We start from the raw sequence: 72,089 nt of genomic DNA on the forward strand, positions 1-72,089 counted from the left end.
TGAGTTACAATATGAGTGTAGAAGTCTAGGTTCAAAGAACTTTAACGGTATGATTTTATTACCTCTGGGCACCAAAGTTGCTAATGGGAAAGTTGATGTCAAGATACCATCTTGTAATTTTAATAATTTTTTGTTTTGTTTTTGATAATCTTCTTGACATTTCATTGCATTAAGAGTACTTTTTAAAATTGTTTTGTAAAATTTGTCTTCTTCATCAGCAGAATTTCTCTCTGGGAACTTGGATCTTGCTTCAGTTTGGGGAAACTCTCAGCCATTGCTATGGACTGAATGTTTGTGTACCAATCCCCCACCCGCACCCCCTGTCCCAATACAGTTGTTGAAACCCTAATCTCCAGTGTAACGGTATTTGGAGATGGGTCAGTTGGGAAGTAATTAGGGTTAGATGAGGTCATGAGCATGGAGTTCCCAGGTATTTAGTACCTTTCAAAAGAGATAAAGGGACCAGAGCTTCCTCTCCCTCCCTTGTGAGAACACAGAAAGCAGGCAGACATCTGAGAACCAAGAGGAGAGCCCTCACTAAGAACCCAACCAGTCAGCACCCTGATCTCAGACTTCAAGCTTCCAGAACTGTGAAAAATACATGTTTGTTGTTTAAGTTCCAAGTCAATGGTATTCCGTTACAGAAACCCAAACTGAGTAAGACAGCCATTATCCACTTCATTGGCTCTGCTCCACTCCATCTACTTTCTTTTTCTGGACTCCTATTAGAATAAGATTGATTCACCTGGAGTTCTCTCTGTTTCAAAATTTTTTGCACACCTAATAAATTTGTGTGGTCTAAACATCAAATATCACAAAAGGACTCATACAAAAACTCTCCCTCCCACCTCCTCTTCCCCATTCACTTAGTTTCTATTACTCTATCCACACTAGTAATATCTGTACATAGTGTAATATCTGTATATACTGTAATATCTGTATATGGTGAGACAGTAATATTTGTTCATAGAGGGAAACAAAAGAAAACCAGAGATGGTGAACCAACATCTGACTCAGTAAATGTGTCTAAATCATTGATCCATAAATAACAACAGCAAAAAACAAAATTATGCTAATAATATTATACTGTTAGCTTAGGATATTATTACCTCTCCACCTGCCCCCCCCAAAAAAAAAGGATCAAAATAATGCACAACCATAATTTTATGGATGTAGGTAGTAGTATATCTATTTGTAAAGATTTTAATCAAGAGAAAGTGGGAAACAAGTCTGGAGAAAATCTCGGGGAAAATGAATAAAACTTAGTCTATGACTTCAAAGAAGATGAAACAATGCCTTGGCTGCTTCAGCAGATTCTGCATTGCTGCATTTAATGCAACAAAAATAACTAGCATGTCTTCATGCTGTGCAGTGATGCAGCCCAAGTCACTGTCTGGTGAACCACTGTCCATCAAGATGAACAGTCTCTCTATCTAGAGCCTCCACAGGATACTTTCAGCTAATAATAGTCTGGAGGCATACACGGATAATCGTATCTGCTCTGCACACATCAGGCAGGCACCACAGAATTTCCTACCACAAGTCACACTCCCTAGTGAAATCCAGAGGAACATTCTGCTCGAGGTTCTACACCAACATTCAAATATTAAACTCTGAGCCAGTTTACCAGAAAATACAAGTGCCCCCATGAAAAGAAAAATAAAAACTGTGTGAAGAAAAACATACCAAGTGTGTTACAAATAGAGAGACTCCTCCTTTCCTTTCATCCCTTCTGGATTGTTCCTCCATTCCCACCACTCTCTTCACTCCCTCCTCCATTCCTCCATGCACAGGCATGCTGTGATAGAAAATGAAACTATAATGTATTGTTTTTCTTTTCTAATAAATATGGAGGAGTGTGGGAACATTTATAGAGAGAAACAAAAGAGAACCAGAGATGGTGAACCAACATTTGACTATGTCTAAACCATTGATCCAGACCCCTTGTCCCTGGAGTGAGGAATGGACATCACACCAATTTTAATTATGCTCACGGTTCTACACCAACATTCCAAACATGAAGAGTATGAAGGGTAACTTTAACAGTTTAACAGTAAATGCTTTACCAATAATATTTTCCATTTCATAGCCCATTATTCCACTAATTTGAATCTTTCTCTTTTCCTTCCTTCCTTGTTTCCTTCCTTCCTTTCTTCCTTCCTCCCTTCCTTCCTTCCTTCCTTCTTCTTTTTTTTTTTTTTAAGAAAAGTATTCTAATTGCTACCAGTTGGCAGACTAAAGAAGAGATTACCCAAGGAAGCTGTGAGTTACAATGTGTCAGAATTCAGGTCTCTACATGTGGACAAACATGGAAAATGTGGGTAGTTAAAAAATTCAGGCATAACCTTAATCATCTCTCTTTATTTGAGCTTGTGCGCAAGACAAATCTGAACGGAAGAGTGTATGCTTGTGAAAGTGAATCAAAGGGTGGGGCTAAGATGAGGGAGGTGCTAGAATTTTTTTTAAAAAGTTTCTACAGTTAAAAGTTACTTAACTCAGCCACAATTTCTTACTTTAGGTACGAATTGCCAATTCTGCTCCAGTGGAAGAAAACAAGGTATCGTAAGAACTTCTTTGTTTAAAAATGCTTATTTGTGTTTATTTATTATGTTTTCCTTCTTTGTTGAAGTGCCTAACTTAAATAACTAATGATCAAGACTCCCAAAACCAAAAATAGTAGGTAAATCTCCACACCCCCCCAAGAATTCTGTGCAAGGCAGAGAGATTTAATCTTGAAGTGGTTCTAAGTTTGTACTAGAAAGAGCGCTAAGGGGGAGAGAACATTCATTTCCAAAGAAGTAGAAAACTTGTTTTGCTAAGAATTGTGAAACTATGAATGGAATTTCTTCCAGTCACATTTCTGAATTCGTTATCTCTTATCTGTCAACACAGGCAAAGAGAAGTAGAACATTCTCAGAATAATTGAGTCAAAACACTTCTAACCCTTCAGTAGAGTAGGCTTGGCAGCACGAATTTGATCCTAGTCACTAATGTATGGAACTAATGGTTTGACTCTTTACCTCTCCTCCCCACCCAACATCCGGTTCTGGCCATTCTATGAGCCATGAGCTTTCTTCTCTTTCATGGAATAATCTAAGGCTCTAACTCCACAACTTACATTAGGTGCTCATCTTAAAACATCTGATGTATTAGTGATGATATTAATGAAAGAATTTATGAAGCTGAAAATAACTGGATATTAACTTTCCACAAGAAATTAGCTTTTTCATTGGAGAGAATTTTTTCTTTCTTTCACGAATTTGTTACAAGTAACTAAGCCTAGAATAAACATAAACCATAGGTAGAAGATAAAAATCCCAGACCCTAAGATAGTACTTTTTCTTCTCCTTCCTTTCTGGTGAGTATGGTTTTGCCACAGAGCCAAACATTTCCCATATGAACGTAATTCATGAGTTCTAAAAAGATAAAGTTTAATATATAAGCAGCAAATTCAAATGTTATTTGAATGAATGCAGCTCTAAAGGAAATAGGGGGGTTATTCCCAGGAAAGCGTTTGATCTGTCAAGAAAAAATACTCACAGGCAAGTTTTGAACGTTTGATGAGGGTGTAGCATTACTACAAAACTAGACTTGTTTGTTCTTTAATCAAAAGATGTCAGCCGAGGATTACCATCAGCTTCCAGAAGAGGCAGGAGCTGCCTGCCACGCAAGCATGATTTAGAGGCTGGGAAGTTGTTAAGTGTAAGCCTGTGGCTAGGAAGGATTTCAACAGTACCACTCACTGTTAATCCAAGTTACGATGAAACCAAACCGTCTACACATGCCTCTCCCTTGATTCAACTATTTGATTAAAGAGAACTCCTGGCCTTTCTCAACTTCTCATTCTAGTTTTCCCAGAGGATTAGGTGATGTCAGTGGAAGACCCAGTTCTAGAGGACATGTGAGAGGTCCAAGAATTTGATTTATTCTTAGTCATTTAATCAGTTTAAATTATTTGGCTATAAAATGGCAATAGATTAAACTTTCATTTTTTTGAGACCCAGTCTTAAAGGACTTGAATTAAAATGTCAGGGTAATTAAAGGTGAAATTTAGAAGTTGATTATAATATTTAAAAATTACACGAGAAAACCTGAGTCTATATATACTACAAAACCAGTTTCAAAAGGGCTTAAGTGAATGAGATTAAAGGCAGAAAAGAGTCCTGATTTCTCTACTTCTCTATAGCCTGTCCCATTAAATTGTGCACAATTCAAGTTTAAATAAAAAATGGTGGCTAGAGCCCAAACAGTGAACATTGCAAACAAGTAGTAAACAAGTATTTATAAGTATCCATTTTGTGCAAAGTCCTGAGTTAGGTACTGTTGGATGTACAAAGCAGTGTAAGACACTTTTGCTCTGGAGGAACTTACCCTGGAGTTGGAAAGATACAAACAGGAAAACAGAACCAGCAGTGTGATAAATACCAGGCAAGTGGCAGAAACTACGTTATGGGACTTAACGCGGCAGACAAGGTTCTGTGCACCCAAAAGGTCAGGAAAAGCTTGGAGAAGAAAAGAGGAACTTGGACAGAGTTGAATTTTAAGAGAATAAAGGAGGACAAAGGCATTCCAGAAGCCTGGTACATCATATAGAAAGGTATCGAGCAATAAATATAAAATATAAAATATAAAAATGTGGATGAAAGGTGAGAAAAGTCCAAAGTTGAAAATATGTATAATTATTTCTCATTCATGGTATAAAGTCAGCAGTCGTGTGGTGTATTGAACAGAAGTACAGGGCTGAGAGAGTGAGGACACCTGGCTCTCCTGCCATTTTTATCGTGGCATTCTCAACAAGGAGTTTCTAATTGACCAGAATCTAATTGTTCTCTGAAGTGCATTAGGGCTCAAATTTAAGGCAATTCTCTTAAACTCTGTGGACTTCAGTGTAAAATAACGTCATTGGACTAGAATTTTCTTAAAGCCCATTCAGGTCGTATATTGTATACAATATATACATATTATACACATATACACATATATTATGTATACATATATGGATGTATATGTATACTTATAAACCAAATTGGGTAATATATATTTTTGTCATCTCACCGAAGGATGATTAAAAAATAACGTGGAAGCTAACAAATCCTTTTTTAAAGGTAACATGAATGGAAAGGATCATTAACGTGTTCTTTGTCTCTGCTTTATTTTCCTTAGGTTTTTCCCAATGGATTCTCTAACAAAATCAATCAACCAATTTGCCCTGGAATTTAGCAAAAAGCTAGCTGAATCGGCTGAGGGTAAAAATATTTTTTTTTCTCCCTGGGGCATCTCAACCTCCTTGGCCATGGTGTATTTGGGCACCAGAGGTACGACTGCAGCCCAAATAGCTCAGGTGAGAAAGCTCCGTCATCCTCTGTTGCCTTAAAACGAAATGCTTTCTCTGCCCTTTATCTTCATTTTTCTCCTGAAATCCACATAGCTCACATTTTACAATCATTTCCTCCAAAACAAAAAATACACCATAACAATTTTCTAGACCGTAAAAAGAAGTCTGGGAAAGGGAATCCAGTTGTAAACTGTTGCTAGAAAAACAATTTAAGAACTGTGTTCTCTAGCCCAATCAAATGAAGAGATGATGAGGTTATCAAGTTTGGTTCAACACCAAAAACAATTTTATTTTGATTATTAAAATTTTATTTTGATTATTAAAAATATAATTTTATTTTGATTATTAAAAATATAATTTTATTTTGATTATTAAAAATATAATGTTTGAGTAATAGCTCAAACATTAAAGAATAGAATTAGTCAGCATCTTTGTAACCTCAGAAATATTACCTTGAAGGCACAGATAGGAAAGTCAAGTGAATTGTTTCTCATGCTTTGTTTGGCTGTTTCTTTGTTCAATCCCTGGTTGTCTGGATGAATCTAAAGAGCCCATTAAGAGTCTTAAAATAGCAAAACAATATTATTGTGCATGCAATTATTGATTTACCCTAAGCATCCTCAAAGCATAGTGTGTGTGTGTGTGTGTGTGTGTGTGTGTGTGTGTCTGTGTGTCCATAGATAACAATGTAATAAAATATCCACATATGTCTATATATATGTATGTGTAAACATATAAATATATATATGTGTGTTTTAATTAAAACTAAAAACAGAAAAGAGTAAAAACAGTCCTAAATCATACAATTGAAAGGCTAAATGACAGAATTTCCACCCCAGGATGTGTCCTATGTGCCAAGTATGGAAATGGGCACAGCCAGTAATTCTGAGTGAGACAGGTGGAATATATATTCTTTTAGTCTGGGCCTAGGATGTGACCCTTATTTTTGTAGTTCATAAGATATTGGGTGGTTAAAACTACAACAACAAAATCCTGGTTCACAACTGGTTAATACTTATTAAATCACAACTAATTAATTATTAAAGGCTTAACCATTAATGTGATAAATTAAATCTTAGATGAATCCCAATTCGGCTCTATTTCATATAAATATATTGCTGGGTGTTGCTTGTTCTTGTTTTATTTAATATCTACTTAAACATTAACAGCTTCAGTTTGCAATGGAGACAGATGAGTTGCCTATGAGCCCCTTTTTTTTCTATGGCAAGTGGTTCCTGTTTGGTCACCATGTGTTAGCACAAGTTTTGGTAAAACAGACTTGATTCCTCATTGTGAGCTGAGTCCAGGATGTGAGAGATGAAATTACCGCCGTGTTTTTTTACTGTTGTACAATTCAGGGAGACAAGGATGCCCACATCCATCCTGGTAACTTCCAAACGAAATGCTGGCGTGAACATAAAGAACGTGTTTATATGTCAAGTGTGGGTAGACAGTAGGAACGGAAACACTAACCCGAAAATTTTAGCAATGAAAACCCCTGAAATTTCCAGATAATTGGAGCAATGGTGGCTTTTGCTTAAATTTCTAAATAATGTTCTCAGTTGAGCACATAGCATTGTTTTCAAAGCAACCATAGATAAAAATGAAGCATGGAAAACAAGAGAATTTTACCTCTAAAGGTATTCCCAACACCATCCTAAACGTCTATAAAAAATATTAAAGTGAAGAGAAACTCAAATTAGACTTTTAAAAAGTGTAGTTAAAAGCAGCTCTTGACTTACTGTAGTAGTTCAGCTAACACAGCATTTAAACCAAATCAGAGCCCCCTTTGTTTATTAATATTATATGTTCTGTAGCTATAGGAATGGCAGACTTGTATTTATTTATGTGTATTTCACATGATTTCTTCTCTGCAAAGTACGCTCACATATTGTCTTTTTATTGAAATTACAGGTGCTTCAATTTAACAGGGACCAGGACAGCAAATTTTTTCCTGAAAGTGAAAAGAAAAGAAAAATGGTATATTTTATATTTTAATATCCATTTGGTGATCAAGGAAAAAGGGCACTTTTAGCACATGCAGTTCAGTGGCTAATTTAAGCAACTTTTAATACGTAAATTTTCTTAGAAACATATATTAAAATTATAGAAACATTTTTCAAAATATAAAATGTCTACACTTTTTGGAAGGGTGATACTCTTTCCTGTTCTCTCTCCCCCTCCTTTTCTTCCCTTTCAAAACTGCTCCACTTTCAAACTTGTTCCTGTTTTTGCAGACTGACTGAAGGAAATAATGCCCTCAATAACTTTTAATTTTTTTGCACTGATAACAGGGAAAATTTTTTTATCTTAGAATAAATTTCAGCTTTTGTTCACAATACATCAGATCATTTCATTTAGTGATAGGTTTTACGTGTGTGTGTGTGTGTAGCTCTTGTTCAACATTTTTATTTGACTAATCCCTTTTCTTTTAAAGGACTTCAACTCGAGGAAGGTTGAAGAAATACGCTCTGATTTCCAGACACTTATCTCAGAAATCAACAATCCCAGTAATGCTTACGTACTTAAAACAGCCAATGGGATATACGGGGAGAAAACTTACCCATTTCACAATGTAAGTGCAAACATGCTATAGGAAAGAAAGAGCCGTGTGAAACCAACCAATAAACTCTGTATATTTCTCTAGGGATCCCAGGAACAATCTTAATGTGGTCAGCATTTCTGGTAAACAATTATTTAGACCAACTAGTAAGTATCTAGTTGTAAAGAGAAGCTATAATCGGGCTCAAATCAGATCTAGTGATCAGATCTTTATCCAAAATTATAATATAGAAATGTGGTTTATGTAATTCCTGTGCCCATGTGTATTTCATGGAAAATGGAGCAAATATGTAGAGTACATGAGTAGGGTCAATCTGAAGGAGCAGAGGGTTATGTTGGTCATAAGAGGAAGGCTGGGGACTGTGTACTCAACAGCAAAGCTGACCTCGGGGTCAGACAAGCCATTTCACATCACGACTTGAGAGACCTTGGAAAGATTCTCAGCATGGAACAATATCAACTTTGCTCCTTTTCTGATGGTTGGAACCCCCATAGTGCAGACCCTGACTTCAACCTCAGTTCAGACTCCAGGGCTCCTCAGAGTGGTCCATCTGGAACTAGGCCAACCACTTACTTTTTTCACATTTGTCCATCACATCCTTTGGCACATCTCAGAAAGGAGGAGGACACAGCTGCCCGGTGGGCAAAGAGCAAGGAAACTGGATAGGGTAGAGGGACAGTAATAGAAACTATAAAGCTAGCTCTTGATTCAAAGCTGTGTTGCCAGAGCTGTAGGAGGCAGGCCTCCCTTCCATACCTGGAGTTCTGCATGGCTAGCTAGTGCCCAGCCAAGTTTAAAGAGGGGGGTGTTTAGTATTTGACCAGATTAGGAGTGGGGACACAGAGAAGGCAGCAATGTGTGTGTGTGTGTGTGTGTGTGTGTGTGTGCGTGCGCGCGTGCACAATTGTTCCTCTGCCTAGGTTTTTGATAATCTAGATTTGATTTCTCAGTTTTGGGAAAACTCTACAAAAGGAGATTTTACCTTAATTTTTCAGAAATACTTAGAAGATATGAAAACATACTTTGGTGTAGAGCCACAGTCTGTTAACTTTTTGGAAGCTCCTGACCAAACCAGAAACGAGATCAACTCTTGGGTTGAAAGCCAGACACAAGGTAAGCTTTCACCAAGGTGCTCGGCAGTGCTTTCTCCAAGCACTGTTTTATTACTTTGAGTTTGTGTTGTGTGTAAGTATATGCATTTCTTACCTAGAACTGTGGACACATTCTCAGTATTCATCACATCTCTTTCTATTCATGCCCAGTTTTTAGATGCACAGCTTTTCCCAATATGTTTTATCTGAAACATGTAAGTCAAGACACCCACTTTACTAAGTAGACAAGAAAATTATATCTCATTGATTCCAAAGAGGCGTCCAGGGGGAAAAAAGCATGAAAAATGCAAAAAAGGAAATTTGAAATACTGTTGCATTTGTGGCTTTTAAAGGATAGCTACTAATTAATAACAAAAAATGTGGCATTACAGAACAATATCTCTACTGCTTCTGCTTCTCGGCTTCCTTAGCTCTGGATTCCAGGCCTGGTGGGTACCGCAGATTAGCTGAGCCTCCTACCAAGACACACATTGTATGGACATACCAAGAATACAAAACAGAGCTTAGACAACAGGTAGCAAAAAAAAAAAAAAAAAAAAAAAAGGTGGAAAATTTATTAGAACTCCTTATGGCTGCAAGAGGCATCTTCTTCCCCCAGATAGTGGTAGGACAGGAACTTCTGACATTGCCACCCAGATTCCAGTAGTACAGAGGTCCATGTCAGGCCAAGTGTCAAGTTCTAACTCTGCCACTTTCTTTCAGTGTTTGAAAAAGAATGAAAAAGGGGTTAGTACACTACTTGGCACAGAGCAAGTGCTCACTAAACAGATGGTACCACTGGAGTGTCCAGTTCTGCCCACCCACATTCTAAGGCACAAGTCCTTGCCACGTTGGTTTAGTCCTAGAGGTCTGGGAGAGGATTGTGAGTGGTTCTACTGTCTTCCTTATGTGTTGGTTTCATTGTTTATGTGTCAGGGGCAACACAGTTTTCCTTATTTCCAAGTCCTAGAAAAAGCTTGACTTAGTATCTACTGATAACATTCGCAAGAGTTGTTATATAAAGAATAAATGAGCTTACAAATAAGAAAATGCCTTGTATGATACACAGCACATATTAGGGACTCAATCGGTATCAATTTTTATTTTCTTTTTTCCCCCTGGAATGTTCTTGTCACCTTTGGTATCCCAAAATAAAATTATAAATAAAATATCAATTAATAAAAAAAAGTGGCATTAAATGTGCTATATGATCTTGAGTAACTTTCAAAATAAGGTACTATGTTAGAGTACGATCTAAGTTGCTATAACAATCAGAATATATATAGTGGCTTCATAATAAGATAGCGTTTATCTTTCTGTCACATAATAGTCAACAGGTAGCTAAGTATTCTCTTCCACAAAGTCATCCTGAGACCCAGACTGGTGGGTCAGCTCTGCCACCCTTAAGACATGGCTTCCATTTCTGATTCTTACAATGGTCAGTTTTGTAGACAGCAGGAAATGGGGAAACAAAAACGTCTTTGCTTTTAAGAGTATGGCCTGAAATTTCACACATCAGTCTCACTTGTATCCTAAACTTAGTACATGGCACATTTTATCCTTGGGTGACCAACTTGTCCCAGGTTTGCCTGGGACTTTCCTGGCTTAAGCTCCTAACATCTCTCACTCCTAGGCAAACCAGGGCAGTCGGTTACCCAAACTTGCTGTAAAATGTACTTTTTAGCTGGACAGCCTTATACTCACCTAAAATTTGAGAGTTCTGTTTTTAAAAGGAAATAGAGGGATTCTCGTAGGCAAGTTAGCAGTCTTTTATTATGGTCTCTATTTTAGAAACTGGGTAGCTGAAGCTTTCGAGAAATTAAATTATCCAAGATCAGATAGATTAAAGCTTCAGAAACAGGATTCAAATCCCACATTTCTGAGTTTGCTTTTCCTTTTCTATCTCTTCCTACTCTGATTTCAGTCTTCGTCTTAATTTATCTGCATTGATACAACTTTCTGCTCCTAACTGTGCTCCCCTCAAATCCCATGTCTGTTTAGCGTCCCAAATGGCCTACCAAAAATATGAATTAGACCAGCTAGACCAAGTCACTCCTGTACTCAAGACCCATCATGGTGCCCCACGACCTGCAGGATGAATTCAAGTTCCCCATCCTAACATATACGGCCCACTTGACCATGGAGTCCTGCCTGTCTCTCCATTTCAACTCTCATCGCTTCCTGACTCAAAATTTACACTTCAGGAATTCTAAGTGGCACAGAGTCCCCGTAACTCCCCGTGCTACCTTATGACGCAGTGTCTTTTCTCATGGCATTCCCCGTAACTGAAACCTTTCCCTGCTCTGCCACTCCCAGCCCCTGCACCGCCACCAGTAACTTCTCAGGGCACCACTTAGGCACAATGTCCTCCTGGAAGCCGCCGGCTCCCAGGCCTGGCTCAGAGCCTCCCTCTTTGCTCCCCCAGCACCTTGACACTTTCCCACAGTGTTAGTGAAATCAACTCCTGACACTTCATTTCATCTACCTCCCCTGCTGGATGCAAGGACCCCACGTGCAACAGTTCTGCCTCACGGGAGCTTCAGCTTTGAATCACTGGCACATAACAGACCCGCTCACAGTAGTTGTTCGGAACATTAACTCTCATTGGAATGATTTGAGGAAGTTGGCAGCCCCAAATTCTCAGTTCCTTTTTCCTTGCACTAGTGACTCAAAAGCCTTGGTGAAGCAAGAGTGACCATTATACGTGTATTTAACTTATTCCTGATTTGGATTCATCCAAAAATAAGTTGGCTTTTTAGACTTAGAGATTAGCTAGCATTGACTGAGTACTTGCACTGTTCCAGTTTGCATGAAGACCAAATGTGACTGTTTAAAGAAAAGCAGGTTAATACACAACTCAAATTCAACATGGTAGAAGCAAGAGTGAGAACAGTACCGGAACTGAACAAAATCTCAGGTCTCAGATTTTAGCCCAGTGTCTGCTACGTGGTCCGGAAGACAGATGGGAACCCTACAGACAGGAAAGCCAGGAGCGACTAACCTGCTATCTGTACACCCAACAAAGCCTCGCAGAGCTGAGAGAGAGCTGTTGTCTGATGGTGCATGAGCTTGGTCCTTGCCAAGCTTCCTCAGTGTAGACTGACACACAGAAGAAGCATGACAAGACCCAACTGTCTCAGTTACAGAGCTGCCCAGGAAGTCTTGCTGTGATGACAAATGTGCCATAAATCTGTACCGCCCAATTTGATATAGTCACATGTTCTGTCCACATGTGACTATAGATAATTTGAAATGTGGCTAATATGACTCAGAAACTGAATTTTTAACTTTAGTTTATTTTAATTAATTTACATTTAAGTAGTCATGTGTGTGTCTAGCGTCTACCATGTTCGACCGCACAGAGGAAATTCTGTCTTAAAAGAACTGAACAAAGATTTTAAATTATGAAGGAAAGAGTAAACATCAGATTATGGTCATGACATGGTCAAAATAGAGGGTGGGGACACTTTAAAAAATCCTCCATTGTCACTCCACTCATCAAATGAGAGATTCCCATGAATAAGCTCACTCTGGGCATGGTCAGGACCTTTCATTAAGCCCATTTCCCATATCCCATAACTTCATTACTCCAGTTGGCGCTGCTGATTCTATTTCTTAGAAGTGGAATCTCTCAAGGAGGGAGAAAGCTGTAATCTTTCTGCATTTTCTTTTACACATTGGGCACAGATATCTGCTATTTGGGGGCTATTCAACATCAAATAAAGGAGTTAATCAGCTGTTCAGGAACTTCACTTTGTCAAGGCAGAGTTCCATATGTCCTTAAGGAAAACTTGCTAGAAACTCTTTGGCATGAGTTTCTAGGTTCTAGCTGAACTACCTGACAGAAGCTTCTTTCCTTGAGTTTTCAAACAGGCCTCCTTCCAAATGGCCATATGGACTACTGGGACATACATGGCGTTCAAAGTCAAATTCTCAAAGATAACACCAATCATATATTGCTACTATTTTTTCTGGTTTGTCTTCTTTATAGTCTATAAGCTCCTCCAGAGTGGGGGATCGGGGAAGGTTATTGTCTAGATGTTTTTAATTTCAAAACCTATGAATGTGCCACATGCTTGGCACATTGGGCACCCTAGTGTCACATTAACATGTGCCCAGAGGGACTCACTGTGACTATCTGCAGAGAGCATGTCCTTCCTGTTAACTAAAACTATCAAGGATGCTTGTAATAAGTGAGCCAGTAGGTGGCACTTTAGCTCTCAAGAGGAGAGGAAAACGTTTAGTCATATTTTGCTTTGTGCGTTACTTTGAATTTGTATGTAAGTACATTTTGTACATCTTTTGTCAAATAAATGAAAAACATGGATGTGGATTCAAGAGGCTAGGTTCCTTGAAAACATATGAACCCAGAGAACAACGCAATAAAGCAATGTAAGCAATAAAGCTTACATCAACTGGATCTCAACTAACTTGAGATCAATCTATAGAAACCTCAATCATTGATATGTTCTCTATTTGCATCTACAACTCTATCAAATGAGGGAATAATTAATTTAGAATGACACAGAGCTTTAAAAATGCAAAACTTCTGAGCAAAAAAAAGAGAGGTTAAAAAATGACCCAGAAGGCCTCCCCATGTTAAATCATCAAAGAAAATTTAAATTAACTTGAATATACTGTCTTTAAACAGAAAAACAAATACGACAATGTTTCAGAAAGTTTTCACATCAGCATTTAAAACCAAATTTAAGTTTAATTTCTAAAATCAAGACGTGTGTCCCATGGGGGGAGGGAGGTATTTGTTTTACTTTGTTTTGAGCTGACTTGTCCAGGCCACACCTCAGATCTACCAGACTCCCTAGAAGTGCTGCCCTTAGAACTTTCAAATAAAGCTGCACAGTGTTTGTGAGGTCCCCATGCAAGGACTGCAGCTGTCAAGGGGTGTGCTGGACAGGCTTACAGAGCAGGTTTACTGAATGTTCACATCTCTTCAGGGGTTAGGACTTAACCTATCTTTTTTGGGGGACGCAATTCAACCCACAGCAGTAGTATTCTCACAAAAATGCATAACCTAAACATAATCTTGAGGAAACAGACAAATCTGAACTGACAGTTGAGGGACATTCTAAAAAACTTTTTTAATAGTGTCAAGGTCATGAAAGACAAAGAACAAATGAGGAACAGTCCCAGAGTAAAGAGGACTAAGAGGAAAGGACAACTGAATGCAACTTGAGGTCTTGGATTGATTTCTGGTCCAGAAAAAGAGCTTACTGGAACAACTGATGATGTTTGAATAAGATCCGTTAATAGTATTCTAGCAATGCTAACTTCCTGGTTTGGTTCATTGGTGGATATAAGATGTTATCATTTAGCCGTACTTCATAATCATCCTTGTTATAAATGTGGCATATCCTTAGGACGTAGCTATACAATTTGAAACCTGTCCTTTTGCTCTTGTAGGAAAAATCCTGAATCTCCTGCCTGACGATGCTGTGGATTCTGCAACCAGAATGGTTCTGGTGAATGCTATTTACTTTAAAGGAATCTGGGAACATCAATTCTCAGCCCGAGACACCAGAGAAAAACCTTTCAGAATAAACAAGGTAGGATCCATTTTATAATCAGTATGGATTTGTACATGGCATTTTACATGGAATTCTATTTTAAATTCACTCTTCTTTCTGAGTACATGTTCCTGTAAACTATGTCTCTTACTAGGGCACGGATGGCTGAGCTAAAAGCTTCCCGTTCTATCCCACCTGGAAATTCCCCTTTCATTGTTTTTCTTTGAATATAGACTAGTCACATATTTTATCACTCAGTCCTTGCCACAGCTAAGGTAACGTAGGTAGGGTAGTTATGTTTACATCCCAAGTGAGAAATATAGTGTGGCTTAGTGACTGGAGTCATGCCAAAGTTAGAAGTCTACCAGGATCATAACCTAAAACTCTTCACTATTAGTTCTGCTGTTATTCTACTAAACCTGTATTACTTTCTACTAAAACAGAAGAAATAATAATTTAAAATCTCACCTCTTTCATTTGCATTTTTCTCTGTGTTAGGACACAACACACTTGTTTTTGTGATAGCAACCAACTACAGCAAAAAGGGAGACTAATATAAGGTGACAGATATTTCGTAGAATCCAGGGGCTGGAACATGTCTGGGTCTTGGGATTTGAGCGAGACTCAAAGACTCAAAAGTCAGAAATCATTGTCTATTTTTTCAACTCTGTTTCTCCCATCATTCTTATCTCAGGCTGAAGTCTAACTTTCTCTGCTTCTCAGTTCTAGAGACCTCTTCCATTCTAGAGACCAGTTTGATAGATCTTTCAAATTCCTAGGAAAGGAACTGATTGGCCAGAGTTTGTTCAAGTTGATGGGTCCTGGGGTGGGTCATCTCACACAAACAGTGCAGCTGGGGACCTCTGGCTGTAATCCTGTGGATGTGTGCAATGGGAATTTCTGATGGTCGGTGAGATAAAGATGGAAAAGGGGCTCAACAGATGCTCCAAGGGGCTAACTAGCAATGAGCTGGACAGCCACCTGGCTTAGTGTATTCACCAGGAATTTTCAGTTGCAAGTGATAGAAAAGCATTCCAAACTAGCTCCAGTAAAATGGGTATTGTATTAGCATTAACTTATACAAGAGGAACTGAGGTGTCTTGGAGTGACATCTCTAGAGACTCAAAACATAATCTCAATTCCTTCTCTCTCTCTCTCTCTTTCTCCCCTGCCCCTCTGGGGAGGTGTCTGTTCATTTTATTATCACTGAGTTCTTAAGAGTTCATTATAAAGTTTGCGTACCAGTCCTTTATCAGATATGTGTTTTGCAAATATTTTCTCCTAGTCTATTGCTTGTCTCTTCATTCTCTTAATTAATTTCAGCTTTTTATGATACTAGAACACTTTCTCAAATGTTTGCATGTGAAATACACCTTGTTCAGTTTCTGAATCATTGGCATTTCCGTAGTTTGCATAAAATTATTTAAGTGTTTGGTAGAATCCAGCTTGCTGTGACTTACAGATAGTGTCACACATAATACTGTTAGAGAAAGGAACTCCCATATCACCTGTTACTGATATTATCCAGCAGAACATATATTTGTACATCTTTTGTCAAATAAATTAATAACATGGATGTGGATTCAAGAGGCTAGGTTCCTTGAAAACAAATGAACCCAGAGAACAGTGCAATAAAACCTTGAAATCTAAGTCTGAATAACTTTATCCAGCGGTTAGCAGAGGGTAATCAATTTTGCCAGTGTTCTAGACTCCTGGGGACCAATAATGACAAAGAATGAAGGAGTTGGTGGAACACCTCCTCAGTGACTTTGCTACTTATTTTCTATAGAATACTAGCAAACCAGTACAAATGATGTCGATGAAAAAAAAGCTTCAAGTTTTTCACATCGAAAACCCGCAAGCCATCGGCCTTCAACTCTACTATGAGAGCCGTGACCTCAGCCTGTTCCTACTGCTGCCAGAAGACGTCAGTGGGCTGGACCAGGTAAAAACATCATCTGTCTGATGGCAAGATGTTTCCAGTGTTGACGCCTGTGTAGCATGGCCTCCCTGATCTTTAGTTCCTGTAGAGGAAGGAAACCAACATACCTTGAGTCCTAGGTACTTCACCTTCAGGATAACAACTCAGCTCTAGCTTGAGGTAACCATACAAACAGCCAACACAAACAACAGATACTGGTATGCTTCATGAGTCACAAAGCTGTGTGGACTGATCACAACAATCTTTCAGTTGTTCTAGGGCTGTCTTCTCCCTCTGGTAGGGTCTACCCAATGGGAGATTAATTTTTTAATCATTTGCATTAATGTAGCACTAGAGATACACTTTGAAACATTAAACTAACTTTCAAAATTTTTAAAACTATTTTTTATCAAGTAAATAGTCTTTAGGAGAAATATCTATGTAAGCACCACCTTCAAGTATTATTTAAGTTGTTTTTCAGCCAAATTTCTACTAAGCCTAACATAACTTTCGTCAGATGATGTTTCTGAGTAATTTGCATGTCTAAACTGAATGTTGCTTTCTCATAGGTGGCCTGCCTTTCTTTGCAGAGTACCTAATTTTTCATGTGTGCCAAACTTTATACTTGTAAGTTTCCATGGCCCTACTCGTGTGTAGAGAAAATTTCCAAATTGTATCATAAAATTTGTGAAACTGGAGAGGGTGGTTACAATAGGACTAAGTGTGGACATTAAACCCTTAGAGTCACACTCTTATAAGATAAGCCTTTTTTCCTAAGAGTGCAGGTTCCCGAGCTGAAGATATTGTCACATTATTAATGTCCATCATTTACAAGTATGTCATTGACAGCAATACTTGGGTCTAGAAAACTTTCAAAGTAGCAATAGCATGTGATTTGAAACAAATGTGCTATTAAAAATATCAAAAACATTGTTTTTTCTCATATATACATATGCATAGGTATATAAACACACACACACACACACATATATATATATAACACACACATGCATACATATATTATTAAAATTTAAAATATAAAGAGGAGAAAAATCTCCCTCAAAACCTCTATAAAAAAGTCATTACTCAAGATTTTTTCTTCACGTTTCTTTTTTTTGCAGTTTATAGTTGTTAATTTCATATTGTTGTGATTGAGTGTAGACATTTTGTTTTATCTCAGATTTTGTTTTCAAAGAACTGTCACCCATGTTAATAAAACTAATGTTTTTTTATGCCCTGACATACAACTTGTCCTATAGTATATGCTTTTGAGTCGATAACACATAAATTATAATTATTTCGATGTATTTGAGTGTATAGTTGATGTCTTGCATACAGTTATAGAAGTATTTCCGTTTTGAATCAAGGTCTAATTATCTCATATCCTGACAAAGATTAATCTGCAAAACAGATTCTGTAGATGAACAGTGTGAAAAAAATTTCCAAATGTTCGTGTTTTGTTACGCTGGGTAATGGGAGTGATCCTCAGTCATCTATGTAATATGTAGAGGTCTCACTCTACCAATATTTCTCACTACACTTTGGAATCACTGATTCTTTCTTTCTTGGTTCCACATGTGCAGCTGGAAAAGGCCGTCACCTATGAGAAGTTGAGTGAGTGGACGAGCGCAGACATGATGGAGTTGTACGATGTGCAGCTGCATCTTCCGAAGTTCAAGCTAGAAGAGTCTTATGATCTCAAGTCAGCCCTGAGCAGCATGGGGATGAGCGATGCCTTTAATCAGAGCAAAGCTGATTTCTCAGGAATGTCTGTGGAGGGAAACCTATTTCTGTCCAATGTCTTCCACAAGAGTTTTGTAGAAATAAATGAACAAGGTACAGAGGCCTCAGCTGGCACTGGGAGTGAGGTGAGTTTAAGAATTAGACTCCCCTCCATTGAATTCAATGCAGACCACCCATTCCTCTTCTTCATTAGGCATAACAAAACCAATAGCATTCTCTTTTATGGGAGATTCTGCTCCCCTTAAACCTGCATGTCTCTCATCAGATAAGACCATCCCACCGTGTGAAAAATGCATCATGAGATGGAAAAGCAATTATAATTAAAAACTAGTTTGTAGTCTGGATATTTTTCACATTTGAATATTAGCAAGTCAATCTTGAAATAATGCATTCTAGTGATACTGTGGTAGCTATATAGCTAGAGAGACGGGCAAATTTTATTTTTAGCCCTTAACATTTTGTCTTAATGTGATTTTTATTTACATTTCAGAAATACTATTTTATTCAATTGAATGCCTTACAATTCCTGATCTTTTTGGTCACTGTGTTATCATTTTCAATTATATTTCACACCTGTCATTTAGTGAAGAAAAATCTTTATACAGGTGATTTTCTCAAGAATTTTGATAATTCAGAAATTATCACTGTAACATTAAATCCCCTTCTTCTGCTATCTGACTATTTAAAAATACTTATGTTGACATTAACAGAAAAACTAGTGACATCCAAATGAAATGTGGAGTTTAGTTAGTAGAAATGTACCAATTTTGGCGTCTTCGTTTTAGCATATGTATCATGGTAGTGATAGATGTTAGCATTTGGAAAAAGTGTGTTAGAAGTATGCAGAATTCCCTGTATTATCATCTTTGCATCTTTCCTGTGAATCTAAAACTATTCCAAAATAAAAATTTTACTAAAAATAATTATGTGTAAAATTTTAATCATACTAACATCCTTCTTTTTAAAAACCTTATGAAGTAGAAGCATAAATTTCTAATTTATATAAATATGTATTGTTAGTTACAAATATTCTTAGTGATATTAGTTCTCCATAAAATTGTCTGCGTTTTTCTAATTTATTTTTAAAATGTTCATACACAACTGCATATTGGTAGTTTCATTAGCTATTATTATTCTAATTTTAGAGAATGACTGTATCACTCTAGGTTGCTTTTGTGACATTCATTTAATAAAATGAAAGAGCCGGTCTGACCTGAACAGTGTATAAATTAGTTTAAGAAAATGTGCTTTCTGTATCAAATCTTGTTCAGTATTACAGGATAAACAGTAATTCTATGCCTTAGCTTCAAAGATAGAAAATTGTAATATAAACCTTTGCCTCTATCCCTAACATCTCACATTAAGTAGAAATGAAAGAAATCCCAAATGAAAGAAATCTATCTGGCATTTTGCTTCGACCAGCCAGCTCCAGCTTGCCCACACCCTCCTGCAACAGCAGACAGCTTCTGTGAACTAACTTTGATCCTCTGGCAAATTTCTTTGCCACTGGTAGACTGTGTGTTCCCATGTGAGCCGTATCTTCAAAGAAGTCTGAATCTCAGCCATGGGGCATTAGGTTGCCTGTAGGTAAAGGTGCAGCTTAGGTATGAATGAGAAAAGCAACTACTTTTTGAAAGACTGTAGAGTGATCACTTTGAGACTATCTGTTAGAAAATTTCCCCATCATTAGCTTATTTTATTACTAAAAAGGACATTAAAATCCTCATATATGGGCACATGAACTTGGAAATATAATTTTCCAAACTTCATAAAAATCTTCCCAAAAGAAAAGATTTTGGCTTTAAAGTGTTAAAAATATTAAACATGCAATGTTTAAAATATTGGCTTGCAGAAACAATTGATTTTCAAAAGGATGAATGGATTTTTACTAGTGAGATTTCAACTAGAAATCTTTGCATAATTAACATGTGAATTGAATAATCAAGTGTCAAGGTTAGTAAGTACAACCAATGATGCCTGTATTCCATTTAAATCAGTACATTTTCTAAGAAGCCTTTCTTCATAGCAGCCATCAGTGCAAGTTTAGAAATAAACTAAACTTAAAACAAGGTCTTAAAAAATTGAAGAACAGGCAATACTTCCTAACTCATTTTATAAGGCCAACATTAACCTGATACCAGAACCTGGCAAGTGAAATACATAAAAAAGAAAACAAAAGACCAATATCTCTGATAAATACAGAGGCAAAAATCCTAAACAAAATACTAGCAAATCAAATACAATAATACATTAAAAAAATAATACATCACGATCAAGTGGGGTTCATTCCAGAGGCGCAAGGATGGTTCTACATACGCAAAACAATGTGACACACCACAGTAACAAAATAAGAGATAAAAGTCAGAGTTGTATCCACAGATACAGAAAAAAACATTTGATAAGCTATAATACTCATTTATGATTAAAACAGTCAAGAAAATTTGTATATAAGGAAAGTACTTTAACATAATAACGGCTATGTGACAAACCCTGAGCTAATATCATACTTAATGGTGAAAAATTGGAAGCTTTTCCTCTAAAATCAGGAACAAGACAAGGATGCCCCTCTCACCACTGTTATTCAACATAGTACTGGAAATCCTAGCCAGAGCGATCGGGCAAGAGAAAGAAATAAAAGGCATCCAAATTAGGAATGAAGAAGTGAAATTGTCACTTTTTGTAGATGACATCATTCTTTATATAGAAAACCCTAAGACTCCATTAAAAAACTATAAGAAACAATAAACAAATATAGTAGAGTTGCAGGATACAAAAAATCAATGTGCAAAAATCCATTGCATTCCTATATGCTAACTGAAATTTCAGAAAAAGAAATGAAAAAAACTAAAAAAACAATTCCTTTTGCAATGGCACCAAAAAGAATAAAATACCTAGGAATAAACTTAAAAGGATGTGAAAAACTTATACACTGAAAACTATATTATTAAAAGAAATTGAAGAAGACACAAAGAAATGGAAAGATATTCTGTGTTCATGGATTGTAAGAATCAACATAGTTACAATGGCCATATTACCCAAAGCAATATACAGATTTAATGCAATCCCCATCAAAATCCCAATGGCATTTTTTAAAGAAATAGAAAAAAAAATCATCAGATTTGTATGGAATCACATAAGACCCTAATAGCCAATGCAATCCTGAGGAAAAAGAACAAGGCCAGAGGTATCACACTCCCTGACTTCAAATTATACTACAAAGTGACAATAATCAAAACAACATGGTATTGGCAGAAAAACAGACAGAGCGACCAATGGAACAGAATTGAGATGCCAGAAACAAACCCACATATATATGGGCACTATGTAATTTTCAATAACATACAACGGAGAAACAAAAGCCTCTTCAATAAATGCTGCTGAGAAAATTGGAAAGGCACATATAAAAGAATGAAACTAGACTGCTATTTATCACCATATACAAAAATTAACTCAAAATGGCTCAAAGACCTAAATATTAGACCTGAAACATAGTAGAAAACATAGGTACCAAACTTATGGACCTTGGTCTTAGAGAGGATTTTATGAATTTGACCTCAAAGGCAAGGGAAGCAAAAGCAAAAACAAATGAATGGGAGTATATCAAACTAAAAAGCTTCTGCACAGCAAAAGAAACTCTTAACAAAACAAAGAAGCAACCAACCAACTAGGAGGAGATATCTGCAAACAACACCTCCAATAAGGGGTTAATATCCAAAATATATAAAGAACTCATACAATTCAACAAGAAACCAAACAATCCAGTTAAAAAATGGGCAGAGGACCTGAACAGACACTTCTCCCAACAAGACATACAAACGGCCAACAGTATGTATTCACTAGCTATCAGGGAAATGCAATTTAAAAGCACAATGAGATCCTACCTCACACCTGTCAGAATGGCTAGTATCAACAAGACAAGTAGTAATAAGTGTTGGAGAGGCTGTGGAGAAAAAGGAACCCTCATACACTGCTGGTGGAAATGTAAATTTGTACAGCCACGATGGAAAACAGTGTAAAGGTTCCTCAAAAGATTAAGAATAGAATTATCAAGTGACCCAGCAATCCCTCTGTGGGTATCTACCCCAAAAAATCTAAAAACATTTACCTGTAAAGTATGTGTACCCCTATGTTCATTATTCATGGTGGCCAAGTCCTGGAAACAACTGAAGTGTCGTTCGATAGAAGATTGGATAAAAAAGATGTGGTACACACATACATTGGAATATTACTTGGCCGTAAGAAAAGATTAAATACTGCCATTTGCAACAATATGGATGGATCTTGAGGTAATACTAAGCGAAACAAGTAAGGTGGAAAAAGTCGAGAATCATATATATATGATTTCACTCATACCATGTTTCACCGAAAATAAGACTGGGTCTTTCATTGATTTTTGCTGCAAAAGATGCATTAGGGCTTATTTTCAGGGGACGTCATCCTGAAAAATCACGCTAGGGCTTATTTTCCGGTTAGGTCTTATTTTCGGGGAAACACAGTATGTGGGATATAAAACTGAAAATAACAAACAAATAAGACAAAAACTCATAGGCACAGACAACAGTATAGCAGTTACTAGAGGGAAAAGGAGGTGGAGGGCAGGTAGTAAAGGGTGATGGAGGTCAAATGTCTGAAGACAGAGATTTGACTTTGGATGGTGAACACACAATGTGATATATGAATAATGTATTATAGAATTGTAATTTGAAACCTATATAATTTTATTGACCAATGTCACCCCAATAAATTTAATGAAATAAAAAAAATAAAAGTACTCTTAATGCAATCCATCCTCCACAAAACCAGGTCTTCAAATTAAGTATTTCAAAGCCTTAAACTAAGATTAAAATAAACACATATTCAATTACATTCTCATTAAATTTTAAAATAATTTTTGTAAGCACAAAAATGTGTATTTCTAATAAAAAATTTCCTTCTTTTACAATGATGTGTTTTATAGAATTCATCATATATTAGTATTTAGCATATTAGCACACATAGATATTGGGGATGCGTGAACGAAAAATTGTTTTGTTGGGTGTCCTACCAGAACAGTTTGGAAACAAATAGCTTTAGGAACCTTTTTAACCTCCGGTTTTGCTTCTGGTTAATTTTCAAAGTCAAGTCTCAATTTTGAAACTGCTCTAGCATTCATGCACCAAATACGACATCTGTGCTTGCTAACCCAGGAAAACGAACCAATCCCCCCCAAAGCCTTCCACACACACCCTCAGAGGACCGGCACTAGCTGCCCCCGCTAAGCCATCGGCACTCCCGCCTGGGCAGGAGGTTGCGTGCGAGGCTCAGGCTCCTCCCGGGGTCCAGCCTGGGGATGCGGAGTCAGAGATTGCAATATCTGATCCGGCTGAGTCATCCACCGGAAGCCTTGCCAGAATCAAAGCGGACGTGAATTATCCACCAAGCTGGACAAGGACCCAAGGCGGCAGCAGCAGCAGCAACAGCCGCAGCAGGAATCCCCCAGGTACACGGGCCGGGAGGGGCCCTGGTCGTCATGTTCCCAGGGCGGAGCTCCGGGGGAGCGCTGCAGGGAGGAAGGGAGGGAGCAGCTAGGCAAGAGGCAGACGCTAGAGAAGTAAGAAGAATGGGAGCGGACCAGAGGAATGGTGGCAGGAGGTAACCAGGCAGGACGGCGGCTGGGTTGGGGTCACCTTAGCCCCCGCCGCCCCCTTGGCCCGGGCGCTGCGCAGAGGGGGGCGCTACGGAGCATCTCCACCAAGGTCATGGCCGCGTGGCCCGAGCGTAGGAGCGCGGCGACCCTCCCCGGGTCAGAGGCTAGTCTCGGGGTTGGGAGTGACACCCGGGGTCTACTGACGTCACCGCGCTGCGATTTGCCAGCAGGGAGGGAGTGGCCAGTAACCCGAGCCTGGGGCGGTGTTGAGAGAGAACGATGGGCGGAAACTTTGGGGGGGGAGGCAGGATGACTAGGGCGCTAATTGGACCTGGCCTGGAGTTTCCATGGAGCCTGGCAAGTTCCGGGGGCGGCACCCTCGCCAGCACAAAAGCGTGACCCTCTGCGATCCAGTTTGTTGTTTGGACATTCTCTCTTTCCCTCCCTCTCTACCTCGTCTGTTCTTTCCTTCTTCCCTCCTTCCTTGCCTTCCTTTTTTCCGTCGTATCTTTTTTCCTTCTATTTTAATTCCATCTTTTGCCGTTTTTTTCTTTCTTTCACATCTTTCATCTGTTCTTCATTGGCTGCTTTCCCTCAATTTGAAAAATCGCCTCTCCAGCTGCCTTCCCTCATCCGCAGCCACAGTAGTTAATTTAATGGATCGCTCGCTTCCCAGATACTCCACAACCGTGTAGCCTCTGCTCACACTCCCTGCTGAGGCTGTTTCAGGTGCACACTGCCTCCCACATTCACTACCTTCCCGCCCTCCTCCTGCAGCCTCCCACTTCCCACTTCCCTCCCAGCTCTCCCTAGACAGTCTGATTGTTGGGTCTTCGCCCCTGTCTTCTCCCTCTTACTACCTGCAAATATTGGAAAGTCTCCAGAACCAGGTGAATTTCTTCTCTTCTGCCTCTACTGTACCTTCTGAGTAATTCCATCCCATTTGCCTAGAATCCAGATGCCCGGGCTCCCACTCTTGCTCTGGGACTTGGCCTGAAGTCACCTACCCCCTGCTCACAAACACCCCCTGGCTTGCTATGTTGCAGGTTCGGTGGGTGGGGTGTGCTCCACGCACCTCACACGGAATGTACACCTTCCCCATTCCGTGTTGGCGCCTCTGTAAACTTCCGGTGGTTCATGGCCCACCCTCCACGTAAATTACCTAGGGAGGCTGTTAGAAGATAAAGGGAGGCACATTACAAATTTTAAGAGTGTATTTGAGCAAAAATCAGTTTGAATCCAGCAGCATCCAAGCTAGCAGACAGAAAGGAGCTCCGAGGAGCTGTACAAAATGAAAGACCTTTATAGGCAGAAAGGAGCAGGAACAAGGAAGTTATACCGGCAAAAAAGCGGGTTGGTTATTGCAGTTACTTTCCTTCAGGGGATGGCAGGGGTCTGTGGGGCGGATGACCTCACTAGCGCTGATCGGGCGATTCCTGATTGACTGGTTTAAGATTCCATTTCTGGGAGAGCTGAAACTGTAATTAAGTCTAGATTTGGTGACATGGCGTGTAACATACAGGTAAATGATTCCATTTGGGGCCTGTTGATTTGAACAAGCCTCAGCGTAATAATCCTTGGGCTGCCTACCCTCTCCCCTGCCCCTGTGGTCGTTCACCCAGCGGACCCAGTCCACCCTCCACTCTGCAGTGCAGATGCTTCCTCTGTATTCAGCAGTCCCTAGTCTCTGGCAGCCGTCCACCAGCAAGTTCCCAGCCTTTTTCTACGTTGTATGGTGAGCCACAGTACCGTTCTAAAACTTTAGTGTATTCTTATAAAACAGTTGTTTAAAACCCATGCATGGCTTTCCAGATCACAGCTCCAATTCAGGCTTCTAAACCTGGCATAGGAGCCCATCCTGTGACAACGACAGGACACCACACAGACCCACCCCGTGGCCCACACAAACCATGTCCTTCTCGCTCCATTCTTTGCACCCGCCAGTCCCACAGCCACAGCCTTAAAATTCACCCCCCCCCCTCACCACCTTACAGAAACTTCTGTCCAACCTTGTAGAACCAGCTCACCGCTCACCTTCTCTGGAGCTTCTAAAGAGAATTTATTCTGCTTCTCTGTGGTCTTCCTTAGCTCTTTGTAAATTGTCCTGTTGCACACATGGCTGGCTTGAAACCATGCATTGATGTTTGTGTGTCTCCCCTAGGATGGGAATTCCCAGCCAGAAACTATGGCATTTATTGCTCGTTTTCTTCTTCAGAATCATGTAAGGGAAGTTCTACATAAATGCTCTTTGAACAAATTCACATTTGGATATGTGTATTGGGTGGGGTGGGGCAGGGAGTTGGCAGGCATTCATGGACCTCAGGAAGAGAACAATGCCATATGCTTGGAAGCAGAAGGCTTCCTTTTGTGACCGACTCTTCTGCTCTTACTATGAGACCTGAGGACAGTATTTCAGTGTTTTGACCTGTCTGTCCACCTATAAAAGAAAAACTAGTTTAATGCCAATTTATTTTATTGGCAGGAAATCGAATCTTTCCACATTGCTGTGGTTTTATGACACAATTGAATTGTGGCACTGGCACCCAAAGGTTTTATTTTGTTTTATATTGAAATTAATTCCTTTTTAGAATTATTGGACAAGGTCCGTTTAGTTTCAAGTTTCAATCCTCTCACAAGCTTTACTGTACAAATGAAATGGGGGCATCAAGAAGAACTGAGGGGAACAGAGTCATTCCATTACCATGTTCCAACCCCTGTCTTTCAATGGTGTGAGCTGGGCCACTTCCTGGAGTTGCACTTGTGTGTGAGTGTGTACCAACCAGTGTGTGTCATCTCTATGGGGCCGATACTAATGGGAAATCCTATGCTCCTGACCAGCACCTGCATGTTGAAAAGGAATGAAGGGGAGGAAATGAGATGAAGAAAGAAGGAAGATGGAAGAAACCAGAAGTGGGCCTTTTTAATTAAGAGCAGTTAATAATGTAAAGTTGAAATTGATGAACGATACTCCAGTTCATTCCTTTGCTTGTTCAGGCAAGACAACTACACCTACACACACTCTCACACTCACCAGTCTAAGCTTATGCCTGCCTCACCCTGGGTCGAAAGCTCTTATGCTCAGGTGGGATGAAATCTAAATTTATTTGTGTCTGTCATCTCCAGCTCTCCAGTTCTGTCCTTCTTTCGGTCTTTTTGGTGCCACCTTCTGGTAGGCCTGTTGCACTGACGTTTGACTGTCCCTCTCGCTTCCCTCCCAGCTCTTTATTTTCTGAAATGTCCTCAAGTGTTAGGTGAGGACAAACGGGCTGGAAGTGGCCTGGAGGCAGGCTGGACTCCGCTGCTCTGGGGGCTTTGCCCACTGCAGACACAACGGCCTTCCAATGTCTGCAGCCGTTGCATTCAAGCTGTGCAGCTGGAGGCTCTGGAGAGGCTTCATGACCTGAGGACAGTGAGCAACTTCAACACTTTGTCCTCCATAAGTGACCTATTAAGTACAGAGGACTGCTGTGAAAACTACACCGCTGCTGTATTTACTTGGTTGATGTTATAATACATTTTTTGTTTTTTTCAAACTTTAAAGAATTGGCACTGGTTTGGGCTGTTGTTCTCTATTTAGAGTATGGCCTTCACACTTTTTTTTTTTTTTTTTGTACGCGACACTTTCTTTTACCCCCTTCCAAAATCAGAGACATCTCCTCTTGAAAAAATATCTTAGGAGGAAGCTTCAAGGTAACCATTCCACAGTGGAGAGGCTCTGGTTGAAATAGTTGTCGTGGCATCCTCGCGGCACCCACTCAGCTCCTCTTTCCTCTCCGGCTTCTGAGACACCTAGGGGTCTGCTGACTCCTATTCTCCCACAGGGCCTGGCAGGTAGGGCGCCATCTTCCTTGAAAATTACATTTTTGAAGAGATACCTTCTAAGGACTTGAGAAAGGCTGCCCTGGATTGTAAAAGGAGAAAGAGGCTTTTCAAAAGATTTCTGTCTCAAAGGAGCAGAGAAAGAATGTACAATGACAAGTTGTCTGAAGTAAATGCTCTAAGGCAGGGGTGTCCAAACTGTGGCCCGCGGGCCAACTGCGGCCTGCGATCCATTGTTAATTGGCCCGCAGCAAATTCCAAAAATACATTTAGTTTACTTAAATAAACCAGGTGAGGCAATACGTACTTCACCTCGAGTGAGTGGCCCGGCTGTTTGTGTATTTTACCGCATATGGCCTTGGTGAAAAACGTTGAAAAAAGTTTGGACACCCCTGCTCTAAGGAAAGTGAAGTCTGGGCCTAGAGGCAGGATGAAGCTTGTTCTAAAGTTTAGTCAAGCTGAGGGAAGGTCAGGCCGGCTTGGTCAGGGTCCACTGACCACATCCAGGGTCCATTGACAGGCGTACTAATGGATCCAAAATCGGTGTCTCTGCTTCGGTATCCATCTGATGACTTGAGATTTGGGCTTCATGTTTTACAGCCCTGCCCAGGGGCTCCCTTTTCAGCCCATTTCCTGCAATTCCGATGGAAAATGGTGTATCTTTTTTGGAGTCCCCTTGATTCAAAGTACATTTTGAGTCTCCCCAGTAGTAGTCCATATTTTAGGTCAGACCATCCCAAACTAGTCCTGCAAATCTGTTGAAATCCATTCAGCTGTTTAGATGTGACATGGTGACAGAAATGTCATCATTTTTATTTACAGAGAATTATTTATAATTCATAGAACTTTGTTTCTAAATTACACTAGGGGCACGAAACTGAGCGGGGAGTAGCAACAACAGGGGGACTTTTAGCTCTGGCATCAAACTGCGGCTTCTGGTCCTGACTTCCTGGATGCTGCCCGTGGGATGTGGAATAAACGACTAAACCTCAGTGTCCTGGTCTCTAACATGGAGTAATACCTGTGTTGACCTTTTATGTTGTGGGGATTATATGAGATGATACATGTGAAGCGCTGAGAACAGTGCCTGGCAACCAGATGTGGTGGCCATCGCTACACTAAGGGAGGGAGTCAGCAGGTCTCAGGGCGGGCGTTCTGGCCCCTGCAGGGGTCCTCTTGCTAAGGGTGGTACCAATCAGGAGCCCTGGGATTGGCTACTTTGTGAATAAACCAGTGTATTTGTTACCTATTGATGCTGTAACACTTTACCAGAAATCTAGTGCCTGAAAACAATAAAAATTTATTATCCGACAGTTCTGGAGGTCAGAAGTCCAAAGCAGGTCCACTGAGCTACATTTTTTCCCCCATAGGCTCTAGGACAGAATCCTTTCCTTGCCTTTTGCAGCTCCTAGCAGCTGCCTGCACGCCCTGGATGGCGGCCTTGCATCATTCTCACCTTTGCTTCCCTCATCACAGCTCCTTCTCTGACTTTGACCTTCCTACCTTCCTTATGAGGAACCTGTGATTACATTGAGCCCACCTGGATCATTCAGGAGACTCTCCCCATCTCAAGATCCCTAATTCAATCACATTTGCAAGGTCTCTATTGCCATGTAAGATAATGTAATCATAGGTTTGGAGAATTAGACATGGATGTTTTTGGGGATGCAATTGTTTTCCCAACCACACCCAGGGTCCATTGACAGGCGTACTAATGACAGGTGACAATTGGAAGGTTTGGCTGATGTGCTTCTGTGTTGTGTTTTAGATACAAATCTTCCCTGATGGATAATCTCGGGGAAGCAAATGGCACTTTTGCCATCAACTTATTCAAAATGTTGGGTGAAGAGGACAACTCACGGAATGTGTTCTTTTCTCCCTTGAGCATCTCCTCTGCCCTGGCCATGGTCCTCATGGGGGCCAAAGGGGACACGGAGGCCCAGATATCACAGGTAGGTGAGACATCACAAAGGGATAACAATGGCATGCTCCTTTCTGTGCTTCCACTGAGCTGGTCTTTTCATACCTTCACACCAGCTGATGAAAGCCAGTGTGGCTGGTAGGTGGGAGGCGGGGACACCAGGGTGACAAAGGGCAGACATGGGTAGAAAGGTAAATTGTGTGAGACAGGTGATCTCTCCTTAGAGAAATCAAGTTGTTACGTTATTTTCTCTAGATAAAAACATCAGTATGTTATAGCAAAATTTGATAAGGCAAACTGTAATTCTGTCCCACAGAAAAGGCAAGAATTTCAACTTTGTTATATTTAAATTCTTTGCTAACGTTTTGTTTCAAATTGAAATGTGGCTGTGTAAATGAACTTTTTGTTAAATGGGTTATTCCTAGTGTACGATTATGCCTGAGTGGAAGAAGAATGCGACACAAATGTAGACTGCTCCCTTCTGGAGTTATTTAGAGGGAAATGTGATCTGATTAATCTGAAAGGGGTGATGTGTGAACTCAGCTACAAATGAAGTAGTGGATGACTCCTTAGGGAAGTCGCCCTTAACCTCTTTGTTTCGTTGGCAGGCTTGTGAGAATGTCCCAGAATATTGCCATATGCACATCATTTTACCACTAATGTCAGGGGGTACGGATGCTCTTGGCAGTGCGTGCAAGGGTTTTGGTGGAAACCAGAGGTGGCGCTTCTTTCTTCCAGCTCACCAGAGGACTGAGGCTTGGGACTGGGAGTGTTGGGTGATACTGGGACCACCTGAACTCTCACTCTGATCTGACATTTAAATCACAGTCTGGCTTGGAGGACTGTGAAAGTGCCGATGGAACATTTTCATGTGTTTTTCTGCTCCTTCTTGTAATTCTCGGGGTCAGATCCATTCCAGCTACCTACTTGTTCTGTTCAGTTTCCCTCCTGAGTTTTCACACCCTGCCTTCCTGGCCTGGATACATCTGCTAGAGCAGTGATTTACACCTGAGGGTGATTTTGCTTCCCAGGGGAACTTTGGCAATGGCGGGGTAGTGTTGTTTGTCGTAACTGAGAGGTGCTGCTGACACCTAGTGGGTAGAGGCCAGAAATGCTGCAAAATACCCTACAACGCCCAGGATAGCGCCCACAACAAAGTCTCTGGCTCAAAATGTCAACAGGGCAAGGTTGAGAAACCCTGTACTAGATGGTTAAACCAAACTCCTTTTAAGATAGGATCCTCTGTGATTTTCAGCGCAGAGATTTGTTTGGAGAGATAGTTCTTTGAGGGAACAACATGGCAATGTTAAAAAAAGTTTGTGTCCTTGTTTTCTATTACTAGGCACTTTGTTTGAATACAGGTAAAGAAGTCCACCAAGGTTTCCAGTCACTTCTCTCTGAAGTTAACAAATCCGGCACGCAGTACTTGCTCCGAACTGCCAACAGACTCTTTGGAGAAAAGACGTGTGAGTTCCTCCCAGTAAGTAATACTCACACACTAATGAAAAATAAATTGAAAATAAAATAGAAACTACAGGGGACCAGAGATAAAGTATATAGCTCTAATGTTTTAAAAATGCACTTAGAATTACACCTCTGTAATGATAATTTTGAATTTTATGATTGCTTCTGAATTATGTCCTTCTTTATTGTTCCTGATACATCCCTCCTGGACGTCAGTCTCAATATTTCCGTCCTCTTACACCTAGACCTGCTTCTCCCCCTTGATCTCCATCCCTCAGTGACCACATCATCTCGCGGGTGTACAAAGCTCCCCCGCCCGCCTCTGGTTGTTGGGCTGTTCCTGCCGAGCCGCCCTCCCAAAGTCTCTTAAATTTGTCCCCTCATCTGAAACACCACCTCCATTGCCTGGGTCCAGATACTCACTACCTTCTACATCATTATTTTAATTGTTTTCCACTGATCTCTCCAAGTCCAGTTAGGTCCTTTGCTTTGTCTCATAAGCACGCTATTGATAGAATAGTCTTTCAAAAATTAAAATCAGTTCATAAAACTGAGGTTTTAAATCTGAGTAGTTCCTATGCATTGCAGCACATAGGTCCCAAGTTTCCTAGTCCAGTGAAAGCCTACCACAATTCAGTAAGTGAGGTCCAAACAATTACAGTATGTAGGGTGAAGCTATCTCTGAGACGAATGAAATGAGCAGGGCACCCCAGTCCCCTTACTGGCTGGCAGTGCCCAGGATTCTTCTGTAAGACTCAAATACATCCCTGTGTTGGCTGCTGTTGGGTGTTACCCACGGAGGTTGCCTGCTCTGGGTATAAATATCAGTGGAGATGATTCCAGATCTTTTAGCGGGCTATGTCTTCTAGGGTAAGCATGAGTGGCCCCAGGAATCTCCTGGTTAAGCCAAGTTCATTTTGAACATCAGCCTGATCTTTGAATATTGTAGTTCAGGAGTACTGGGGACACAGGGAGCCACCCTCTATTTTTCTCGGTTGCTTGGCTCTTCTCTGTACCTGTTCTTTCTTCTGTAGAAGCTAAAATATTTGAGAACAGGGGATGGGCGCCAATTGCCAGGCACATTATATCTGAAACCAAGTTTTTGTGAGGCGAGTTATATTTGGGTCCTAATGTATTGGGTGTAGGCCCTTCCTGACGTGACCCCAACCGACATTTCAAGGCTCATCCCTGTCACTGTGTTTCCCCTGATCCCTGCGCGCGCGCGCACACACACACACACACACACACACTCACTCACTCACTACCCTCTAGGCTTATCACATTCCACTCCTGGAGGACCTGTAAGATTTCTTGATATTCCAGTTCTACCATGGAGCCTCCCAATCATTCCACAAATATGTTTCAGACACTGGGGTTGGTGCTGGTGATACACAAATGAATAAAAGAGAGTTCAATTGCCTAATGTGGGGGTCGGGGGGGAATCAAAATCAAGTAGAAAGTCAGTATGGAGTTGAAGTGTTTGTGGCTGTTTGGTGCATGCCTGCCACCATCCCTGTTCTCAGAACATCTTGTAACTCTCTGTGTGTATACGTCATCTCTCGGCAGCCTGTGAGCCACCGCAAGTCTCATGCCATGTTTTCACTCTGGTGCCCAGCACCGAGCAAAGACCAGGCACAGAGTTGGTGGTCTATACCTTTTTGTTAAGTGCATGAATGAGTCTTAATGTGCAGGGTGACCTGTGCATTTAGGCTAGAAACGTGTTAAGTTGAAAAACAACAACAACAACAACACCAAAAAACGGAAAAGAAAAATGTTTTCACACTGTGGGAACCTTTGCTGAACAGGGCCAAACTCGGTATTTTACATTTGTAGGCTTTTAAGGAATCCTGCCAGAAGTTCTACCAGGCAGAACTGGAGGAGTTATCCTTCACTGAAGACACTGAGGAATGCAGGAATCACATAAATGACTGGGTCACAAAAAAGACTGAAGGTGAGAGATTTTATTTCAGCAGATTTGGCATTGTGAAGGAAAAGAGACCTGAGATTGCCTGGCATGACCTGTTGCCACCGGGACCCTGTAACCAGTGGAACCAGTGGCCTGTTTGTGTGTGCTTGCTGTGTTTTTCAGGCCAGCCATGCAATTCTGTTATTTTGTGTGGGCTTATCAGATCACAAAGTGGTGATGTCAAAAAAAATGCTTAAATCTAGTGTAAGGATGTCAGACCCCTCCCCTCTGGACCATGCTGGAAAATCCCCCCAAAATGCTTCCTCTTGGGGACCTTGTTTATCTTCTATCCGGGAGAACCCTTGCTCTGCTCTGAGGGCAGAATGACATTGAACTTGGGTGAGAGCTGAGATAGGTCCATATTTCATGTTAAGTCCCTGTGGTAACGTGAACAGCTCTGGTTTTATCCATGGCCCGGTCCTTCCTTGATCACGTGACTGTGGGTAAGTTTGCTTTCAGATCATGACCTTTTCTGAATTTGCTTTATATCCTGGAGGTTCAGCTAATGTAGAGGCTGCAGAGTCTCCTATCCAGACCACATTCTGTCTCACCAGAAATAGTTCTGCCTATTCCAGACTAGATAAAGGACATGCTTTTTTACTGTACCCTAAATACCTGACACGTAATTTAGAGACGTCCAAAAAGTGGGGGAGTTAAGTTACTTATTTCTTCCTGTGCCCACCAAGTGCTCTTTATTCTATCCATTCAATCTTTATGGCACACCTACTGGTACACCCCTGCTATGTATTAGACAACAGCAAATGACCTTTGGAAGGGAAGATCACGTTTTCATAGGCCACCCATGCAGTGGTCTCTCGCTCTCTAGCAGTCCAACAGTCCTAAGTCACTGAGGAAGCCAGAAGCTTCTCCAAACCATACCTCCTTATGTCCCTTACCCTCCATGGCTGCTCACACTCTTCTTTCAATCAGGCTGAACTCCCATATGTTTTGCTAGAGCATTAGAGCTGGGGGGACTTTGGGGATCACCTTGTCCCTGCTCTCATTGGACAACTCAGCTTGTGCCCTTTGATTCATCCTCCAATTCCTTTGCCCCATTTACTCCCATTGGGAAACCTGCCTTCTCCCATTTACTGCTCTGTATCCCCATCCTTTGGAAGGCTCTCCTCACCTAAATGAGATTTGAAGGTTGGCATACAGCAATGACACTCAACTAGAATTAGCCTCCAGGTGACATTTGGCCATGGCCAAAGTCATTTTGGGTTGTCACAGTTGGGGGGAGTGCTATTGGCTAACCACCCTATAATGCACAGGACAGTCCCCACAACAAAGAATTATCTGGCTAAAATGCCGAAGTGGTATGGTTGAGAAGTTATGGTGCTAAGGTTGAGAGGCTTACAGTTGCAATCAAGACTCTTGGGTCATTTTCTCAGCTCAGCCACTTGCACCCTATGGGACCTGGGCAAAAATAAAGTCAGGCAAATGCTCTTAACTTGAATTTATAAATTGAGGGCAAAATGAGAGTTGACCTGTCTGCTTCAGGACTATTGTTTAAGGACACACAATACCCTGTGTGTGTGTGCATAGAATGGAAACCAACACCCTGAGTTATCAGGTGGGCGGAAAGATGGGATTCCAGCCTGGCTGTCAACTAAGGCTCAGTGTTATCTGTCGAGAAGATTTTTGTCAAAAAGTATTCATTCCCCTACCCCTCCAAATGGCAATAAACTTCTCTGATGTTCTTTGCAGGTAAGATTTCAGAGATACTCGGTGTCGGGACAGTTGGCCCACTGACTAAGCTGGTTCTCGTGAACGCCATCTATTTCAAAGGGAAGTGGAACGAGCAGTTTGACAGAAAGCACACGAGGGGAATGCCCTTTAAAACCAACCAGGTAGGGAAATAGTTTTCAGATATACTGCTACTTTCTTTCGGTAGTAAAGAAAAAAAAAAAGCTGGGAAAAAAAAAAGCTGGGAAAGACGGTGATTGGAAGAAGTAAATAATTTATTTTGCACTATCGTGTTTGTTAATCTATTTCTGAATGTATTTTGTGCCCCCTATATACCTACCTTCTATTGGAGAGGGAGGAGAAAAACCAAAATAATCTTTATATTGATAGTTTCCTTTTTTCATCCTTGGTCAAATTGATCTTCTATCTCTGGTCATATTATTCAGATTGAAAGGAAATTTCTTCTAAACCTTAAGATTATGCCTGTATTGTACCGTCACCATCTGCATTTACTTAGACACCTTCTTGCAATGTCAGGGACAACTATGCTTATTTATTGCTTTAGAATTTATGGTGACACAATTCTGAACACAAGAAAAAAGGTTGTAGTGGATGTTAAAGCTATATTTATTTTTTTAATTTTTGGGGCTCTTTTAAAAATAAAAATTGTATGTATTCACGGTGTGCCAGATGACGATTTAATGTACATAGTGAAATGACTACTATAGTCAAGGTAACTAACATATCTTCCCACAGTTACCTTTTTTTATGTGATAAGAGCCCTGAAATCTACTCTCAGCAAATTTCCAGTGTTCGATACAGTATTATTAACTACAGTCATCAAGCTGTATATTAGATATCCAGACTTATAAGCCTAACATGAAAAACACTTCCCTCCATTCTCTTTTGACTATGATAATGGTTGGGGTCAATAGCTATTAGCTTGGAATTTGACCTCCATCAACTTGATAATAGCATATCACACAAAGATTAAAAAATCTAAAATTATTTGGTGCAAGTTATAAAAATCGTGGACCCAACACATCTTGTTAAGATTCCCCCTTCATGGAAACCAAAGGCATAAAACCAAATATATAATTGAGCAACTTTTCAGAATTAAAGTATAACTCCCTTTGGCCTATATATCTTCTCTAACCTGATCTTTCAGCCCAAAGGCCCAAATTCTCCTCTCAACTTCGAGAAATAACTTTTAATTATAAAGTCCCTGGGAGTGCTTTTTTATGCATATTCTCAAAAGAGAAAAAAACACCCTTCAAAAAATAACAAGAGTTTTATGTCTATCTATAGTCGTCAGTTCATTCCCTCACCTGTTCTAGCTGATCTGCTGGGGAATAGCATGTTATATTCTATACTAGTATGTAATAATGAAGATTTTATATGTATCAGCATAAGTGCATAGAAGTAATCATCCTCTTTTATGTACCCAGGGGTTCTGTGCATTAGACATATTTTTAGTGACCTGTGCTCATTTTTCAGTACTCTGATTTTAATTTCCTGTTTCCATTAGGAAGAAAAGACAGTGCAGATGATGTTTAAGCATGCTGACTTTAAGATGGGCTACGTGGATGAGGTGCACAGTCAGGTCCTGGAGCTGCCCTACGTGGGGGAGGAGCTGAGCATGACCGTTCTGCTGCCTGACGACAACACCGATCTCACCATGGTAAGTCCTTGGCAATGAGTCTGAGTGTCTATGCAGCCAGCCTGAGCTCTTTCTGTTCAACCATGAGATAACATTTGAGGAGTTTCCAGTGGTTATAAAGAATGCTGGATGAACACCACTGCCTGTGTTTGGTGAGCACGTGTATGCATTTCTGTGGAGTATATGTCTAGGAGGGGAATTGCAGGCAAGGAGACATTTTGATGACGCTAAGAAGAGAGCGTTCCAAGAACATAAGAACATTATTCTTTATTCGGAAGAGAGGGGCCAGTTGAAGGCCCAATAATTATTGAACATACTGGAAGAGGGTAAGGATTGATCTGGGCAATGTTTCTCAAACATTAACGGGCATACGAATCTCCTGGGGATCGTGTTGAAATGCAGATTTTGACTCAGGGGACTATGGCCTGAGATTTTGCATTTCGGACAAGATTCCAGGTGATACAGGTGTTGGCCACTGGCACACTTTGAGTAGCAAGGGTGTCAAGTACAGGTGAGGAGTTTATCTTAGACAGGAGGAGAGAGTCCTCTTCCCACGACAGAAAAGGAATGGAGTTCAGGATGGGAGAAGGTAAATTTGTAAGGTGAGAGGTGCAGGACCACAGTGTGTTGGTTGTCTGGTTCCCTGGGGTTTGGGGAAGCCCTCATTTGTAACGTTTGCTGATTCTATGGTGTAAATATACTGACCATGGCTGAGTTTAGGCTCCCAAGGGTTTAACAGTTGCCTCTCACCAGAGATACAAGCCAGCTCCAGTGCACTAACGTGCAGAATGTTGAGGGTGGGGCCTGCTTGATTTCCCTGGCTTCTCTATGGAATCAGGAAGCTATCAGCGTTAGTCAAGGATGAGGTCTGTCATTACTACTTAAGGAGAAAAGTAGGAGAGTCTAGGGATAGAGCTAATGTCCCAATAGCTGTCACTGGAGAGGAACACTGACCTGGACTCCAGGTGGTAAAGGGAAGCAGGGAGATGCAAGTGGAAGCAACTCTCATTCTTTTCTTCCTTGTGGATAAATAGAATAACTGATGGGTTTTGGACATTGTGAAGCTAACTCCAGGGCAGGCAGAAGGCAACCAAGGATGCCAGAAGCAACAGTCCTGTTGAACCCCCAATTTCTGCTCTCCCCAGAAGCCACGTCTCCCTTCCTATTCAGATGATCCCTGATCCCTCCCTCTTGCTCAGATCAGAGTTCTGAGCCATGCTCTGTCTTTCTTTTGGCAAACAATCTCTGCATTCATGGCGATGTGTATCACATGAATATAGTCAATTGGCTCTGAGAATTTTCTAAACTAAAAAACATTTGAAACAAATTTGGTACATATGGGAAAACCAAACAAAAAAACCCTCTTCTTGTCTCAAGTGTGTTCTCGCTGTTTTGTATTCATAAAACAGTGAAAAATACAAGAATTTGAGGGAAAATCTTGGTGTGTTTACAAGAGGGACAATCTCTGGGGATTGTCTTGGACCAGAACTCACCACCTAGTTTCATGACATTGGGTAATGGATGGGGAAGTGGGCACCAGGCTATTGTCATCTAGATTTGAAGATTTGACCCTTGGCTATTTCAGGTGGAAAAAACACTTACATATGAGAAGTTCAGAGCCTGGACGGATCCAGAAAAGATGACTATGGGTAAAGTTCAAGTTTTCCTTCCCCGATTAAAGCTGGAGGAGAGTTACAACTTGGAGTCTTTTCTTCGAAGTTTAGGAATGACTGATGCTTTTGAGGAAGCCAGAGCGGACTTTTCTGGAATGTCGACTAAGAAGAATGTGCCCGTGTCCAAGGTCTCACACAAGTGCTTCGTAGAGGTCAATGAGGAAGGCACGGAGGCAGCTGCGGCCACTGCTGTGGTCAGGAATTCCCGGTGCAGCAGAATAGAGCCAAAGTTTTGTGCAGACCACCCATTCCTCTTCTTCATCAAGCACCACAAAACCAACAGCATTTTGTTCTGTGGCAGATTCTCTTCTCCATAAAGAGGTGCTGTACAGGTACTCCTTTCCCTTCTGCCCACCTTGCCTTAATTCAAATTCTGTGTGACCAAATTGGTGTGATGGTTTGCGTGCCACAATAAAGTGTGTGCATCTGGGAAGTCTGCGATAGTCTTGACTAAATAATCCACAGCCACTGAGAGTAACTCAGGCTTCCGACGTGTAGAGTTTGAGGCTGTTCTCAGGCTGGAATATCTGGGAGCTCCTCCCTTTCATGAACTCTGCCCTCACCTACCTGCTATAGGATGGCCAGCTCTCCTCAGAGTCGTGCCCACTGTTTGTGGGCATCTTCAGGAGCATGTCAAAGATTCACGAATCAGCCCTCCATCCTGCAATGATCTCAAAGCTGTGCCCAGCACCACTGCCAGGCTCACCAGGAGATGCTAGTGCCCAGGCCCGACTGCACACAAAGCCCGGGTGGGAACTCCAGAGTGAACACTGCAGCCACAAAATTCTCTCCCCTGTCAGTATCACACAGACAGCCCACCACACCCCATGTCTCACACAGGCCGTTAGGAAAACCACTCCTTCAGGTCTTCTTGTCATCAACCTCAGAGACGAGTTCAGGGGCTTAGCACTGAGCTTCAGGACTGAGCTTGGCAGAGCCAAATCTCTGAAACATACCATGTAGTCGTCTCCATTCCCTTTGCTTCTGAAACATACACACATTCCAAAGGAACCCAGACCAAGCACCTCTTGGAAGCAATGACCCTTCCAGTTCATCATATATGGTCCGACATGGCTCAAGTACCCTCCTGCTTAAAAGCAAATCTCCCTACATTATTTTTTTCTGATTAAAAAATAATTTGTGTTATGGCAGCACTTTGGAAACTATAGAAAAGTATACAAAGAAAGTTTAAGTTATCCACACAGTGCTAGTACCCAGCAATCATTGCTGTTAACGATGATATATATCCTCCTTATTCTATGTCTGTGAATAGAAGTTATAAACATTTTAACCCAAGTTAATCATACACTTCTGTAGCTTATTTCTACCTTTACTATAAATCTTCAAGATAATTATCTTCCTATATCATCAATTTAATGTGTCAAATTGTATGACTATATTTTCTATAATCAAATCTAATTTGGGTAATTAAAATTTTTCATATTATATATTATTCTGTTATGAATATCCTAAATATTTCTAAACATGCTTAATATTTTTAAAGATACATTCCAAAAAATGATACAGTCAAGATAAAAGTTGGGCACAGTTTGAGACTTCTTCCAAATTGGTCTCCAGAACGTTGTTTTATACTCCCACTTCCATCACCATTTTATGTTCCATTAACTGCTGCTTAACTTTTTTATTATGAGTTGGACTGAAAAGTGGTTATTCCTGACTCAATTTTCGATTCAGTTCCCAGCTACATGAACCATTCATTTTATAGCTCTTACAGTTCACCAAAGTAGAACATGTTCTCTGTTGGGCCACGTTCATATCAAACTTTCCAAAACAGGTTTGGCCAAACATTAAGCATACACTGGAAAGCAAGCCTCTGTGAAGCTTAATCTCACTTCTACCTTTAATTAAAAAACAAATCTACACCTTTAGTGGGGTATAATTTACACAGAAAACCTTTACACATTTAACAATTTGATAAGTTCGATACACGTATGCTCCCAGGAAACCATCCCCACAATCAAGATTATGAAAGAATCTGTTGCACCCCAAAATTTCCCCTGTATCTTTGTAATCCTTCCCTTTGCCCTTCCCTTTCCCATTCCAACCACTGACTCTTAATTTTTCATGCACGCATTGGTCTGCTCTCTGTCACTATAGCTTAATTTGCATTTTCTAGAATTCAGTATAAATGGAATAAAACATCATAGACTTTTTTTTGGGGTGGCTGCTGTCACTCAGTATTGTTGGAATTCATTCATGTGCATGTCAATAATTTGTTCCTTTTTACTGCTGAGTAATATTTCATTGTATGGATATACTGCCATTTGTTTATCCATTCACTTTTGATGGACATTTAGGTTGTTACCAAGAGTTTGCCTATTGCAAATAAAGTTTCCACGTGCATGTCTTTGTGTAGGCATATGCTGTTATTTCTGTGGGGTGGACACATGGGGGTGGAATGTCTGGGCCATGTGGAAAGTGGAAAACAGTTTGGCCATTTCTTTAAAAATTAGGCATATGCCTTCCACAAGGCCCAAAGTGGTTGAACTATTTAACATTCTCAGTCGAGTAGTTGAGGCTTCCAGTTGCTCTACATCCTCGCCAACACTTGTTATGGTCAGTACTGTTATTTTAGGTGTGTACTGGTATTTCACTGTGTTTTCAGTTTGCATTTCCCTGAGGACTAATTATGTCCAGAATTTTTTCATGTCCTCATTTCCCAGCCATACATGCTTTTTGGTGAAATGTCTTTTAATATCATATATATTAAAGCAATATATCATATATATTAAAGCAATCTATCATATATATTAAAAGACATTATATGTATAATATATATAAATATGTGTATATATATATAAATGTACACATACAGACATATATATATATCTCACATATATATTTACTTTTTTTGTTTTATATTTCTTACTGTTTTTTGAGAAATTTTCTATTATGGACAGCAAATCCTTTATTAGATATGTGATTTATAAACATTTTTATTCCAGCTCATGGCTTGAATTTCCATTTTGATAACAATGCCTTTCAAAGAGCAGGAGTTATTAATTTTGATGAAGTCTAATAGATCATAGTTTTGTTTATGTATCATGCTTTTGTTGTTATAGCTGAGAACTCTTTGCGTAACCCATGGCAACCAGGATTATCTCCTATGTCCTTTCTGTAAGTATTGTAATATTAGATTTTACATTTAGATCTATGATCCATTTTAAGCTCATGTTTTTTATATGAAAGAATATCCTTTCTCCACTGAATTGTCTTTGTACCTTTGTCAAAAATCACCAAATTTTAGAAGTAGTTTGTCTACTGCTAGAATTTTGATTGGGTTGAATCTAAATATCATTTTGGAGAGAATAGATATCTTAATAATATTAAATCAACTCATGAACAAGGCATTTTTCTTCATTTAAAAAAATTATCTCAGTATCACTTTACTGTTTTCGGTATACAAGTATACATCTTTTGCCAGATTTATCCCTAAGTATACTATTTGAATACTATTATGAAAGTATTGCATTTTAATTTCAACTTTTGATTTTTGGCTGCTAGTATATAGAAATATAATTGTTTTTTGTGTTTCAATCTTCTATCCTGCAAACTTGCTAAACTTACCGAGCTATTTTGTATTATAGATCCCATTAGATTTCTTATATAGTCTCTCTTCTTCTTTCCTTCCTAGCTGTTTTTCTTCCATTCCTCCCCAGATACAATTCTTGTTTACTATTTTAGTATGCATTTTTGCTTATAAGTGTTCTTTAAAAACATTGTATTAATTGTACTCAAGTGTTTTAAATTTACAAAAATTACATTGTGTTTTGTATCTCCTGTTGTTTTCTTGCTTTTCAAAATAATTTGTTTTACTGTATTTATATGATTATAAGATCCAGCCATGCTGTCATGTGTGTTTGTTCATTACCTCTAACTGCTATATGGTGTATATTCACTACATTTCTTCTTTTCCTTTAAATGTGATGGGCACCCAGGTTGCCTGCAATTCTTCACCACTACTCATGACACTGTATTGAATATCCTAATAAATGCATCCTTCTGGTCCTATATAATAAATTTTTCATTATATGTTCCCAGGAGCAGATTTGCTAGGACAATTTTTTTTTTCATTGGGGAATATTGGGGAACAGTCTGTTTTTCCAGGGCCCATCCGTTCCAAGTCGTTGTCCTTCAATCTAGTTAGGAGGGGCGCAGCTCAGCTCCAAGTCCAGTTACCGTTTTTCAATCTTTAGTTGCAGGGGGCACGGCCCACCATCCCATGCTGGAATTGAACTAGCAACCCGGTTATTAAGAGCTCGTGCTCTAACCAACTGAGCCATCTGGTTGACCCAGGGCAATTATTTTTTAAAGGTATTCATCCCTTGCAAAGTTTGGATATGAAAATATTGTCTCCCAATCTGTCATCCTTCTCATCATTTTCTCTGTAATACCATTCAATGACAGAAGTTGTTCATTGTGATGTACTTCAATGAGTACTCTTTTTAAATCTTATTGTTGAGAAGTTTTGCATAAGAAATTTTTTGTTCCAGGCCAGAAATATTTTATACGTTTTCTTCTAACTTTAAAGTTTTACCTTGCACTTTTAGATAATTAATCCAATTTGCGGATACCTGGTGTTACATAAAGTTACAATTTTAGTTTTCTTCATATTGGGAGCCAAGTTATATAGATAGAACTGTCTTCCCTGGTCCTATTGATCTGCAGTAACATGATCATAGTATTTTCTGTTCCTGTACATACTGTTCTGTCCCTACAACCTTTCCATCTATTTATCTGTCTTCAACGAAGTTGCATTGGTTTTATTTGTAGGGCTTTGTGGTAGGTCTTAGTTATTTACTAGAGTTATTTATCTCTTGTATAGAGAAATACTATGAATTTTCATAGTTTGATCTTGGATGTCTTTGACTTCCTTATATATCTCCAACCCTGTTCTTTCTCCTTCTGCCATCTGGGAGTTCCTCAGCCTAATAGCTCAAGCCATTAATTTCTTCTTTACTATATTCTTATTATTATGAGCCTCTTTTATTTTGTTTTTATTTCAACCATCGTATTTTCTTATATATTTCTTATTGTTTGTATTTTATCACTAATATCTTCTTTTATTTTCTTATTTAAAATATTCATCGGTTGCCACAGTTCTGCTTCAAATGTTTAGGTTGGTCAATCCTTTAATAGTGCTTTTCCTCTTCAGATATCTAGTTTTTGGCCTGTGGGTTCAAGTTGACTTAGGATTATCAGATATGGTTTGCTGATAAGGGGTGAGTAAATTTTCAAAGTCAGAGCATTTTATTTGGTGACAGTCCTACACAGTTTGATGACTCAGATTTCCTGTCAGTCCATCAGGAAAATCTTATGGTCAGGGTTGAAGCAGTAATACTCAAAGGGCACTCAATTCACACCTGTTTTCTTCAACTCTTCACCCCTGCCAGGCTTTTTTAATGCACTAATATAACCTCAGGGACACCAGCACAGATGGCCTAGGCTACTGATTCAAGTTTTGTTCTGAAGAAACAGACTACCAGGAACCAAGGCAAAAACAAAACCTAAGACGTTTGGTCCAATCTATCTTCTCTCTGTCGGCTGCATATGCCTCCCTTTCCAGATTGCAGCCATGCACTGCCTGGCACACTAGTCCAGGCAACATTCTGTCTTCCTTAGTTGTGATGCCTTAGTTGTCTTGTTGCTTGGTGACTCTTATTTTGTTGTTATTGTTTGTTTGATAGATGAATTCTTAGAATCCTTGTTTCCTTCCTGTTTTTAATTTCTCCAGAGCTCAGTTTTGGGAAGAGAGTCAAACTCCTGCTTTGTGCCATCTTTGCAGGAAACTAAATCACCTTTTTAATGATGTTTTTGCTAAGATGTGAAAGCAAAAAGCAAAAAAATACCAAAAACAACAACAACAACAACAACAACAACAAAACCCTAGCCTTTTTTACCATATACTCATAGGTCCTTAACAAATTTCAATTCACTCTTCTGGAGGTTGTACAAATTTGTGCAGAAGACCGTATATTAGGGAAAATGAATTAATCATAGCTACCAGCATAAAACATAATGCTGACCAAACATAACAAGTGTCAGTTGCGTTTGTATAAAGTTAAACAATAAGCAAAATGATTATTGTGCTGCTTCAAGATAGATATGTATAGTAAAGCTATAGAGGAAAAAACTAAAGGAATTATTAATACGAAATATAGAATAAGATTAAGTCCAGGGCATGGAAAGAATGTGATCAGTTAGGTCAGCAGGGAGCTCTAAAGTTACTCATGATACTCTGTTTTTGTAAGCTGGATAGTGGATATTAGATATTCATTCAATTTATTATTAACCTTTGAATATACATATACGTAAATCCATTGCATTGTATGCATGATACATTTCACAATGGAAAGAAATTTAACAAAAGAAGGGAGAAATCATGGTATAATATGATGTGGTAAGAACAACAATTACCCAAGAGAGATAAGATTAAATATTGTAAACTTAATAATCTAACTCAATATGATTTCCCTATTAAAAGACAAAATCTTTTAGGTTAGAAATGAAAAACAGTATTTTGCCAAAAGTGAATTTCAATTAGTGTATCTCAAACAAAATAACAAAAAATATGAATATGAAATAATAAGCAGAGATATATCAGACAAATTTAGAAGGACAGCAATAGTCAAGCTATTAATATCAGAAGAAGCAGACTTTAAGGAAATTAATTAAAATAGAGAAATGCTGTCATTTGATATAGAAAAGGGTATGATTTATAGTAAAGATAAAATTTAGACTTCAACATGTCTCTTTCAATACTGGATAGATGAACATAGAAAAAAATAAGTCATAAACATTTGATGAAAAAACTCAGTGTTTGATCGTACTTTACGCTAAGTCCCATTTTTGTACATCTTCACACCTCTGAAATGAAGATTTGTCTTGATGCTTTGGTGTTGTCCACACATGCCTGTATTTAGTCATAGACGTCTACACTTTTTTCACTTCAAGTTATTGCTGGTGCTATGTGTGTGGAATATAATTGCCGTTAATTTTTAAAGATTATGTTATTACTTAGATTGAAAAAAAATATTGTGAATGTCAAAAATTATTGAAGTGAAACGGTGATGTGGAATTTGATATGAAAGAAGCAAACCCTTATGTTTGGAGGAATGAATGAAATTCCCTATTTTCTTGCAAAGCGATGACAATGATTTATAAGAGCTAAGAAAAGACGTAGAAGAAAACTGTGCTAAGGAGCTAAGAAAAGACGTAGAAGAAAACTGTGCTAACAGACTACCTAGCACATGCCAACAGCAAAATCTGCAGAAACAGGGCTAACAACTTGGAAGAAAATTCCAGAGACAATAGTGCTATGTTTGCTCCTGTTAGGTAGTGTTTGGTAATACCCACGTCCTGAAGTTCTGATGGCACAATAAACAATATTGTGGTGAAAAACATGAACATCCATGGTGTTAAGCTCCATAGTGATTTAAAAGAGTCAGACTCTGAATATGTTTAAGGTTATTTTGAAATGTATTTTGCAGATATTTAATTTTACATATGAATAAGAATAAGATAAACTATCTATCTACATACGCCTAAGAGAACTGGCATTTATAGTTTTTTGTCTCTGTCTATAGCATATGTCAGACAAGCCTAACTGCAGACTGAATCTGCAGTTGTGGGGGGTAGTCTGTGGTAGTGAGGCAGGTTCTGGCAAGCCTGTGGCTCAGTGAGCATCACACAGAACGGATCAAAGAAAGCAAGACAAAAACTAGGCCCTAGGATCTGGTGACCTTGAACTTCAGGTCACCCTGATCATGGCTGCCTCAATAACTGGGCAAAGGTCGATTTGCAGGTAGAAGACTTCAGATATTGGCTCCATGGCCACAGAGAAGGTAGTTGCTAATAACTCAGAAGTCACTAACTGGTCATATGACCTTGAACAAGTAACTTAAAGTCCTTTGGGTTTAGTGTCTCCTCCTTTGTAACATTAAAGGGTTAGTCCAGATGATCCCTCAATGGCTTCCAGCTCTCACGTTCTCTTAACAAAGGTACAGCAGGAAGCTATTTTGGGCCAGATACTTTACTTGCTGCATTGAGAGTTTTCATTACTTTTACAAGCTTTTGTTATTTCAAAGATGACTGTTGTTGTTAGAAATCTCGGTTGGCTCTAGTGGGCTTGTTATATCAATACTCTTTTCATTTCAGTTCAAGACTTTGATGATCGTTTCCAGTGATAGCATCGCAAAATAAAATCATGTTTTCTGTCTAACATTTGTTTCATCTTCATCTTTTGTCAATGGAAATATTTGTCATTTCAACATTTTCCAAAGACACTTCTTTCCTCATTCGGGGCCTTTGAAGTCTCTCTCATCAGAGGGAAAGGCTTTGCTAATGGTTCTCCAGGGCTGCTGCTTGGGTCAGAGAAAGGGGTTCAGGCAAGCCTGCTTAAGTGTTAACCAAGGTCTCTAGGCAGTCTCCTTCTCTTCCTGATAAAGAGAGCAATATTCAATTAGAGGACAAAGATTTGGAGGGAACAACTCCCACAAGGCTTGGTTCCTGTTACCTTAGTGTTGCTGATTGGAAGTCAGCTTATTTAGAAGGCAGACCCTGTAGGCCCCTTCCCAGGAGAAGCCTGGGCATCCTGGGTTTGGGGGCGAGGGGACAGCTGACCTGTTTATCCCTTCCTGAGAAGCACAGCTGGTGACCGAAACACATCAGCAACTCCTGCAGCTTGGAGAGGCTTCGCTTACCCAACGGGTTACAAAGCTCTTCTGAAGGTGCATAAGGAAAGCTTTCCACATGAATCAGGTCACAATGCAAGTGTGTTTCTGAGAAACAGGGTTCAAATCAGGTTTTTTTCAGGTTTGAAATCAAGATTGTTCTGGTTGAAATCAGGTTTGTTTTAGAAAACCCAGGATCTCTGCTGCTTCTGCTTTCAGGGGAGGTTGAAGCAGGATGATTTCATTACCTTTAGGTAGACCTCAAAGAGAAATATCCATGGTGATGAGTAGAAGGGATAAACACACTTGTTATTGCTAAGAGTAACAGGTGACTTTTGAATGAAGTGTCCAGTAGCACAAATCTTGTTGGGGGCAGTCCTGAATGGTGCGTGCAGAAGGAGAAGAACGGGAGGCATTAGACCTACTGAAGAGTCGTTGACGGTTAAAACTCCTTGACCACAGCCTGGTCTGACCCTTGTCCTAAGCGCTAAGACTTTCACCAGGACAAACAGTAATAGGCACTTTCTTCTATATTTATAGAACATCGTCCACCAAGGCACAAGATAAACCTAGGATCATCCTGATTTCCACCCCTGTGATACCCCCCTATCCAACCAAGTGAAAACGTTGCCTGAGCATTTGCCATCCTCCCAGCCCATCCCTACTTCCTCTGCTCTAGCCTTACCTCATCCACTCCCTCCCAAATCTAATCTTTAAACTGTTATCAGGGTCCTAATTTCAATACAGTCACGGGGATGGAAAGTACAGCGTTGAGAATATAGTCAATGTTGCAACAAGTATGTACAGTGCTAGGTGGGTACTAGACTAATCGTGGGGGATCACTGCACACATTATATAATGTCTAACCACCGAGCTATACACCTGAAACTAATATAAAATCATACTGAATGTCAACTGTAACGGAAAAACATAATTCAAAAATAAAAAAGTAAATATATTCAGAGCATCCTTTGCTTTTCCATGCCTTCATGATAAAACCCAAGTTTGTTCGAGTGACACGGCTTTTTATGAACCTGTCTCCACTAATTCTTTATTCCCATCCTTCCCATTTCCTCTCCCTTGCACGTAACATTTCAGTTCTAGTGAACTTGGTAGTGTAATATCCCATGCCGCTTCATGTACTTGTGCCCGGGCGCCTGCTCTCTGCTTCTTGTCAGCACGTATCTGCCTGCTGGAGCACCTTGTAACCTGGAGGACTTCTCAGGTGGTCCCCACGTAAAGGTAACTGGGAGGAGCCCAGCTGCCTGAAAGTGTGTGGGGACAGAGTCCCAGAGAGCAGTTCCCAGGCTCTCGGCCTCACATGGAAAGGTGCTGGCTCGGGTAGTAGATGGCCATCAGCTGTGACTAGTTGGCCGTCAGCTGTTACCGGTTAGCCATGGGCCACTGGTATAACTGTTGTGGCTAAGCTAGCAAACGCGGATTGCAGTTAGCAGGGCAGATTACAGTTAGCAAGTGGGGTCGGCTGGCAGAGAAGCAGATGGTGGGTTGCGGATCCGGTGGCTCCTGCTTCCTGTGTCTCCAACCCAGCCACCAGCGAGACTATAGTGGTGTGACTCCCCTATCTATGGCTCCGTGGGTGTTCCTTTTTGACTTCACCATATCCTGCGTTCTTATGCGGGGAGCGGGATCTGAGACCCTGCATGACACATGGTGCAGGGAGCAGGGTGTGGTGTCGGCCGAAACTCTCGGAAAGGCAATGGAGCAGTATATATGCATGAAAACTCAGTTTTAGGAAGCCCATGAGGAGCTGCGCCGGGAACAGGAGGCGTGATCTGCTTGGGAGAAATGTGACCCCTCAGTGAATTGGTGGGTCTGTCAAGCCTCCGGATGGCACGCCACCCTGTTGGCCATGGCGGGCGTTACCTTCCTTTTGGTGGTCCGCTGCTGCCGTGGGCTCCTAGAGTTGTGGGCATCTGATACTGAGGCCCCCACCCAGTCGGATGCTTGGCATGGCGAGCAGGATTCCGGCCAGGTAGGAATGGTGTCTGACTCTGGGCAGGAGGACAGGTGGCCCCCATTCAGTGTGTGGTACCCGATGGCCACTGTTCTCAGTAGCTGGACCCCCGAGGAGAGGTGGGAGGACATGGGTGGTTCTCCAGCCAGCGTGGAGAGGGCGCTGCAGGTTCTAGCTGAATGGTTGCTGGAGGAGGCAAAGAATACAGCCGGCTGTGTGGGCTGGATGTTCCTTACCGCCTTGTGTCATAATGTGGAAGACACACTTAATGAAATAGCTCAGGGGCGGGACCAGAGACCCCACATGAGACCCCCACGACAAAATGATATCAGATCCACTGGCTGGTCTGGCTCCTTCTGTAACCAGCCTCCTCACATACCGATGAGTTTAGGTCTCCCCATTTTAGAGATGGGAAAAAAGTGTATTCATGAAAGATTTTAAATCGTGGGCTGGCAATCGTACACCTAATAATCAGCAAAGAAGGAATGGACCTTACTTGGTTTAACCTTCCCATCTGTACCTCTCATCACTAGGGGTGGCAGCTACCTCTGTAGATTTCTGATGTCACATGGCGTAACACCTGCCTCCTTCTTAGTTCCAAGGGGACAAGCAAAAGTGCTTATCTCATTTATCTACTAGTCGTGGTTGTCCATTCAGAATTTCTTATTTGACTCTGAATCTGGGCTGGAGACACATTTTTTTTTTAATTAAAATTTATTGGGGTGGCAATTGTTAGTAAAGTTACATAGATCTCAGGTGTACAATTCTGTATTACATCATCTATAAATCCCATTGTGTGTTCACCACCCAGAGTCAGTTCTTCCATCACCATATATTTGATCCCCTTTACCCTCATCTACCACCCTCTTCCCCCCTTGCCATCTGGTAACCAGTAAACCATTGTCTGTATCTGTGAATTTTTTTTCTCATTTGTTTGTCTTGTTCTTTTGTTGTTTTTGGTTTATATACCACATATCAGTGAAATCATATGGTTCTCTGCTTTTTCTGTCTGACTTATTTCGCTTAGCTTTATAATCTCAAGATCCATCCATGTTGTCACAAATTGTCCTATTTCATCTTTTCTTACCGCTGAATAGTATTCCATTGTGTATATATACCACAACTTCTTTATCCATTAATCTATTGAAGGCCATTTTGGTTGTTTCCATGTCTTGGCCACCGTAAATAAAGCTGCAATAAACATTGGAACACACTCATCTTTATGTATAAATGTCTTCAGATTTTTTTGGGTAGATGCCCAGGAGAGGGATTGCTGGGTCATACGGTAATTCTATTCGTAATTTTTTGAAGAACCTCCACACTGCCTTCCATAGCGGCTGCACCAGTCTGCATTCCCACCAACAGTGTATGAGAATTCCTTTTTCTCCACAGCCTCTCCAACATTTGTTACTATTTGTCTTGTTGATATAGCCATTCTAACTGAGGTGAGGTGATATCTCATTGTGGTTTTTATTTGCATTTCTCTGATGATTAGTGATGTTGAGCATTTTTTCATATGTCTATTTGCCATTTGTATGTCCTCTTTGGAGAAATGTCTCTTCAGGTTCTCTGCCCATTTTTCAATTGGGTTGTTTGTTTTTTTGTTGTTGAGTTGCATGAGTTCCTTGTATATTTTGGGTATTAGCCCCTTATCTGAGGCACTGTTTGCAAAAATCTTCTCCCATTCAGTTGGTTGCCTCTTTATTTTGTCTATGATTTCTTTTGCTGTGCAGAAGCTTTTAAGTTTGATATAGTCCCATTCATTTATTTTAGTTTTTACTTCCCTTGCCTTTGAGTCAAATTCATAAAATGCTCTTTGAACCCAAAGTCCATAAGTTTAGTACCTATGTTTTCTTCTATGCAGTTTATTGTTTCAGGTCTTATGCGTAAGTCTTTGATCCATTTTTAATTAATTTTGGTACATGGTGACAGATAGCAGTCCAGTTTCATTCTTTTGCACATGGCTTTCCAATTCTGCCAGCTCTATTTATAGAAGAGGTTGTCTTTTCTCCATTGTATGTTTTTTTCTTTTTTGTCAAAAATTATCTGTCCATATGTATGTGGTTTTATTTCTGGGTTCTCAGTTCTATTCCATTGGTCTATGTGTCTGTTTTACTGCCAGTGCCATGCTGTTTTGATTATTGTTGCCTTGTAGTACAGCTAAAGCCAGGGACTGTGATACCTCCAGCATTGTTCTTTTTTCTTAAGATTACTTTGGCTATTTGGGGTCTTTTGTGGTTCCATACAAATCTGATGATTTTTTTGTTCTATTTCTTTAAAAAAAATGCCATTGGGATTTTGATGGGGATTGCATTAAATCTGTATATTGCTTTGGGTAATATGGCCATTTTAACTATGTTGATTCTTCCAATCCATGAGCATGGAATGTCTTTCCATTTCTTTGTGTCTTCTTCAATTTGTTTAAAAAATGTCATAGTTTTCAGCATATAGGTCTTTCACATCCTTAGTTAAGTTTATTCCTAGGTATTTTATTCTTTTGGCTGCAATTGCAAAATGATTTTTTTTATTTCTTTTTCTGAGATTTCATTGTTAGTATATAGGAATGCAATGGACTTTTGTACGTTGAGTTTGTAGCCGGCAATTTTACTGTATTTGTTGATTGTTTCTAATAGCTTTTTGGTGGAGTCGTTAGGGTTTTCTATATATAGCATCATGTGGAGACAAAATTTTCATTACAGAAGCACTGGCTGTGATTATAATATTAAAAATGCCACCCATTTAGAACCAGATTACAGATTATACTGTCACAATAACCATTCTTCCAGTTTGTACTTCAGATGTTAAAAAACAGACTAAAACCATTTCCAATATGATACCACTTGGTGTCGCTATTAGTCTGTTGACCAACTGATGATTTCCTTTCCATACATTCCAGACAAATGACAATTTGTTTATTTTAAAGAAATACGTTCGGGCTAAGCTGGAATAGATTTAAGCAAGAAATTTAGTTGAATTCTGATAGAGAATTCAACTAAATTTCTTGCTTTTTAATTTTATTTTTCAAAACAATAGTGAGCAACTTCGGGTTTATTTCAGTAAACATATTTCTGAATAAATAATTCTTCTCTTAAATAGAAATAAAAAGCCTCAGTTATTACATCCAAGTCACCTTAGTGTATTGAACAGAAATAAAAGGACCAAAGGAAACTCTTAAAATGTTGTCAAGGACAAATCAATGCAAAATGAAATGGAATGTTTAGAATTGATTTTTTACAACTAGTAATTTGATTGTTAGTACCATTCTAGTTTTTATTGTGCCAAAGATGTTGTAAGCCTTTGGGTCCACTGAGGTGGCTTAAAAAAAAAAAATATATATATATATATATACACACACACACATATATATACATATATATGTATACATATGTATATATGTATGTATATATAATACTTATCGTATAAAGCTATTTTGTTAAGTGATTTACATGTACAAAGTCTAATCATCTTCATCATTATGAGTCTTCTAATTCTTTACTTTTGTTTAATGTTTTGCAGCTCACAAAGTGCTTATCTTAATGAGTCCCATGAGACAGAGAGAAAATGTCAAAAATACTCAGGGAAACCGTTAGAAACAAAGAAGAGACAGGGGAAACATTTATGACTCATACTTCCTATTATTCTAGACTTATAAAAGTATATCAAACTTTATTAGACTCATCTCGCTTCTTGCTATTTGATGGCATATTTTTCCTAGTACTTGCTAAGATCACCAGATTTCTTCATGGCTTAAAAAAAAAAACATTGAAAATAAAGTCAAGGAGAAAATGAATAACTGTGTCTAGTTTTCCGTTCTAAGGACTCTAACTTTCCTTCAGGATCAAACACCGGCTGGGTCAAGAATCAAGGCCAGCCAAGATGCATGAGAGTCGACTACGTCATGACCATCAAATCTTTGTGTCAGCACAGATTTCACCTTGAGGTCTAAGCCTGTATGGCGAATTGCCTATTGGAAATTGTCTTCCAGATTGTCTATAGGCATTTCAAATTCAACATATTTTGAGTAAAGCTATTTTCCATCCCTGCATCTGCTGCACCCCACCCAGCCTCCAGCTGATTTGCCTCCTGAGAGTCCTGTCTCACTGAATGGCACCCACCTCATTCTCCTAGCCAGAAACCTGGAAGTCATCCTAGAATTCCCCTTTCTCTCATCTCTCACATTCAGTCACTCATGTCTTCCTATTTGTCCCGTGAAAACTGATATCTCTCATAATCTGTCTTCATCTCTCCATACCCAGGCCAAAGATTTAGTTCAAGTTCTCGTTATCTCTCTGTCTCACAGAAAAGGGCTACTTCCCAACTCTTGCTCCGGTTTCTCCTCTACTCTGTCCTCCAGATTGTTGCCAGAACCAGCCCCCCGCCAAATCTAATCATCACACTGCTGCTCAGAATTTCCTAGTAGCTAACCCTTAACAGTAGGATAACATACTCTTTCACGTCGTGTAAGAAAGCCCTTGGTGTCTGCCCTGCTGTAATACTATAGGACTTTGTTAAGACTGCTGCTATGGCAACACTCAACTACCCAGTAAGTCCTCAGTGAATCTCAGTTGAATTAATAAAGAGTTAAGTGACAATGTGGTTTGACGGTTAATAGACTTGCATCTCAACCCTGTCAATTGTCATATCACCATTAAAATTTTCGTTTGGGGGTCTTGAGGTTTTGTTGGGTTTAAAACTCCTCATTATATGGTAATTATCTTTCTCTGTCTGACTTATTTCATTTAGCATAATACCCTCTAGGTTCATCCATGTTGTCACAAATGATAAGATGTCATTCCTTTTCGTGGCCGAGTAATAGTCCGTTGTATATGTGCACCACCTCTTCTTTATCCAGTTATCTATTGATGGGCACTTGGGTTGCTTCATATCTTGGCCGATGTAAATAGTGCTGTAGTACCAGATGACCTCACTTATATGTGGAATCTAAAGAACAAAATAAACGAACAAACAAAACAGAAACAGACTCATAGATACAGAGAACAAACTGATAGTTGCCAGAGGAGAGGGGGATTAGGGACAGGGTGAAAAAAGTGAAGGGATTAAGAAGTACAATTTGGTAGTTACAAAGGAGACATGGGGATGTAAAGTACAGTACAGGGAATATAGTCAATAATATTGTAACAACTATGTATAGTGCCAGGTAGGGAGTAGACTAATCAGGGGAGCAATCACTGCATAAATTATATAAATGCCTAATCACTAGACTGTACACCTGAAACTAATGTGAAATAATATTGAATGGAAACTGTAACTGGAAAAAAAAAAACGAACTAAAAAAAACCCTGAATGATTAATTAAATGTGTGAGTGCTTGTGAAAAGATTTAGGAGTATTAAGATTTATTAGGTTATCCATGAATTTTTTTAGTCAGTCAGCCTAGGAGTTTTGCTATGCAGAGATGAATCCTTTGTTTGAGGCTGGGGTGTGGCCAGGGGATGCTGTAGACACCCTGGCCTTTACAAGGTGGCTCAGGGCCATTGCTGAGAGAAACTCTGCTTGTGTAATTCTGGCTGCCACAGATGGCTGGATAACCTTGGATAAGTTATTCTACTTCGGTTTCTCCCAAGCAAAGTTAAAATAGCAGCATTAACCTACCCCCTACAGGCACGTTAATAAGTACATTTTCCCCAAAGTGCAATGTACAAATTTTCATTAGTCATAGGGCTACGATAATAGTTAATTGTCCCTAGTTCTCCTTGTTATTTACTGGTCGCTCAAGCAAAAGACGTTACTGAAGGGACTGAGAGGGGGAAGTTGCAAAAAAATGCTGATGTACCAAATACGTTGCCAAGATAATAAAAATGTAATCAAGACTGCAGTAGACCTTCTGATTTCCATCCCAACTAATCATTAGAGATTCTATTGCAAACGAATTTTCTTATCTCTTATCTTTAAGTCAGCTCCTATGCCAAGGACTTAAGGACTCAATTTATCATGTCTTTTAACAGGTAGCTTGGCTGCCAGTATGCCTTGGCTCCAGACCTCCCCAACTGACTTAAAGCAAAATTGATTGTGACTCACGATATACGTGCTCTGGGTTTTAAATGTAAATGCCCGAATGCTGAAGTATAATAGTAGACTCTGCAACACATATTGTGGATATGCAACTTTTGCTCTCCCAATCTCCTCTTTTGAATGACTAACATTGTCTTTAGAATACACCAAATGTATCATACCACAAAAGATTCTCCTTCCATCAGGACATGAGAAGAAAAGACCAGACTTTCAAGGAAAAAAAAAAAAAAGAGTCTCTGGAACATCAAAAATTAAAGCAGCTTACCAAGGTTTATATCTCAGTTGACCTGTCTCAATCGTTCCAATATACCTATTGGTCACTTGGCAGGACAACTACACAATACAGACAGAGAAATGAATCAATAATTGTATTGAGCTTCTGAATAGAGATGCATCATTAATGTTTGAACTTACAGATTTTAGATGGAATACAAAAGTAATGATTTTGCAAAGGAGAAAACTGAGACTTGAAAGGGTTTGCCCAAGATACATAGATAGTTATGCATGTCAAAGACACCTAGGGGATTGATTCAAGAAAAACAGTCAGATATGAAGGGGCAGGTTTTACTTTATCTGGAAAATGATATGCAATCCCATTTTGATTCTAAATAAAATGCTTGGCTATTATAGTTGTATGTCGAAGCATATGCGTTGACATTTTTTGTAAGTTGAATATATTGCAGTATGTTTATACATTCTAAGCTAAACTGTGATTATCAGAGAACTTGATTACTTTGTAGTAGTTGAGCATTTATAAAGCTAGGGTATCAGATATAGCTTATTTATTAATCAGCTCTTGGTTCAGTCCATATTAGACATCTTCTACTTGTCTTTCTTGCTACTCCATGTTCAATTAGTAACAAACTGTCAATTTTAATTGATATTGCTGCAATGCCTTCCCCTTCTCCCCATTCCTTTTTTTTTTTTTCAGATCAGGGGTTGGCAAACATTTTTAGTCAGCGCCAAAGAGTAAGTATTTTAGACTTTGGGGACTAAATAGTCTCTATGATTGTAGCAATGAGGCAGACATAATGTGGAAAACTTGAAAGTCGAAAGTTTGCAGACCCCTGCCTTGGAATATTTTAATACTGTATTTCATCTGGATGACTGCAACCACCCTATCTAAATCCTAAATCCAGTCTTTACTAATACTAATCTGACCACGTCACAGCCTGCTTAACACCCTTCCCAGCTGCTGTTGCTTACTGGAAAAAGTCCAGACTCTCCGGTATGTTATACAAGACCTTCAGGATTTGGTTTCCAGAAACCTTTCCAGTCTCATCTCTCCTAAAGTGCAGAATGATACCATTCACTTTATCTAAACTGGACTGTGTGCAGTTCTAGAATTCTGCAAAGAAGGTCTCCTCCAGGTGTTTGTGCATGCTGTGTTTTCTGTCTGGGTGTTACTCTCCCATCAACATCTTCTCTCGCTTTTCTAAGTTTTATATTCCTTTAGTTCCCCTCTTTGAGGCCACTTTCTCGTACGTCTTCCTTGACCCAAGACTGGAATAAGTGTGTCTCCCGTGCACAGCCATTTAAAACAATCAGATCCATAGTCATATTGTAGTATAAAATCACCCTCTCTCTCGGAACATAAATTCTGAGGACAAAGAACTGTTCATCACGGTATGCTTGAACGTGTTACAGTACAGTGTCAGGAGGTACGATACCTGCTTGTTAAATGGGTCCACGTGTACGTCAGTACTTTCAGGAGAGGTTCACATATGGTATAGCCAGAATAATCAGGATAATAACTAATACATGGAACTTGAACATTTGTGAATAACCTTCTTGTGTTACAGCTCATGTAATGATCTTCACACTCACCCTGTTAAGTAGATCGTTTAGAAATCATCTCTCTTTTACAACTGAAAAACAGAAAATGAAGATTCAATGAAACTAAAAGAGTTTTCCAAGATTAGAGGATACATTAGCATCAACGGGTTGGTTAGAGTTTGTTTGTTTTGTTTGCTTCTTGAAGAGAAAGTCTTCTATGTTTAATTGTTAGGGGTAGGAAGGAAGTTATTATGAGTCTTGAACTTGAAAACAACCTCCCGGGAACGTAATTTAATACTGTGCAAAGTGGCCCTGTTGTTATCACTCCATGTCATCTGTGTCTAGTTTTCTACCCAAGAATGTGAACATAGGTTACTGTTTATTTAAAAAATATGAAGGTGCTACCCCCGAACTTGCCACAGCTTGGCTCCCCTCATGGTAGGGCCCAGTGCACATGAAGTCAAATCTGGACACAGCCATTGCCTGTGCCAGTAACTGCAGAGTGAGGAGAGGACACTCCCAGCAGGCCTTGGAGCATGGTTCTTGTGAATAATTCATCAGGATGGCCACCGGCTGGCGAACATCCTTCTTTCGCTGATGACTTGCTTTTATCCACCCATTTATCTTCATTAAAGACTTTGTTTCCTCTCAAATGCTTGTCTCCAATTTTCCCATTTAAACCTTTGAGGTTTTAGATACCCTCTTTCTACCTATACCAATGCTAACCACAAATTTCTAGTGCAATGAAACTTTAAATCCTAAAATTACTCTCACTATTGAGACATAACCAAATGTCACTATGTTCGGTCTTGACATCATTAGTATAGGGTAGAGACCAGTGGAAATTAGACCTCTGGTCAACTATTCTGACCCTTCACTAGAGACTTTTATATGAAGATAATTATATCTTCCCTTGCCAAGAACAAGTTTCAAATTACATAGCTGAACTTCTCAACAAGTCAATTAAAAGTAATTTGGCAAGGACATGTTTGATTTCTCACATTCTAAAATTATTTTAAAAAACACACCACATATTCATAGTCAATGTATTACTTCTCTCTGTATTTCATTGATATCGAGGGAAAAACAATAAAATTGCTTTTGTTTTCTGTGCTTTTTGAAGAGAAATATGCTTGTGATTATTATGATTCTGGTGCCATGATCTTTTTGTCATGAACTGAATTTTGATCTTATGATTCTCTAATAATTAACATGATGTGTGAGGAAATTACCCACTGGCAATTTCTGAGCTCATTCTTTCTAATCTTTTTCTGAAGATGGATACAATATTGCCAGTATCCGATCTCCTATAAGAGTTTTGAAAAATCATTGTAAGTTAATTAAGTTTCTTGACTAATTTCCTTAATAGCCTAGGGCATTTGTCATTCAGACCTATTGCTTAATATATATCCATGTTTCCCCAAGCATATTCTCACTTATTCTTTGTAAATAGCAATTTTTACAAAGTCTTCATTAGTTCCTAATTGTTCAAATTTATCTACTTCATTACACCTGCTAAAGAACAATTTTAAAATGAGTTCATTTTCCCGGCTATATAAGAGTTGTTATAATACCTTATATTCTTTTTTTTTTACAAGATTTAAATTACTTCGGTATATTTTGCCTTTGGTTTTGGGAACAGCTAAAAAATCCTTTGTGTGTATTTAGCATAATTCATAGTAACTAAAATTAAGCATTTTGAGAAAAAAGTTTTTTTCCTTCATTAAAAGAGTTATGCATTAACATTTCATCTACATCTTGTTAATAAAATGTTAAACAGAAGCTACTGAAGCTTGTAACTCACTCACCTTTTGTTTTTAACACATCTCAGTACCAATCAAACCAGGATAGTTTATTCTGGCATCCATACTGGACATTTTTCTTACTGCTCACCTCAAAAAAATTGGTCCTAAGTAATGACATTTAATTCTTTAGAAGTTACTTAGGCAATTTTTTTGTCTTGATGGAAAGATTTTAGTTTTTGTATTTAAAATTTTGTTATCTGTAACTTTTGTCTCTATTTTAATACTTGCCTCCAAATGCAAATATTAAAAACCAAGTATTTTGAATTTAATATATAACTCTAAAACAGTGTTTTTATTTTTCTTTCTTCTTATAAATTTGTACATCATAAGGGGCAAGGTCTGGATACATAAGTCTAACTTGCACATCTGAAGTAACTGTCTCCAGGAAACCCGATTAAGTCCCGGTGTACTCAATGAGGTTTATAATAGTGCTAAAAATGATGTCAAACATCAAAAGTTTAAAAACAGAACACAACACACACAACGATAACACAAAGTGAATCCTTTTCCTATGTCAATGTCTACCTCTCATCAACTATGAAAACGGAGTTTGGGACCCCTCTCCATCCTGCTACTCTTCCCACTTCCTATTTCACGTGTAGGCTGATGGCTCCGCATTACTGGACAAGAGTCCTCCCCTTTTGGGTCTCAGATTCATAGCCTTTTGGCTGCAAGTCAAACGTAGGTCTCGGCTGGTGCTTTTCCCACGAGACCGAGGGCCCCTCCATTGCTGTTTTCCCTAGCGATTTCCAGGAAAGCCTGTCGTTTTTGCCTAGCCCGCCTCCTTCCTCCCTTCCCACGGAGCTCCTGCCCGTTCCCTCCCTCCTTTGTTTCTCTTGTTCTCACTCCCACAGCCCCTCTGGCAGGCGCCTGGTCCAACCTTTCCATCTGGAGGAGCAGATTCCACTTTCCTCACAGTTTCTCTCAGAATTGACAGTTTCACTAAAAACAAACAAAAGCCCCAAATAAAAGAAAAAACAAAACAAATAAAACACTCTCTTCCTTCTTTGCCTTCTCTACCATTCACTCACTTAACAGCTACTCAGGCCTCAATGTTTCGTTGTGATTGACAAACGCCCCCTTCCCATTTTCCCCCCTGTCACCACCATCACCTCTGACCCACCCCTCAAATCCCTACTTTAGGTTGACACAGTCCCAAGGACACTTTTAGTCACAGAGTCCTTAGGGCACATGGGACTTCAGAGTGGGGTCATCCGTATTGAGGGTGTGTTTCTGTCCCCCCAGATGTCACTTGTTGGTCTGCTTTTGTCATTCTGTTACTTCTGTGGAGCAGAGGAAGCTACTGAGTGGAAAGGGATGGTCAGTTCTCCTCACAGATTTCCTTGTGAACTCTCAGTTCTCCTTCCTTAATTTCTTGTGTCTGTCCAGCCCCACGGTGTTTTCATTCTCCTGATGCTTTCCAGCGGGCTGCAGTTCCTGAGATCGGGTAGTCTACGATGCTGATGCTCTGACGCTGCCGATGGCTGACGACTGCCTGGCGTTCAGATCCACATTCCCAAATCACTTCCAAATTGTGGAACGTGAAATCCTGGATGGAACTTTACAATCATTTATGTCATATCAGAGGCATTTGGTCTGGGAGCTCAGAGCCCCTTGGTGTGGAGGACGTGGCTCTCGCTGCCATAGTCCTGGGGCATGTAGGTTTCATTCTTCCCATCAGGGTTGACTGTCAGTGTGGCTTGGCCCTTTGTGTCTCAGTGCTTCTCATACAGAATCAGATATTCGTGGTGAAGCCAAGCCACCCGACAGTGGGGAAGGACTATGTGGTCTGCGATAGTGTGAATTCCTATTTGATGGTGAATAGCATCCCTAGGGTGGCAGACAGGGATCACTTTCTGATTACTGTTAATATCTTAGAGTAGTTGGCAGCTGTGTTATTTCCATAGCTACCACAGAGTGGAAAGTAGGTTAGACACTCTCATGCACACACTGGATGCTAATGCTGTTCTAAAACAGGGAGGACTATTTGTGATGAACAAGATGCAGAGGCTGATGCAGTGGAGAGCAGTGTATAACAGAGGAGAAAGCTGACTCTTCATAGAAAATACATCCTGCCCTGGGTGGTATAAGAAAAACCTAAGTTAGTTCTCAAACACATTGTTTTGGAAAAAATATACATAAGTTCGACTGGTATAAGGATACGTGGTGGCTTACTGGGAGCTACTGAAAAGGGGGTTACTTTGACTGTACAGCACCTCTGAGATTTCCTCCACCCACACGCTTATCCTACCATGTGGCTGAAGAATTCTAACTTTGTCCAATAATCAGTGAGAGGAACCAGAAGTACCTCTTGAACCCAATAAAGTCTCTCCATCTCCATATTCTCAGGGAAAGTTTCTCTCTCCACACAATATGTGGCTGGCTCATGGCCAGATCCGATGGAATCCAGTCACCCTGGTACTTTGGCCATGACTGAAAGAGTGGATGTGTGTATGAAAGCCAAGGTAATGGAGATTCTAGAACGTTTTGGCATTGGAAGCTCATCTGAGCATGACAATGAGTAGGAAAGACCATTCTCTCCCTCTGGCCAACTGTTTTAGGCAAATTGTAGGGAGTCCTTCAGTGACTGTAGCACTGAGACTATCAGGCGAAGTGTCAGTGGTGGTTAAGGGAGGGGCACGTGATCCTGTGGCACTGAGCATGCTCTTTGTTTTCTCTCCTTGGAGGGACACAGTCAAACTGACCCTTTGGATTTAAAGGAACCCAGGGAATGTGCTCATTTCTAGGATAGAAAAAAGGACATTTTACAAGAGTACATCATTAAAATAATTTTGTTCTTGATATTTTTCTTCTTGTGTGGTACTTGCAAAAAATTATGTTATGAAATAACCCATGAGGTTTTACTTTCAATATTTTGTGCTAGCTAATTCACATATCTTCATCTGTCTTATCCAAATCTTTATTAATGTAGATTATCAAATGAAATCCTATCAGTTAATTCTCCTTTACTCACTAAAAACAGAATTTGGCAATAATGCAGAAACTGGCAAAAAGGAACATTTATACCTTCAATCATCGCTTGATCTAGGCACTCAATTGATTTCATCAGAGTTCAGTTCTTTTCCGTTTTGGGGTTCTGCCTTCTGTTGTGTAGCCTTCATTCTCTGATTTCATGTGGTGGTCCCTGACATTTCTAGGCTCATATATTTCCAGATTGAAGTCCACAGATGTGAGAACATAATTCTGTTACCAGGAAAATGACATTGATAACCTCGGCTCTTGTCTTCTTAAAGGAAAGACTTCAATCAAGAGAGAAATTTGTGCAGCATGAACAGCAGGAGTTTATTAGTAAAAGACAGTACACTCCTCCCAGACATGGAGTCGGCTGACCCAAGAGAGGGAAGTAGCCTCGCCTTACATTGCATGAAGGCTTTTATTTCTGTGGGTAGAATCGCCTGCCCCTCTCCCTTCTCTTCTCTCTCTCTCTTCCCCCTGCAGTGCCTAGTCCTCTGACACTGAGCAATGCATTTCTTTGATTTAGGGGCATGAGTAAACGTATCTCTTTGATTTAGGGGTATGGGTAAGCACACTCCCTTGATTTCAGGGGATGAATAAACACATCCCTTAGGGGTGTGTGAAAACCTGGAATCCTGTTGGGCTAGTGAGATATTGATGGTCCTGACAAATAGGAAGTGCCCCCCTTCTCTGACTTCTAACAACGTATCTCTTTGATTGATTCAGAGGAAAGTGTAAACCTGGAGTCCTGCTGGGTAGCTACCAGGGGTCTTGGCCCAAGTAGGAGCAAGACTTCTCCTTCTCCTGCTCATTTCTGTCTATCAATTCCTATCAATTCCTTTCCGATAGTCTTAGAAAAAGCCTTATGTAGCCTATGGACAGTGACTGGATCACACACCCCAGTCTACATTCCTCAATATTGATGAGCGTAAACGCTCTGTTCTGACGGGTCAGACATGAGTCCCAGGCCCACCATAGCACTGAAAATGGAATCAAAATGGAGGAGATGTGGTTTTCCACAGAAAAATCAGAGTATTATAGAGATGACTGCCGCCCATCATTCTGCTGTGTAGACTGGGCAAATAGGACAGCGGTATCAAGAAAAGTGGGAGCTACTAGGAAACAGGATTGAATCTTTCCAGGCCTTCCCGGATAATCTTATGCCTTCCTCACTCAGAAGAATTAGATAGGAGCCTACTTTTTCCATTATGTATCACAGCAGCACAGAGTAAAGAGGGGGAAGAACAAAGAAATATAACTTTACAAATGTACAAAAATAGAAACACCGAACACAAATAAACAAAACTAAGTGTAAAAGGGGGGAGGAAGAAAGTGAAGTTAAAATCCAGCCCTGGAGGGCAATCACTCTGGCCGTGATGGTCCCAGCCCTGCTTGCACTGCCCCAGGCTGGGAATGAGAGATCCTTTGAAAAGTTCTCTCCGCACTCGCACATCTGTCTGCCCCAGGGCCCCATGTCCTGGGGAAAGCAGCTTTGACAGGTTTTCTCACCCTCCTCACTAGCAGAAACATGGCTGCAATACATGAAGCCCAGGATTGCTGCCTCAAGAGGAGCCCGGCACTGGCTGTGAGCCCCCGTGAGGCGTCTTGGTGGTAGTGTTTTATCTGGCTGTTCCTTAGGAATTGAGATGTATTTATGAGCAGGCATCTTTCACGTGCAGGTGAGTGGTGGGAGCAGATGGACCCCACAGAAATGAAGATTTATTTTTCATGTGACTATCTTCAGCAGTCAAGTACGAAGGGAACCCCAGAGAAAGAATGCGTGGGGAGAACGAGGCTACGTTTCTCTCTCTCCTGCACCCCTCCCACAGGCTGGAGGACACACTGAGTGTCAGGGGCTGCCCGGCCTGCTGATTTCTGTAACCTATGTGAGGAAACGGCAAGGCTGGGAAGTCTGGGCACTGTAGGGAAGTGCACAGACCTAGGGAACAGCCTATGCTGACTTGTTCTGTGATCTTGAATAAATTTTGTGTCCCCTCAGGGTCTGCGTCAGTATATATATGCATATATGATTTGACTAAGTGCTGAAGTGCCTTCCAGCTCTGAAATCTTATGAGTCCTTGAGCTGGATCTTGTCACCACTGCCATGTCCTGGGCAGTGTACTCAACATTTACACTTGTGGTTTTATCCTCACTCAGCCATCCCAGGTCTTTGTGACAATCATCGCTTCACAGATTAGGATATTCTATCTCAGAGAAGTTACATGACTTGCTCTAGATTACTTAGCTATGAAAAGACAGAGCCAGGAAGTAGAGCCAAGATCCCTATGATTCCAAAATCCATGGTGCCTACCTAGAGGAAGGCAATTTCTCTGCCAATGATGGATTTATTTTTTAATCTGTGCATTAATTTATGACAAGCCTCCAATCAAATTTATCTAAGATCAAATTCCGATGAATATATTATTGAACTAGGGACAATTGTCTGCTTTAACAATACTTATTAGCTTATCTGTAAAAGGAGAATAATGATACTATTCATACCATAATTAGATAAGTTAAATTAGATGAAGCAAGAAGTGTGTGGAAACTAGCTAATACAGTGTTGGCACTAAACAATTTACAGTTCTTTTCTCCCCCTGTGATCCAACAAGGGTAACATCCTATGAAAGAAGCCATCGCTTTGGTATTGCTGCACTGAGCAATTTCAATTGGGTTTCTAATAATCTTTTATTAGGATTTGTGAATGAAAAGACTTAAAACTAGTAACAAGTTCAGTCTGAAATCAAATATGGCCTAGACATGGCTCTCCAATCAATGGCAAAGAACCTTCTGAGAGATTATATTTATTCACTGAAAGCCCTAAGGGCACGGCTAGAATGTGTGGGAGGAAGCCAGAGATGTCAGTTCAATAAGAGAAACAACTTTCCAACAATATAAGCTGTTCAAAGAATGAACCAACAGCCTCAGAAGACAGTGAGCCTTTCATCATCCTAAATCTTCAGGTGGTACAGGCTGATTCTGGAGACTTTTAATAACCCTCTTGATGCTACAACTCTTTGCTTCAGAGATCTTACGAATCTGCTAAGATTTAACGGAAGTTATAGAAGAGCCAAATACCTTCGGATGCATTTTTTACTTATTTTCTCATTCATTTAGTTGTGTGTGTGTGCGTGTGCACGTGTGTTTCTGTGTACATGCCAGCGCCTGGCCTAAGCACCAGAAATCAGAGATTAGTAAGATGTATTCCTTCCCCATGATGAGTTAACAGTCTAATGAGGGAGAGACACATGCAAATAGGAAATGCAATGTGGCTGATGTGCTATTAGGTAACAGGTGTAATGAGATGCACAAGTGGAGGGAATCAGTGCTTTCTCTTTTGGGTTTAATAGCTTATTTTCTTTATTAGTTGGGCCCAATCTTTGGTTTTCAACATTCTAATTCAGTCCCTAGCTTTTTCTGAACTAGCAGTGGATATCTGCTCTGCAGATTGCAATCAAGGGGGAAAAAGACACTCCTTACCGTCACCCATATGGAAATTGCCATCCTCCTGGTACATCTACACAGAGATGCAATTTGAGATTTGGCAGTATAGGGGGTGGTTGGAGTGATGACAAAGGATGAGCTGAGCCTGGGATAGGAGATCGATGCAGAAGAGAGAACCAAACAATGGTAAACTGTAGTAGCTTACTGGTCTATGTATGCCCTTGGGTTGATTAGTTTCCATGGATAGAATCAAAGTATGTATCGACTGTGAAATGACATAGCTTTGAGAATGTAAAGCACAATTCTATAATCGCTACTCTCAATGCAATACATTAAAAAAAAAATCTAAAATAAGCTACCATCACATAACCTGAGAATGTTGCACGAATATTAGAGATACAGTTCCTTTCCACAGCACACCTGGCCTCACCTCTAGGAACTTTGTATCTCTTTCCCCCTCAGACTTACAGAGGTTTAGTGATGTGTCAAAATTACTCAATCTTTAGAAATTAGAACCTAGAGGTCCTGTTTTTGTTTTTTTTTTAGTTAGTTTGTTTTTTAGATCACATTCAGATAGATTGACCTCATTCTATTTCTTTAATATAAGAAAGACCCACTTCCACATGTACTGAGAGAAAAACGGTCTAATGTAGCTGCCACTGGAGTCACCGATCATTATTAGAGGGGGTGGTGGAGTTTTGGACTTCATACTAATTTTCATATTCTGCAAAGCATGGGACATAGACTAGGTTAATAACTTCAGCATAAAAGAAAGATGACAATTGGGGCTGCATTTTACAAAAGGCATGCCAAAACAAAATAAAACCATTGATTTTGTAGTCACCAGATTTTACCAGCAAGCACAATTTTGTGCTAAAATGTTTCAAAAGATGAATGGGAGAGAAAAATGACAAACACATTTCACTAACAATAATCTATCTGTGGATAGGTAAATAGATATGAATTAACTGCTTTTAAATGATTACGGAAGATTTTTTTGTTTTATTTTATTTTTTTAAATTAAATTTGTTGGGGTGACATTAGTTAATAAAATGATATGGGTTTCAAGTGTACAATTGTATAACACATCATCAATGTATATTGCATTGTGTGTTCACCACCCAAAGTCAAATCTCTGGAAGATGCTTTCTTTCAATGGGCCACACTGGGCGTAAAGCAATATCCACTCTTTCAATCTTTCTTTGTAGCAATTAGTTAAGAGACAGTAAAAGTACTTTTAAATTAATGAGTGACTAGAGGGAAAGTAAAGAGTAAATTCCAATAATTTTGATAGGTCATCTGTTCCAGTTTCATGTGTGCAGTTGAAAGGTCTATTCAATTTTCAAAATGACTTTAAAAATCTTTTTAGGCTTATCATTGCAGAAGTTAATGAGCACAAAATTTAGAAAAGACAAGCAAAAAGAGTAAAATAAAAATCACCACCAGAGGTCACCATTGCAAACATTTTTTTCCCATGGTTTAAACCGCGGTCTCAGCTGCAGGTGGGATCTGAACTCTAGCTGTAGGGTGAGATGAATCCCCTGATAATCGCTATTATTTTTTGACTTATGTTTAAAGCACTCAAAGGCTATCAAGATTCACTCAATATGTCTTTGAAATTAGGAAGCTATGAGCACCGTGCATTGTGTATATTAATGGATGCGAATATAAGGTCATGTGATATGAAACGGACAACAGTTTGAATAGAAGCACAAGGTGTGTCCTTTTCAAAGGACTGGTGTTACCCCCGCATGCAAAGGTTTCCTTTTGGAGAGTCCTATAGGTTATATTTCAATGAGGAATATGTCAGAAGGTCACCATAATGACAAAGGGTATTCTCTTTATGTATTCCAAAATAAAGAAAAAAATCTATATCTTTCAAGTAATAGCTATGTGCTTCATAAGTATTTCTGTTAGTCACATTCCCCTAATTGTTATATATTCTTTTTGGTGAAGTAGAGTCAGTTGACTCAGGGCTTTCTAACTCTTGCTCATTACTATAATGATGTCCTGTGGGCTAGAAGGATTATGAAACCTTTAAAAGTCGCTCTTTAAAAAAAAAAATGGGTTTTGAAACTGTCAATCTCAAAATTTTTTCAGGCATTACATTGTACGTTGTGGTGGTTTCGTTGAACTGGGCAAGGCCTCTTGACATTGTTTGGTTGATTTTACTCCGAAACTCCATGGTCAAAAGTGGGTATTTGCAATGTGGTTAGAAAAGGGGATTTTGCAGAATGTCTGATAATTTTGTGTGTGTCTATTGACACTTGTCTATGAAATTGTCTTCATAATCACCCCCAGCAGAGACAGCAAGCGCCAGCCTCACAATGGCCACCCAGCATGGTGGCAAATGCCATGAGGACCACAGGGGGTGCTGCTCTGCTGTATCTAATGACCCAGACAGCATTATAGTCACTTTATTAGATCTTTGTGACACAAAGCAATGTTACCACACTTAGGGCTTATCATAATCTTTTTCTGAATTAAATCTACAACCATGCCACTTAGTTTTTACCAATAAGTCTTCAATGTTTTATGATCTGGAAGAGTTCAAGAATGGAACACCGGACCGTTAATCTTAGCCTGTGCATAGTAGATGATATTTTCAAGTTGATGCTCAAGAGCTTTAAAAACTGGTCATGAAGTTTGAGTATATTAACCTAGGCTTATTTGCAAAAGCTTAAGCTTCAATTTCTTCTTGAAATTCTTTTAAATAGCAAGAAAATTTTAGTCGAATCTAAACATAAATATAATAGTGTCTAGAATCTAGACACTAGATTCTAAATATAGTCTTGAATCTAGACTAAAAATATAATAGCGTCTGTAGAACTGTAAAAATCAGTAGTTAGAAAGTTGAGTAAAGGTAAATAAATAAAACTAAGAAAACAAGAAAAATAATTATTCTTTCTCCTCCAAAGAAGTGGAAGGCCACTGAGAAAGTCAATCAATAAACATTTAATGAATACCTCCTTGAAAAGATCACTTTAGAAGTTGTTGGAAGAATAACAATTAGTAACACAGAGTCATTGTCAACCAACAAAATAGTCACTTAAAGTAATCATACATATATACATGGTAACTATAAATTATTCATTTGTGGACCACTTACTGAGTACCTAATGGATACCGTGCATTGAGAAGTACACTGGAGAAGCAATAATGACAATAACGATCATTTGAATAATGATAGCAGCTATAGCTTATTGAGAGACTTTTGTGTGCCTGGCACTTAAAGTTTTCTCCATCTTGTTTTATCCCCATTTTTAAATTAAAGAGCAGAAAATTAGACAAATTAAGTCTCTAACACAAATGTTCAGATCTATTTGCAGAGCAGGCAACTGAATTCTGGCTCAAAAGATGTTTCAATAATACCATACTACTTCTCATACAAAGACATACAAGACAATCTGTTTTCCTTCAAAGATCACAAGTCATAAAGGAGATGCCGATATATGAATGGTTACAAAACAATGTAAGAATTGCTAGGATGCTGATGTCTTTATAATATAATATGCATTAGGGAGAAGGGACTGTCTCATGTGACACGCTCACAGAAGAAATGATGATGCCCATTTTGAACTATAGTGTGAGTAGGAGTTCACTATGCAGTCAAAGTACAGGGAGGTACGCAATTAAAAATAATAGAAAGAGCAAAGTGTTATTGCATGAAGCGACGTGCACATGGTTCAGTGGGCCTTTGCACAGTGAATTTCTGTAATTGACAGGAAACTATGCTAGAAGTAAAAGCAGGTGGAGAGCATGAGGAAGATAAGATATGTTTTGGTAATGAGTTTGCGCTTTCTTCTGTAAGCAGCAGGGAGAAATTAAAGCTGAGTATTGACACAGTTAAGTTTGTCTTGTCAAATGATTACCTTAGAAGCTGTGTGGAGGATGGATAAGAACATGGAGGACAGTTGCAATAATCTAGATAAGTAATGACAAGAGACTTAACTAAGACAGTTGCACTCAATAGAAAAGGGACAGGTGGAAGGGACGGTCAGTAAGTTAAATCAAAAGAGACCCACTGAAAGTATGTGCACAAAAGCATGTGTCCTGTGTTTCTGGCTTGCGTGACTGAGTAGAGGATGATGCTAGTACATTTGGGAACACTGGAAATGTTCTAGTTCTAAAGGAAGCTTTAGAGGTGGCTGGTTATGACGAGTTCAATTTTAAACATGCTGCATTTTAGGTGCTATGTTACCACCTAGGTTGGTAAGTCCAGTAATGATCAGAAATCCACAGATGCCTGCAAAGGAGAAAAAGATTTGTGGCATTATAAGCTAGATAGGTAGTGACTTGGTCTCCAGCTTCAGGGTGAATGAATGGTAGGAAAAATAGATGCCATGGGTAGACCCAAACTTTTAAAGGGGAAGTAAAGAATGGTAAACTAATGAAACAAAATGAGAAGGATCCGACATGAAGGGGAAGGACACTCCGTACAAAAGACTACTTATTCAGCCATTTTTACATGCCTACACTCTGAGAAGTGGGTATGTGAAGATGAAGAAGACATGATTTCTGTCTTCAAGGAGCTTCAAGTACAGTGGGGGCAGGGAGAAGTGATTTCAAAGAGGAAGAGGTCCACTGTGTTTAATGCCACAGAAAGGTAAAGTGGGAAATAGACTGAAAGTTACATTTGGTTTGGCGGCTAAGTACTTGGTCACTGCTGCAGTGTGATGGTGAGGGCAGTAGGCAGAGAAGTAAATGTAGTGTGATTCTATTAGTTTATACCACGTCGTCACGGAATTTAGTTATGAAAGAAAGGCAAATGGTGGGGTTTTAAATACAGAAGGTGGGAAATAATTAACAGTGATTATCTTTATGATGGGAAGAAATTTAGCAAGCTTGGATTTCAGGGAAAATAAGAATAAAGAAGATGATGAAGAAGCAGGGTAGACAGGAAATATTGACGGAACGAATCTTGGAAAGGAGTGAGATTTAAGTCATAAACCTGGGGCAGAGCAAGAAATGACTCTGTCTAAGGCAGAGGACTTGAGCAGTTATGCTGGGTCCATGGTGTAGACATTTTTTTCTCAGTTAGGTTGGGGCAGGTTGATCTTTAGGGAGTTGTGAAGGATTATAGGAGCTCTGAGGATTTGAAATAACCATTGGGGAGAAGGGGACAAGGACCTGATCAAAGAGAGGAAAGGCTTACCGAGGAGTTTTGAGAACCCAGCTGAACCTGAGATAACTAACTTGAAGTGACATCACTCTGTTCTACTGTGAGGTTTTCCTTCCAACATTACTTAAGGAATTCTGCGAAAGAGTGAATATGCAAATTGTTAGACAACCACGATGACCTGTAGGCAAGGTGTGTGTGTGGCAGTCCAGCGTTCAGGGGGCGCTGAAGAAACTGGCAAGAAAAGTGTTGATATGATAGACTGTGGTCTAGGCTGCATATGGAAGTACTTTTGGGAGAATTTTCCTTGATCAGGTAGTGCTGCACATCTTCCCAGCAAAGGTTGTTGACAGCTTGCTCAAGGATATTTGCATATTAGACAGCTTTGGGGAATCTATAGACGGTGATTCCCTCCAGAGCCATGGAGGGCTTTCTCTCCCGGATGTCTTCTTCTTGTCACTAGAGGTATTCTTGGGAAGAAAAGTAATGTCTCTCCGTGGAGGGAGAGAGAGGCAGGTTTGCCTCTGGTCCTTATGTAAGATCAGGGTCTCCTTATCTTGGATTTCCTCACCTGTGACACCAAGCTGTCATGTGTACAGTATCCACCTGGACTTGCCTATGCATTGCCTGGGGGACCTGGGGGACAATGGGAGCCAAAGCAAACACGAAACCCGGGCCTTCTGTGCCTTCTGTGCCATGAGGAATGAACTGTCTAAATTCATGTACACTGAGTATAACCTTCCTGGTCGCATTCATGGACGGACCATGGACTACCCTACCTGCCATGGAGATGGCTGCTGCTTAAGGATTGCCTGTTGGCTTGACAAAGCGAAGTCTGGCGAGGAGAGGTCCACTACCGAGTGGGTTTGAGAAAGGAAAGGGGACCTTGGTGGGTGTGACGAGAGAGTGTGAGCGCACGGGAGAAAACAAGTGCCAACGGGGTATTAAACATACAGTGGTAATACATGGGAAGGATTTGTGGAGGAGGTGAGATTTAGACTCAGTCGTAAATGATTGAAATGATTTATAGATGGGCCAAGATTAAAAATGATGCTGCTACTTCAGTGTGGGTGAGCGATGAGTAACGCGGAAGTAGAACGTGGAACGGCCCAGGGCGTTAATCGTGGGGTCAAAGCATTAAGGTAAACTTCAGGGTTTACTTATTTGAAGAATGAAGACCATAGTTTACTGCTCATCCTATACCCTCACCTTTCTCAGCAAAGAAGAGTGGAGAGTGGGTAATTGCACTTTATTTCAGCATCTTCTCCAATGTTGAATTGTCTCCTATGGGATCTCTGCCCAAATGGGAACTTTTACTGCAATGGGTGAGGTTGTGTAGTCCTGGGCTTTGCTTTTCACCTTGATGTGCTGCCCGCTGGGCTCAGGCTTTCCGCTTTGGAAGGATAACCCTCATTTGATCTAATCACATAGATTTATCTCAGCCTCGTTCTCGGTTACAATAAAGTTACTGTACGCCCCCTACCCCGCAAAAAAGGGAAGTGAGAGACTATGGCATTGACTTTTATGAAGTTTCAGGTTGTAGTAAATGTGGTTTTTGAGATGCACTAATTTCTTCAGTTTTGGGCATCCTAACTCTTAAAAAAAGAAATTAAGGGATTTACTAGAAAGACCGATTTATCAGGTAGAATGCCGCATCCGAGTTGGGCCTCATTAAGAAAAATAAACCTTGAGTTAAAGTACTGTTTAGGAATTGGGATCTTTATAGGGACAGAGAGATAGCTCTAGGGGACAAATTCACACAGCAGCCTTGAAGTCAAAAGACTTTGAATGATTTACAGAATTGCTTTACTAGGAGAAAATGGGTTCGGTGCTATTTTTTGGTTCAGCATTTGCTCCATAGAACTTTTTCATTGTCTTTGTTTATTTATTTAGCAAGAATGTTGTCTTTCCTTTAAAATTTTGGTATTGTTTTCTACTTTTCCTAATTAGAGAAATCCACTAGGTGGTTTGGGAATTTTATTGCTTATTGATTTCTTATTGTTTATATGAATGTTAAATATAACATTTTAATTTTAAGTAGGATGCAAATTTTCCTGAAAGGTGCTGTTTAAAAAAAAACACTTCATTTTCGGTTTATCACGTTTACTGTAGTATAATTCTTCCCTTCATTTTATTTATCTTCTGGAAATGTCATTAGTGGAGAAAACTAAAACGACAAATGAAGGTATCTGGGGAAGCAAACTGCCCTTGCTTTGCCTCTACATAAATTAAACAACGAGGTTCCTCTCCTTATTAGACAATGTCTTGGGAGATAA

The 72,089-nt window shown here is 39.8% G+C and overlaps 2 protein-coding genes across 3 annotated transcripts; both read left to right on the forward strand.

The window, feature by feature from the left end:
* Positions 1-2,432: 2,432 nt before the first annotated feature.
* SERPINB10 (serpin family B member 10) lies at positions 2,433-19,091 on the forward strand. Its single transcript, XM_033087475.1, has 8 exons — positions 2,433-2,557; positions 5,164-5,341; positions 7,250-7,315; positions 7,773-7,910; positions 8,894-9,011; positions 14,411-14,553; positions 16,304-16,459; positions 18,019-19,091. The coding sequence occupies exons 2-8, from the start codon at positions 5,174-5,176 to the stop codon at positions 18,421-18,423; spliced, it is 1,194 nt and encodes a 397-aa protein (XP_032943366.1). The 5' UTR covers positions 2,433-2,557; positions 5,164-5,173; the 3' UTR covers positions 18,424-19,091.
* A 4,310-nt stretch (positions 19,092-23,401) lies between these two features.
* On the forward strand, positions 23,402-40,688 carry SERPINB8 (serpin family B member 8). Of its 2 annotated transcripts, none has more exons than XM_033087474.1 (7): positions 23,402-23,657; positions 29,392-29,575; positions 30,887-31,024; positions 32,842-32,959; positions 34,682-34,824; positions 36,189-36,341; positions 37,906-40,688. In XM_033087474.1, exons 2-7 carry the CDS (start codon positions 29,408-29,410, stop codon positions 38,308-38,310), a joined length of 1,125 nt encoding a protein of 374 aa, XP_032943365.1. In that variant the 5' UTR covers positions 23,402-23,657; positions 29,392-29,407; the 3' UTR covers positions 38,311-40,688. The 2 variants fall into 2 exon arrangements, with proteins under 2 accessions (XP_032943365.1, XP_032943364.1); XM_033087473.1 differs by lacking the exon at positions 23,402-23,657 and adding an exon at positions 25,138-25,157.
* The last annotated feature ends 31,401 nt before the right edge of the window (positions 40,689-72,089 follow it).

The sequence above is a fragment of the Rhinolophus ferrumequinum genome, chromosome 19 (assembly GCF_004115265.2).
Source record: "Rhinolophus ferrumequinum isolate MPI-CBG mRhiFer1 chromosome 19, mRhiFer1_v1.p, whole genome shotgun sequence".
Classification (NCBI taxonomy): Eukaryota; Metazoa; Chordata; class Mammalia; order Chiroptera; family Rhinolophidae; genus Rhinolophus; species Rhinolophus ferrumequinum.

Bases quoted from the DNA above. Each gene is read 5' to 3' on its own strand.
- SERPINB10 (XM_033087475.1), top strand. From the start codon at position 5,174: ATGGATTCTCTAACAAAATCAATCAACCAATTTGCCCTGGAATTTAGC. The intron at 7,316-7,772 runs GTATATTTTATA...TTTCTTTTAAAG, and splicing joins GTGAAAAGAAAAGAAAAATG to GACTTCAACTCGAGGAAGGT. The intron at 16,460-18,018 runs GTAAAAACATCA...CCACATGTGCAG, and splicing joins ACGTCAGTGGGCTGGACCAG to CTGGAAAAGGCCGTCACCTA.
- SERPINB8 (XM_033087474.1), top strand. From the start codon at position 29,408: ATGGATAATCTCGGGGAAGCAAATGGCACTTTTGCCATCAACTTATTC. The intron at 32,960-34,681 runs GTGAGAGATTTT...TGTTCTTTGCAG, and splicing joins GGTCACAAAAAAGACTGAAG to GTAAGATTTCAGAGATACTC. The intron at 36,342-37,905 runs GTAAGTCCTTGG...TGGCTATTTCAG, and splicing joins ACAACACCGATCTCACCATG to GTGGAAAAAACACTTACATA.